At 34.7% G+C, this 59202-nt stretch overlaps 4 protein-coding genes and 1 non-coding gene across 5 annotated transcripts in view; 1 reads left to right on the plus strand and 4 right to left on the minus strand.

Moving 5' to 3' along the window:
• LOC146930183 (AT-hook motif nuclear-localized protein 11-like) overlaps nt 1-5762 on the minus strand; it is a 7094-nt gene extending 1332 nt beyond the window's left edge. Inside the window, exons 1-3 of the mRNA XM_085707505.1 lie at nt 5435-5762; nt 3034-3116; nt 550-684 (exon numbers count right to left, since the gene is read on the minus strand). Of these exons, the coding sequence (XP_085563631.1) occupies nt 550-684; nt 3034-3116; nt 5435-5762 (546 nt within the window). The remainder of the gene's footprint in view (nt 1-549; nt 685-3033; nt 3117-5434) is intronic.
• Nucleotides 5763-15696: 9934 nt separating this feature from the next.
• Nucleotides 15697-15803, minus strand: LOC146930184 (small nucleolar RNA R71). Its single transcript, XR_015009176.1, has one exon. It is a non-coding gene; the product is annotated as a small nucleolar RNA R71 (small nucleolar RNA).
• Nucleotides 15804-25762: 9959 nt separating this feature from the next.
• On the minus strand, nt 25763-30048 carry LOC146930185 (AT-hook motif nuclear-localized protein 7-like). The gene is made up of 5 exons (XM_085708282.1): nt 29577-30048; nt 28091-28158; nt 27809-27943; nt 27115-27282; nt 25763-26294 (listed from the first exon to the last, which is right to left on the minus strand). The coding sequence occupies exons 1-5, from the start codon at nt 29905-29907 to the stop codon at nt 25974-25976; spliced, it is 1023 nt and encodes a 340-aa protein (XP_085564408.1). The 5' UTR covers nt 29908-30048; the 3' UTR covers nt 25763-25973.
• Nucleotides 30049-42623: 12575 nt separating this feature from the next.
• LOC146930186 (AT-hook motif nuclear-localized protein 2-like) lies at nt 42624-46317 on the minus strand. Its single transcript, XM_085708283.1, has 5 exons — nt 45987-46317; nt 44970-45037; nt 44686-44820; nt 43988-44155; nt 42624-43180 (listed from the first exon to the last, which is right to left on the minus strand). The coding sequence occupies exons 1-5, from the start codon at nt 46315-46317 to the stop codon at nt 42842-42844; spliced, it is 1041 nt and encodes a 346-aa protein (XP_085564409.1). The 3' UTR covers nt 42624-42841.
• Nucleotides 46318-49683: 3366 nt separating this feature from the next.
• LOC146930187 (uncharacterized) lies at nt 49684-50298 on the plus strand. The gene has a single exon (XM_085707506.1). It carries the CDS (start codon nt 49684-49686, stop codon nt 50296-50298), a length of 615 nt encoding a protein of 204 aa, XP_085563632.1.
• Nucleotides 50299-59202: the final 8904 nt, after the last annotated feature.

Raw genomic sequence — 59202 nt, forward strand, 5'->3', positions numbered from 1 at the left:
TGAAAATTTTAAGTACTTTTAAATCATGTCCATTCATTAAACAAGGTGACTAATGTAATGCATGACCAAACTAATTCGTATAAAAAAATTATCAAACTAAGAGACAAGCAACATATTTCATGACCATTTAAGGAATGACATACACATTTGAAGAAGTTTTTGTAATTTTTGTTAATTCAATGAATGTAGAAATCACACTTGACACATCAAAATATGGTTCTCATAATCTTTCTTGATCTTTCATTAGGCTAATTGTGTTATTGTTAGTTTAATTTAGTTTTTACTAATTGCTCAAGTATTTACCCTAATTAGTACTATTAAAGAGTATAAATTTCCACATCTCCCATTAACATCTTTATTTAAACTTTATTAATTTTCTCCATTGCTCTTACTTTTTCTAGTACAAAAAATGAGAGTTGAAATGAAAATTTCATAGGCTGAATAGTAGAATGACAAATTTTATAAATTGAGATATAAAGAAGTAATGGTGAAATATTTTTATGAATATTATTAATGCATATAGGAGATTAATTGTTTTAATAATGGTACCTCATGTCTTGAAAAACCATTAGAAACACCAGATTGACAAAGGGTGACACTTGATACAATTCCAATAGCAGAAAGTATGCAAACATCTTCTTGAGGAACTTTCTCCAAAAATGCAAATAACTTTCTAACCACATCCTGAAAATCACCAAAAACAAAACTCTCAATTTATACCAATTTAAAAATAAAACCATACAGTCCACTCTTAAAAAGTAATAGTCTCACACTCTCTCTCTAAAAACTCTTTTCTCTGACCTCTCTCTAAACTCCCCTCACAGCCTCTTCCCTCTTATCCAAAATCCTTGCATCACAATTTAGCCGTTCAAGGCGGTGGTACGACGAGTGACACAAGTCCTCCGCACCGCCTCTGAACGCCAGATCTGCCGGTGGATCTCTTTTTTTCGGTAGTTTTGTGTGTTGTTTTGGCTGTCCGTCGCCAGGCTTACAATCCTTCTTTCACCATCTTTTCCACCACATCACCTCGTTCACCTATCACCCGTTTTCCCTGCGATGGTTGTTTAGATCTGGGTTCTTTGTCGTGGTTTTGGGACTGTTCATGCTTTCTTCACGGATGTTAGGTGTGTTCACGTGAGATAGATGGGATTGGCATGATAAGAGTTGTTTGTTGGGATGATGAAAAGTAGCAGGAAGAGATACATGGGAACCCATATCATTAAGAGTTTTTCAAATGGGTTTGCTTAGTGTGTGGTGTTCGGTGGTGATGGAAGAGATACGTGGGTATGGATTTGGTTTTGGTTGTTGGAGCAGGCGCAACAGTTCCGTCTTTTTTCATGGACCGTTGGGATTTTTAGTTAGGTGGCATTGTGTTTTATTTTGTTAATGGTGATTTCAGTGGTTGTTGGTGACGGGTAGCACAAGGTGCGTGGTTGTTAGTGTTGAGTTTGGGAGTTGATATGCTAACCGTACTTTGGGCCCATTCAAGCTCCACAAGAGCTTGAGCTTGAGGAGGACACGAGTTTTCGGAATCCAGGAAGTGCTGTGCAGATATGCTGTTTCGCTCCACCATTGGTTCTCTTTCATTCCGGCGACAAATGTCTTCTCCTTGTCTCCGTCGGCCGCCTTTTTATGATCTGGATTGTGGTTCCACTTCAAACCGGCGTTGCTGCCCGTGTTTTGTTGTTGGATTTCGTCTTCCTCTAGATTATGTTTATGTTGTTGGTTGTTTCTTGGTGAGGATGTTTTGGCGGCGTAGTGAAGTAGAGACGGTGGTGGTGGTGCGCGGTGGTGATGCAGTGGTGGTGGAGGTTATTCAGTTGTGGTGGGGGTGGTGATGCGTGGTGGTGGTGAAGTGTGGTGGGGGTGATGATGTGTGGTGGTGGTTGGTGTTTTAAGTGAGGAGGCGGGTGCTTGTTTGGGTGATTACCTTTAGAAGCAACCTATGTTACACGGGTCCATGTTCGTCGTCTCTAACTCTTGTTTGTGCTTTTTGGGTGGTTTAGGTGTTTACGAAGTTTGGAGGGTGCGTGTCACGTTGTGTTGAGGCTTTTCCTTTTGATTTGTTTGTTGTTTAAACTTCGCATGCCATGTCTTTCCTCTTACATATTGTGTGTTGGTTTTCGATGGGCCGGTTCATTTGGCTTCGAGATCGGAAGTCGGGGTCTAGCTGCAATCTTTGTTTGACTTGGTTTGGTTTTTCTCTGGTGTACCGGGGGCGAGGGGTGCCCTGCTAATTTGGTTCTATAGTCTGGTGGGCCGATCACTTTTGATTCGAGATCGGGAGTCAGTTCTTTGACTTAAGTTGGTTTTTGCGCTTTGTGTTGTGCTCTTTCGGTGGATCGGAGGTCGCGAGGTTTGTGATAGCTGCATGATCCTTCGGTTAGGAGCTCTTCGTAATGTGACTCAGCTTGGGTGTTGGTGTCTGGGAGTTTTATTTTGAGGGTGTTCTTTGTGGGTGAGTAGTGACGATGGGCGGTGGTGGTTACCGTGTTTACAGTGCTTGTTTTTTTTGGAGTCTGTTTTAGGTGGTGATGTGTTTTGGTGGGTTTATCTCCAGGGTGTTTTTAGGTGGTTATGGTGTACCGTCTATATGCGGCACCATTTTTATCTTGTTTCGTCCATACCTTGCGTCTTGCGGGGATGACGTTTAATAATATTTGCCGATTCAAAAAAAATAAAATAAAACCATACACCAAATTGAAGAGACCTACATGCCTTTAAACTCCTTAAACAGGTCCTCGTGAGCTTCGCTCAGTTGATAAGGACAATGCATAATATATGCAAAGTCCGGAATTCGAACCTCGGACACCACAAAAAAAACTCCTTAAACCTAAAATAAGAGTGGTTGGGTTGCCAATATATAAGTTTTAGTTGAGTTGTTACCTATTTACAACAATGTTAAGTATTTAATAGTGGTAACAAAAATTGGACTAATATGTTATACTAAGTTTGTCTTAATAACTCACTTTAAATCATTTTTATTAGGCCCAAACTAGAATTTGAAATATATTTGTGCTCATCTCATATTACCTCTCTAGGGTTCACAGTTAGCAGATAAGGTGTCATGCTTCCTCCATCTGTGTCTGCAATACATCCATATGCAACAAATATAACTTTCATTGTCAAGCATAGGTAATAGATAAAATTGCATGCATGCCTATAAAACATCATTTAACAATTTGAAGTAGCTTCCAATATAAGTGCATATGTACTTGTAGCTTCAAGCATATTAACTATATCTAGATGATAGACATTGTAAAATATTTTCGAAAAATTTAAATTATAAATAAGACTAACTAGATGTCTGTATAATGTTATTTGCACTGTTAGTGCATTGTAATCAAATCATACAACAAATGTAAAATGAGATATAAAATTAACCTTCTTGAAAACTTAACAATCTTAGGCAGAAACATAATTTTCCAAAATTAACCGTTTTGAAAGTATGGAAACTTAGATTATTTACTCCTATTTGTGTCAAAAACTTAAAGACACTTTACATATTTTAAATTACATATTTGTAATGATCTTAATTTTTTTTATAAAAAATTGAAAATACATTAATAAATTAGATATAAGGTCGTATATTATTTATGATTTATATCAAATATTTTTTCTTCTATTTATTGTAAGGTTTTTTTTTTTTTGTGTTTATAGTTTCTTAATAAATACTTCGAATTAAATGAATATTTTTTTTATTGTCATGAAATAAATTATAAATCTTTATAACGCACAAGTATTGATTGAAAAAGTAACGGGCGTGTAGAAAATTTACTTTCCCGAGACACTAAAAGACGAAGGTAAATAAAATCTTCAGACTTTAATATAAAATATCGTATTATTTAAGACTTATATCTTTATATTAATTTTATTCATTATATTTTTATAACTAAAATACCAGTTTTTGTCAACAAAAAAAAAAACTAAAATACTTGTTTTTCTATCTTGCGCATGAAATGAAATACAAAATATTTTGAACATACTGAAATTCTTCTGTCAAAAGTAACCGAAATTAATAGAAAACCCAACATTTAGGGAGTCCACTAAAGATGGTCAAACGAATATTAGCTATAAATTAAGTCGATAAATTATAATTTTGATAACGCTAAATATGTACTTTTATGATACACGTTTTTTACTTTAAAATTGTACTTGAAAATATTTTAATTTATTAAAAACTTCATAACATAATAAAATTGACAACCCAAGAAACCGAAATCAAATGGAAAAGTGACCTCACTAAAAGTGGTCAAATGAATTATATTAGTTCTCAAATAAATTCGTAGATATTTCGCATCTATTACTTATTAAATAATTTGTCAAAAATAACTTATTAAATAAATAATAAAAATAAAATATTTTCATTTTACCAAAATACTTTTGGGAACTCCAAGACCTAAAACAAAGAAATCAAATATTAGTTTTCATATATGAAAAACTGAATACTATATGATTTCTTCTTTAACAAAATATTGTTTGAAGGATTTCATAATAAAGTATATGTCTTCAACAAAAGTGTTACCGGTTAGTATCTTGGTGTTAATCACAAATCATATTATAAATTGAAAAATATTCAACATGAATTGAAGAAACATAAAACATAGTTTTTGTTTTGACAAATTAAAATGTAGTAATCAACACACGTTGGCTCAGTTGGTAAGGAACGAGCCACTTCCTTGCAGAAGGTTGTGTGTTCGATTCCCTCTGCCGATGTGAGGGCAGTGTTGGTGGGTGATCTGTAAGTACCTCTATAAGTGCCCTTTGGGCCCGGAGGTGTGCCCTGACCCCCTCTGCCGATGTGAGGGCAGTGTTGGTGGGTGATTTGTAAGTACCTCTATAAGTGCCCTTTGGGCCCGGAGGTGTGCCCTGACCCTGGTGGTGACCGGAGCCGAACCCACCTAAACTTTTATTTCATCAGGAAAAAAAATTAAAATGTAGTTGCAAACAAAATTATCTAGTTTCCACTAAAACCATAAAATCAAAAATAGGTGATGGATTTTGTTTCTTTTAGATATGGAATGTTCGACCACTAATCTAGACATATACTCAATCAGATTTGGATTAGAGACAATGACTTTGTCATGTATTATGAGAAATTTTGGATCTCAAAATCAGCAGTCGAGATCGTTTATGACGTGAAATGCATGTTATTACTGGTCCGTCTTCAATCCATTGAAAACCAAAATTATGTTCCGTCATTGGGATTTGATTTGAAAACCAAAATTATGTTCCGTCATTGTGATTTGATTTGATTTGATTTGAAAAGGAAAAAAAATGTCAAACTCAAACGCGTAAAAAAAGACACGATGCACAATCATTCCAAATAGATATAAATGTTAAAAATGAACTCTCAAACCAACATAAAATAATTAAAAACAATAAATATTCATGAAAAATACAAAAAAGAAAATCAATGGAAAGAAACTCATACCAATGGGAGCCAAACTCTGCAGTTTTCCAGAACCACGAGGACGTCCCCTTCCACGCTTCTCCTCACTTCCACTAGGCTGATTGGAAGTCCTCGGTGGCAACTTGGTAGGAGCCAGTCGGTTCCTGTCAACCTCAGAATTTCGAGGCCTCCCTCTCCCCCTTTTCACCAGAGCAGAGTTTGAACCTCCGATTTCAGACTTTGATACGGTGTCCAAACCAGCATCAACTCTGACAGCTTCCATCTCGGTGATGGCATGGTTGGTTGTTTTTGACCTGTCTTGGGATGAATTCAATGAGAGTGTAAGTTCTAGGTTCACATTGTCCTCCATGAGTGAGATACCCTTTGAGATTCTAAAGTTATTTCTTCAAAAAAAAAAATTGAACTAATTTTGTTTTTGGTTTGTAGAAAAAATGTAGACCGTTGTATTTCAATACACGCTATTTAAGAACTCCAGAAAAAAAAGAAAAGAAATATAAAATAAAACCCTTTTTATTATCTTAAATTAATTTATCTTCTTTTTTTTATAATATTCATATTTATATTAGTCAAAAAAATATGCATATTTGTTAAAAAATATAATGTTTTTATTTATATTAATATATAATTATTATTTTAAAATTAATAATAGATAATAATAATAATAATGATTTTTTTTTAAGAAAGATAATAATAATAATAATTATAAAATAGAATTTAATATAGGTAAATAAAAGTTATAAGTAATTAATTTGGACTTTTTCTTGGATGAATTAAATCAATTGCATCTAATGAGTGTTATTTATGTTTTGAGTGAGTGGAGGCCCTTTCCCATGTTCCAAATTTGAGGTGAAAACAAATAAAATAATATATTAATATGGGTCATGTTAACTTGTGCCCTAAGGGCACATGTTAAGGAACCCAAAAAGAGCAACTTTGCACTGGAAAACATAACATTTTAACTTTTAAGAAGTTGACTGCACGACTTTTAATAGGTATATTTCTATATTGAGTTCCTTAACATGTGCCTTGAGGGCACAAGTTAACTTTTGCCTATTAATATTTATTTAATATTATATTTTATGAGAGGCAGATGACCGAGGATTTTTTTGAGGGTGTCAACTTTGTTAGGATGCTCACGTTTTTCTGGGATGTTTTCCTCACTCTTAATTCACCAAAAAGATATATATATATATATATATATATATATATATATATATTAATATTTATTACAATAACTAATTATTATTTTTTAGTATAGTCTTGAACATGAGGAAGATGAAATTAATTTTATAAAACATTTACCAATATTTATGCATCACCTAGCACTCCTAATAATCTGCCTTACCAGCGTATACCTAAACTAGTGGATGATTTTGATAACAATTTTCGCACTAGCTAGTTGATATACAAGGAAGTGCACGGTATATCTTCTTAAAAAAAAGCTATATATCCTCAACGACTTGTGATTATCAATATTATTTTTGTCCTAAGTATTTAGCTAGATGGTTTTGGTCTTTTGAGAACTTAATGTTTTTGATTTGGTTTTGAAGATATGCAAATTATAAATGATTGCATTTAAATTTTTGGAGTTGATTACTACAATGAACAATTCTAAATCCTATTTCTTTTCAGTGTTATGGGAATGCATTGCCTAAGGATGAGGTAACTCTAAAATATTCTTTGTTCCCTTTCAAGATACAAAGGGTGTTTCATACCAACATAGCTCCATAGTCCATATTCTCATGATTTCTATGTTGGTAAAACCTATTGAGGGCTATCACGAATTTCATTCCAAAGATCTCTAGACTATTTTCATGCTTCAAGACCTTTGAATAGCCTCATATTTGCAGCAAGGTCATTGTATTTTGATCTATATTTGGGTTTTGAAGTCCCACAACAGAAGAAAAAATGGATTATGCAAAGTTCATCCTAGGACTACTTTGCATGCATGATGCCAAGACAAAGAGTGAGACTACTCACTCATCATGGTGAAGAGTTTCCTAATAAAAATGAAAAACGAGAATTAAAACAAAGAAACTTTTATTAAAACACTAAGACAAATTACAAGAAGTTTTGTCTTGTAAGTAGTGCATTTATTTCTATTTTTGAATCCTTAACGAGTGTCTTGGCCACTTGTTATAGCAAGACCCAAAAACTTTTTTTTTTGCTGCTGAAGTTTGAATCTCAGACCTTACATATATTATGCATTGTTGTTCCTACCAATTGAGCTAAGCTTACGATGACCCAAAAAACTATTCTAGCACATGACATTGTCCCCTAAAACATTTCCTCCATGTTTTTTTTTTGGTGGCCGGGGTTTGAACCCCGGACCTTGCATATATTATGCATTTGTCCATACCAACTGAGTTAAGCTCACGAGGACTTTCCTCCATGTTTTTAATTAAACATGCATAATTTTTCATTAGCGGAAGAATTTTACAGTAATTATAGTTTTGGGTAGTAATTTGCCGCTAATATTTTTCATTGATTCGTGAAAAAATTATTATTCTATTAAAAAATTTGCTCTAGTTTTAAAAATTTATGGTATGATTAAATTCCCATTATATCGATTTACAAAATCCCTGTTTAAATTTCAGCAACAAACGAAACCAGTCAAACCTTAAACATCAGATATATTGTGTCCGTTTTATCAGAATGTAACCAAAAAAAAAAAAAAATTAAGACTCCAGCAAATTCAATTTTGACATGGTCATATACGTGTAATAAAAAATTTGAAATCCAAACGCCATTGTGTTCATAATCAGATCAATTTTACAGTCACCAAGCAAATTAAACGACTGATAGATCTTTTAATAGCAAACAAACAATTCACCAAGCAAAATTTATGATCCATCTCAACTCTTGCATCATGAGTCAATCCAATTGAAACCAAATCTTACCTTTATACCAATACCAAGTCAAATATTCTAAACTAATGCTTGGAAGAATTTAGGAATAAGTTAACTGATGGTTAATTTTGGCAATTGCACCAAACTGTTTTTAAGCAATAAAGTAGTAAGTAAAATTGTCAAATTGTCGTTTCAACTAGGAAACTAGTTAAACTTATTAAAACAATAAATAAAATGGGGGAAGTTTGCAAGTTTGATATGATTGTGAAAAGCAATTGAGTTGATTGCATAAAATTAAAAGGTTTTTGATTGCAGATTTTAGCAATGATTAGTATCCTTCGAATCCCCACTATTTATTTGTTGGATTAACATATACAATTATCATTTATGAGATAAGGGTTCTATTTAAGCGGTTAGTTCCTGGGATTTAATGTTCGTCCAGATGTTAAGTTGTTTCTTCTGATCACCTTAAGGTTATACGTGCTATATGGGGTAAATGATCGTCAATCCTATAGGGCTCTGTATGTGATCGGAATGTTATTATTGTGGGGACTTACTCTCTCATAGGTAATTGAAACATAAACAAAGTTGGTATTCCTAAATTTTAATCTAAAGGATCCACCTACGTTTATGAATCTTAAAAGTTTACCTTATACCCTGACTTGCCCTTAGTAGATTAAATGGATAAGGCTAACCATATCTTACTAATGGGAAATAATAAAGTTTATAATGCAACGTTCACAAAAGTTGACCAAAAATATATTGTGCAACCTCCTATTTTTATGATCAGTCAGAGACTCTAGATATGTCACACTCTGTAGAATTTGTAAAAGCATTAAACACTTTGCACATAAAAATTAAATAGATATCAAAACATAATAAAAGACTTAAATTAAATTAATTCAGCAATCAAGTAGATGTTCATCTTAGGACCCTAACCATAACCAATATGGTTTTAGTTACTCATGGTAACCAAAAACAAATTATGAAAGAAATAAAACATATTATAGGAACGAAGGTTAAGGAGAATCCTCCTCTGATGCTCCTAGTACTTGCCTTCCTCTAAAACCAATGAGTTCTGAATGAGAACTCTTGTACTTATACGCAAGTTTCCAACTAGATTTGGGCTTTAAAACTGGTCTTTTCCCAAAATGTAAAGAAAACACGATTGAAAGCTATAGTTTCTCATAATTGCACACGCCCCACACTCTTCGCTACGTGCGCCACCCGTGCGTGCTAGAAACAGTGCTTTTCAGCACACGCCGGGTGCGTGACTTCTTAATGATAATGTGAGTTCAGCTGAAAACTAAGTTGTTTAGAGAGTTCATAATAGGTGAGTTCCGATTAGCTTAGTGCAACCGGTTTCCATGCCCTGAAAGTGTCAAAAAATCGTCCGACTTTGTGTAATCGACTGCAATGGACCACACAATGATAATACAAACCTAATAGCAATGCAATAGCATTGGAGAGATTAATATGTATGTAAACATATGACTGATTTAGTAGGGATTATTATTAGAGTTGTGTTATTTGAACATCTATTTGTTTGAAAACCTAATGGACAACCATATTTTTACAAAGAAAAGTATGTATTGGCACAAAAACCAAAGCAATAGAGAGAGAAATTAAAAATATAATGTGAGTATGAGAAAGAAAACTGTCACAAAAGTTGTTATAAAATGTTTGTACAAATATCATTTCTCTTATTATTATCCTTTAGGGAATGGTATATGATTAACATATGACTAGAACCTAAAATGATAAGCTATGCAATAGATGAAAACCCACTCAGTGGAATGTATCAGATATACTTATGATTAGAAAAACATATCAAATATATGTTACAAAAATTATATTCAGATATATAATCAGATAAGTTGTATCTCAGCAAGCTCGAGATTATGTATGGATAGGTCAACCTGCAAGGGAACCTTCACGACAACAAGAGGAGTTGTGATGTTAGCCTGTTACGATAGGAATTTTCACCGGACAACCATGGGGTTGTTCAGGGATACTCCACCTGGCCATCCCATAAAATCAACTCAGATTAATTGTTTCTTACACACTAACATAATGATAATTGAACGAATATGAAAGCTATAGAGGAAGACGTATCTTTTATGGTTTACAGACATCTAATGATCGTTTATTTCCCCATATCACTATAGTAATTATTGGAGAATAAGAACCTCAAATTATATATACAAACAGACGACAATCATAGGTTTCCCCAAGATTGCCTACAGCCTAGGATAGGTGGAACTCATTGAGACATCTTGTCTCATCCCAATCGTTTTATTTTTATTTCAGTTAAGCAGGTTGCTCGTTATGAAGATAAGCAGAAGATGTTGCAAGATTGCACACATCATTTTATATTAGCATATTGCAACTAGTTTTTATGTATTTTGTACTCAGTTATTGTTTTACATCATGAAATCGTTAGTAATTTACCTGATTGTTTCAAACGGTATTATGTACCTTGTACGATTCAGCTAGTACTTGATCAGATGAATAAGTCTGATTAGCCCATGTATTTTCATTCAAGTAAGAAATCCTATTGAAATTTTAATGTATCTACTACTTTACGTTTGACACCCGTCTAAATATTCTAGATAATTTAGTATGGCAGTTACACAGTTGAAGGTTCGATTCAAGTTTCTAAAAAGTCGGTTCTAAAGTCAATTGATTTGTTACCTATTTACAACAATAATTTTTTTTAATAGTGGTCAATTTTTTTTTTTTTACTAATATGTTTTACTAATATGTTATACTAAATTAGTCTCAATAGTTCACTTTAAACCATATTTAATAGGCCAAAATTATAATTCGAAATATATTTTTACTCGTCTCATAGTCATATTACCTCTTCTGGGTTTACAATTAGCAGATAAGGTGGCTTCCTCCGGTTGTTTCTGCAACAAATCCACCTAATACAAATATAAGTTTAATTTTGAAGAATAGGAAATAGATAAACTTGCGTACCTACAAAACATAATTTATCAATCGAAAGTAGTTTCCAATAAAAGTACATATGAACTTGTAGCTTCAAGGCAAACTGACTATACATAGATAACAGACATTGTAAAATATTTTAGAAATATTTAAATTATAAAATAAGATCTATTAGATGTTTATGTAAAGTTATTTGTACGGCTAGTGCATACTAATCATAATTATTTTTTCCCCCTTTTTTTTTTTAATAAATTTTTTTGAGTGTGGCGGTATAGGATGGAGGTGTCTCGAGGTGCCAACCTAGTTGGGATGTCGATGATACCGCTTGATGCTTGTCCACTCTCCTTGCTTATAAAAAAAAATAATGTTTTGGAAAAACTTAATTTTCCTAAACTTTACCTCCTCGTAGTTATCGAAACATGAACTATGGTCAAAAACTTAAAGATACTTTAAAAATTACATATTTGTAACGATCATACATTTTTTTTTGATGAAAATAGAATAATATCTGAATAAATGATAGTATGTTATTTAAGATTTATATCATAAATATTTTATCTTCTATTTATCATATTGTTTTTGTGTATTTATTATTTCTAAATAAAATATTTAAATGAAATGAATTTTATTTTCTTTATTGTCATAAAAAAATACATTATAAATCCTAATAACGCATAAAAAAAATGGTCAAAAAGTAACGCACAATAAATTTACTTTCCCGAGTCATTTAAATTTAAAGCAAAATGTATTTATATTAATTTTATCTTTATTTAATAATTATATCTTTATATTAATTTTAATTATTAGATTTTGTAATTAAACAAATTTATTTGTTTTTTTTTATTTTCCGCATTAAAGAATTTTTTTTAAACATCCTAAAATACTATAAGTGAATTATAAGTCTAATCCGCATTAAAGAATTTTTTTAAAACATCCTAAAATATTATAAGTGAATTATAAGTCTAATAACGCCAGAAAAATCTACTTTTATGAAACAATATAAGAATCTTTGAACTTTAAAATATTATCTTTAAAGTTAAGACTTATATTATATTATTATAATTCTAAAATTTTGAATTTAGCAAAGACTTCATAACATCCTAAAATTCACACCCAAAGGAACCGAAATCAAAAGGAAAACTTACATCAAATGTCCTCACTAAATGTGGTCAAACAAATTATATTAATTCTCAAAACAATTGGTAGATATTTTGCATCTATTACTCATTAAATAAAAATTAAAGATTTTTTCTTTAACAAAAACTATTTGAGAACTCCAAAACCTAAAACAAAGAAATCAATCTTATTATTCAAATATGAAAAACGAAATACTAAAAATATCCCACAATAGCAAAACAATGTTTGAAGGATTTCATAATACATTTTAGGGTTAATATATGTTTACCCCCTGTAATATTAGTGATTTCTGGTTTACCCCCTGAAAAAAAAAATTGTTTAGATTTCAACCCTGTAATTTGAAGATTTTTGGTTTTGGACCTTCATGAATTTTGACTGTACAAAATCGACGATATGACAAGGGGGTAAACCAAAATATCAATGATATGGCAGGAGGGTAAACCGAAATTCTCTTAAATTACAAGGTGCGAAAGTACCTTAAATTTTGTAATTTGATGTCATGAAGGTCCAAAATCAAAAAATCTTCAAATTACAAGGTTGGAATCAAAACAAATTTTTTTACAGGGGGGTAAACCGAAAAATTGCTAATATTGAGGGGGGGGGGGGGGGGGGGGGGGTAAGCATATATTAACCCTACATTTTATGTCTTCAATATGAGTGTTAAATATACATGTGCATATCCAACATCCTTGAAATATTCGCTCCACGTAATTATCATCACATCATCAATATAGTATATAAATCAACATACACAAGGTCACAAATTCACATCATCACCACATTCATCAAATTCACCAATACACATATTCACCAAGTCACATATTCAATTATGACACATCTCACCAAATTCATGTGCATGTAATGTTCTTAGACACTTCTACATGCATGTGGTACCAACTGGATTCCTGAGATAATTTTACCGTATTGAATCCACTACGTAATCCCCTCCAACTACGTACTAACAAAAATCCCTCCGGTTATGTTCCCACCAAAGACTCGACATGACTATGAATGCATGGACATGTAAGTAAAGACCCGACAATGCGACAATTACAACATTATATTATATAACCCCTTCATCATATAATATCCCCACCAAGATTCCACCATTACATCATCAAGTATTTACATTTATACAATTTAATAAGTCATATTCAACAAGAGTCATCAACATATTCAACATCAACATTCATTCACCATAAGTAAAACACAATCGTCTCACAAACCACAATTTTACATAAAAGACGACATAGAACTCCATCATGATAATCAACATATCAAACACCCAATCAAGAAAAATTGTTTTGACAAAGTTCGTCTATTTTCACAAAAACCATCTTTTTCCAAGTACATCACTGAAACAAGGCATTCATGTTCAAACACATCATCAAAGCATATCCACATATCACATGATCACAGTAGTTCATACACCTTTCATGATCATTTTAAAATCATTGCTACAGAAAGCAAACCATAACCTTATCATTATATTTGAGAAAAACAAGTTTTGGAAAATTCTTCGTTCTTGAACATTTTCAAATAAGTTTCAATTCGATTCATCAAAATCATTTTAATCCAATCCAATTGAAGTTCCAGTAGGTTTAGAAAGCAAAACAGCAGTTAAACACATCAAAAGAAACACTTAGGGGTGTCCATAACGACCCCCGACTGCTCGGCACGCCCAAAATCATAGGTTCTGTCCTGGGCAACTCACCATGGCAAGCTCCAGCTCGCCTAGTGAGCTACACTAATACAGGAACCCATATTTTTGGGTTTCCTCTCTAGAACACATTCCAATTTTTCATAAAAACCCCGATTTTGATTCCCTTTCACCCAAATTCGTTTCCCAAACTTTGTTACTACTTAATATACATCAAAAGACAATCAAAACACTTACAAACATAAATCCATAACCTCATTTCATCACAAAATCATCATCAAACTTATTTTTCACCAAAAACTCATATTTTCACATTTTTATTCAAACTTCACAAACAACAACAACAATTCAAACCCCAACAACATACAAACATATATAATCATATATCAAGTGATTAGGAATATGTTTGAACAATAATTACTCACAAATTCATGGTTTACACTTAATTGAGCAAAAATCACCAAAACAACTTATTTCAAACATCAGCTATGAACTTGAACTCATAAACACATCAATTCCATGAAGTTTAACATACCCATAATTACTCATCAATTAGAATCATGAAATTCAACATCAAAAATCACAAAAGTCATGATTCACACAAAAGCACTTATGACCTATAAGCAAAAAGATGAGATTATAGCTTACTAGATGAAAAAGTTATACCCCCCTTACCTCAAAGCTTTAATTCCACCAGCCATGGCTTCACTTTCCCTCTAGCTTCCAATCTTTAATTAGCTCTCCTCTTCTCCAAGTTCTTCCTTTTCTCTTCTCTCTATTCTTCCCACTTTCTCTCTCTAGCCTCCCTTTGTTATGAGATGAAATGTTCTAACACTAATTTCCATTCATGAGTAGTTAAATATATATACTACTCTCCAATGGGTTGGGTTTCTAATATTCACAATGAGCTTCTTACTAACAAATTCTAAAAAGTTACTACTCATTAATTCGCTAAACACCAAATAATTACCATCCCAAATTAATTATCTCAATTCACTAGTAAAATTAACTATTCTTACTAAAACACCAAAAATAACCTTCCTAATAAAATTATTAATTTACCCTAATTTGCCAAATGACCAAAAGACCCCTTAGTGTTAAAAATGACTAAAATACCCTTCTAGACCAAAAATCCACTAATCCCAAATCAAATACACGCAAATACAATTAAGCATATATAAACACACATAAGTACATATAATAAATAATTAAAATAATTCTAGCTAGAAACAGGCTGTTACATTGTTACTGAGCCATCTTCAATTCATCGAAAATAAAAAATATGTCTTTTTATTTGGATTTTATTTGATATCAAAATCCGTACAATTGAAAATGCAAAAAGTGTCAAACCCAACCAAACAACAACACAATTGATATGGAAAATGACAAGGATAAATCTATTAGAGAATATGTAGTGTTTGATCCAAACACCCTACACACAAGCATAGTGAGACCCAATATAACCGCTGTTCAGTTTGAATTCAAACCTATGATGTTTAAAATGTTGCAAACCATTGGCCAATTATCAGGAGCAGTCACTGATGTTCCTCCACTACAAATGAAGCAACTCATAGAAGTATCAAATAATTTCAAGATTAAACTCTTTGGAACCTAACTATGTCACCACTTGCAAAGAACTTGCTGAGAAGTTCTAGAAAAAATATTTTCCTCTAGTCATTAATTCAAGAAATAGGAATGATATACCATCTTTCAAGCAAACAAACAAAGAAACTTTTTTTGAAGCTTGGGAAATGGTTAAAGAATTATTGAGAAGGTGTCCTCATCATAGGATACATGTTTGTATACAGATGGAAACCTTTTATAATATGCTTGGTCCCTCAATAAGATTTATTTTTTGATGTTAATCCTGTCATGAGCTAAAGCCCTTTAGTGGTTTAGATATGGCGAGCTTATGATTATATTTGCATAAGGTTATAGACTTACAACTTCAAGCTTCTTTTAAACAATTTGTTTTAACAATGATCAAAGTAAAACTTGATCATTTTTACATTTATTGCTCAATTCCTTGAAACTAAAGTATATATGAATATATATATATATCTTACGTCCTTGAGACCGAGAAGTTATAGGAACTTGATAGACTTCTTGCTATTACCATGGGTCTTTGAATGTAAAGAGTAAAGATCTATCTAGATTTCTTGTCATAGGCAAAAGGTTAAACCTCTCCATAAATGAAGAGCTACTGAGACCTAGCATAGTAATGTTGCCTGTTAGATATTATGATAGAAACCCGGAAGGTGTGTCATTTCCAAAAGGTCTTTCTTGCCAGGAAGCTATACAATGATATATATCTCTCTCTATATTATTGCAAAACCATGTCATAACTGAATCATTGTTATAAACCACACTTTTATTTTTGATACTTTCTAAGTGTTTTTAGATGCTTTCCTGAACTGTTATTGCTTTTAATATTTTACTTTTATTATTGTGACACCAGATGAATTATTTAATTTTCTTGCGACCAAGTTTATCGTTGGAAAGCTGGAGAGAGCTATAGCGCCCTGGTCCCTATGGGTTCAATCATTTTATACTATTACTTCAGACAGTGTATACTTGCATTAGTTTTGAAAGAATGACTTGAGGGCAATGGGGAATTGCGATAATGACTCTACTAGGGTTTCAACCTCCTAGCCTGGGCACCATAATTCTTCCATAGAGTTTATTTCCTCTAGTTAATTTCTTCAATTCAGTTAAGTGTTGGCTTCACACTTATTACTACTTAAGATGCTTTTAATACATATTTGGATTGACATGTTCTCTTATTTGAATTAGTAGGATTTTTGGCTTTTACAATTTGTGGTATCATCACTTGCATACAATTATAATAGTGTTGGTTTCCAATTCGTGGGTTATCACGTTTGGCAAATTAAGTGGAGAATTGGCAGAGCAACAACACCAATTCACACAATTGATTTACAGATTGTTCACATCAATTTGGTCGCAGCATCGCATGGCTCGCCATGTTTGATTGGATGGTTGAAGTTGCGACTTCGGTTTCCCTTCCAGTAACCGTGCAGGCACAGATTTCTGATACTACAGTGGCCGTTTTTTCAAAGTCTTTTCCACAGGCAACAATGTCTCCTTCTGCAGTGGCTGCTACATCAAAATTGTTCTTTGTACATGTTGTCAGAGGACCTCGAGTACATTTCTCTGATCCATTTCCAACGCCGTTAATTCGTGGAGACTAACTTTCATTTAAGATTACGACTGAGGCTTATGTTCGAGGGTTAGAAGCGTGTAAGGTTAACCTTCGGGGAAGGCTAGTATTGAACAAGAGGGATAAACCATACTCTTCCAAGGATATCATTGCAAAGTTGTAGAATTTATGGAAGACTAATGGGCAGTGGCTTATGTTATCCTTAGGTCGGGGGTATTATGAGTTCTCCTTTGCTTCTTATGATGATTTCTGCACAGTATGGGCAGCAAGTACGGTAAACTTGAAGCCAGGTGTGCTGCGTTTATTTGAACGGAAAAAGGATTTTAACACTCCCACACAATTGCAGACACATACACAGGTTTGGATTCGATTGTGGGAATTACCACAGGAATATTGGATGGAGAGAACTTTGTTTGAGATCACGGGGCTGTCGGGACACCATTATTAATTGATAATGTTACCAAGAACGTACTATTTGGACACTATGCCAGATTAATGTTGGATTTAGATCTTTCCAAAGCTATTTTTATGAAGATCTGGTGGAACGCGAATGTTTTGCATTCAGCTGGTGGAGATTGAATATGAGGCGCTACCAGATTTTTGCATTCATTGCAAAAGCATTGGTCATAATGTAACTTATTATCGTTGGTTACATCCGAAACAAGCTGATAAACACGAGCATCCGGTTGACAAAGCAAAGAAGCTGGTAAATTCGCAGAAACGATACACGCAAGGGTGGAAGCCACCGGATAACCCAGAAGGCATTGGATCATCTAAGGCGTTTGAAGTTGTGGTTCCCCAGCAGCAACATGAGTCACACGCAGAGAAGTCTCTCAAGATTGCCGACATTCAACAAGAGAGTGTCGAAGTACTTAACGCTCAGCTTGAGCAGCCTGTAGAGAAGGCGCAAGTTGTTCCTGCCGATAATTTAGATGCACAGATAGAAATTTGACTTGTTCAAACATCCCCACAACATATGGACCATTCTAGGACTACCTTTCATATGGTGTTGCATAATGTTTCCGATGAAATAGTGAGGCTATAATCTCCAGTACATGATGTTCAATCGATCCTCACGTTGGCTTCTAAATTTATGCCCGATATTCAGCAGAAAATTGAGAGTCACACAGATTTAGAGTCGGTTGTGCAAAACCAGAAAGATCAAGAAGATGAGGTCCTATCAGGTTCAACTACAAGCCCTCCACACTCACAGGCTCCCGTCTCCATTGTTTCTGCAGTTGCTGTCCATGAGCAGCTCGCAGTGCATACTCAGATTTTAGATGGTCAGGTTGTTCATCCGATTGACGGTAACACTAATTCAACCATGATACATGTAACGCCCTACTTCTATTAAAGCGATAAAACACACGAATAATACAAATATTCAATAAATAGACGTCACATCTTCAATAACTCTCAAAACATGCATACTAAAAATGTCACAAAGCATCGCAATGGATCATTAGCATACATCTCCAAATAGCCATGTCATAAGCATTATACATACATCATTAAATAAATCTCCAATCTCAACATGTGAGTAAAATCTAAACAACATAGTCAACGAAATAAAAGTCCGACATCCTAAATCAGAGCCCTAAACTAAGGCTCCAAAAACAGATAACGGAGGTAGCTCCCGCTATCCTCAAGCACTCACCAAGCAAGCAATAAAACTACTCCGGCACGTCGTCTACCCATTCATACAAATAGGTAGGCGGTCAACCAAAGAACACTGGGGGTTAGCTTCACATCATCATAATTAAGCGTAAACAACATAAGCATTCAAGGATTCATGCATAACACATACTAAACATTCCTAGAATACTACGATCACATATATAGTATCCCCAGTTCAACATCAATCTTGTTATCATACTTTTATGATAGCACATCAAGCCTATTAATACCTTAGATCATTATCACAATTCATCACTTAACAATATCAATCAATATAAGAACTACTCACCTAACTCCTCATTTAGCATAATTAACTCAACAAATACAATTCATCATTTTGAAAGTATAAGCAAGAAAGTCATCGTCACCAAAAAGATCATAAAATCACATTCATATAAATCACACTTCATTATTGTCACCAAATTAAACATCGTCAATTAAAAATCACCATGTGTACAAATATAACAAAACATCATCAAGTACACAATTCACCAATTTCACCAATGCACATAAACATTTATGCACGTATTCAACTAAATCACATAATTCACCATTCACAACATCCACCAAGCACATAAGCAATTATGACTCATGACAAATTATGCAATGCCCCTAGACAAGACACCTATATGCATGTGGTACCAAAGGATTCCAGAGATAATTTTACCGTATGAATCCACACCCACGTAAAAGTACACCACCTTTTATGTATTTCACCTATGTAAGAGTACACCTCCTCTTACAATTCACCTATGTAAAAGTACACCTCCTTTTCCATTTTTCATATGACTCAATATGACTATGATGCATGGACTAAGAAAGACTCGACAATGCACCTAGCTCCAACAACATAATCACCAAGCAATGTAAAAGTACACCTCCAATTACATTTCTTTATATATCAACACCATAGCATTATCAAGTTTTACAATCCACATGACCAACAAGTCATAATTCAAACAAGAGTCATCATACAAACATCAAACATTAACATGATCATCATTTGCAACAACATCTTAAGGAGACAATAAGTTCCAAAGTCACCACTTGCATAAAGGACGGACATTAATCCACATTATGATATTCACCACATCAAACACCCAAGCATCATCAATTCATTCACAGTTTATCTTAATAACATTAATTCAAGTCTACGACAAATTATCCGGTCAAAAGCACCAATTTGATAAAGTTCGTCTATAATTCACAACTTTAAAACAATTCTAGAATTTCAACCAAAATTAAGCAAACATGATCAATTGCCTCAACAAAGCATATGCACTACTCACTTATGTTCATAGTAGCTTATGCATATGAGTATCCTAGGTTAATTCTAAGAAATCACCAAATCATGACAAGTTTATCTCCTTCCTTCATTTTCCAAGTTATCCGACAAAACAAATCAAACACGTTTGGAAACCTCAACTAAATATATACACAAATCACATATGAGTGCAGTAGTGTATACATCAATGTCTCATAGGTCAAATCACTTAAATTCCAAAGTTTTGCAAAGTTCGTATCGCTTTACCGTTTTTCAAAGAAATTCAAGTTTTCAAGATAAAACCAAGTTAAAGTCCATGAATCCCATCCAAAACATTTTTACAAATCATAACAATGCTAAACAACCTTAGTCCTACATTTTTCCCGTGAGAAATCGAGTTTTTGGAAAAATTCATGTTCTTGAACTATTTTCAAAAAGTTATGATACGATTCACAAAACCAAGTCCAATCTAATTCAATTGATGTTACCAAAGGTTTAGAAAGCTCAAATACATTTAATTACGTCAAAAGAATCAGTTTGGAACCACTCGGATCGACCCCCGATGCCTGGAATGCAAAAATCATGAGTTGCTGCACTGAGCAACTCGCCATGGCCAAATTTACTTGTCGTGGCGAGTTTGACAGAAAAACAACAAACTCAGCTCTCGGGAATTCACTCCAATTTCATACCAAAATCCCAATTTTGATCCCCTAACACCCAAAATCGACCCCAAAACTTATACACGTGATTACAAACATCCAAAGGTATTCAAAACAACAAAACATCGGATTAAAACACCAATTCATCTCAAAATCATCATCTAGTTCATTTTCACAAAAACTCTCAAACAACTCAATTCACACTACAACTTCATAATTATGAATACCCATGGCATAAACCAACAACAACAACAACATCATTTAACCATGAATTAATCAACAATTACAACCACAACATCATTTTACACCAATTTGAGCAAAAATCAACAAAGTTTCATATAACCACAATTCAAACAAGCAAATTCAACAACATGTTTAGCATCAATTTCACATACATAAACTTAGTATCAAAGTGGGTACACAAAATTCATCTTTTAAATTCACAAAAATCTCAATTCACTAAATAAGAACTTATGGAATTAAGTAGAAAGAGATTCTAGCTTAAATTATGAATGAACATTATCCCCCTTACCTCAATTGAGCACAATCCTAACCTTGGCTTCACTTTTGCTCCTTGAATCTCTACCCTCCTCATGCTCTTCAAGTTCTTCTCTCTAACCCTCGTTCTTGCTCTTTCTCTCTCTACCTCTCTCAAAAGTTTGTGAAGTGTGTAAATGACCTAATTTCTCTAAAGACTAGAGTTTATATAGGCTCTACACAAATTGGCTCAACTCTCAAATGTCTTAATGGGCTCAAAGTTCTCATTAACTAATTCACAAAGTTTCTACTCACTTAACGGATAAAATAACAGATAAAATAACTTAGTAAAAATAATTTATGCCACTAATACACTACAAATAATCCTCACAGTGAAATTACTAATTACCCTTGCTCTCAAAATGACCAAAATACCCCTGAGTGCAAAATCCACTAATCCCAAATAAAATACACACAAAGACAAATAATCACAAACAAGCATATATAAACACACATAATAATAAATAAAAATAAATCTAGCGAAAATCAGGTTGTTACAATACCTGAGGACAGCAAGATGGTCATGCAAAGGGAAAACTTAGAACAACACAATGATGTTAATATTCAGCATGATATGGAATTGTGGTAGAGAATTTGGGAGTACGATCAAAGATCCGCTGAAGAGCCATTCACACTGGTCTTAACCAAAAGCAAAAACAAAAATTGAAGCAACATGTCTTGGGAAACCCGTCGTATCGAACCTACTCAAGGGGTAACTGCTCTCCAAATGCTCAATGAATGAATATTTTCTATTGGAATGTTCGAGGTTATTTCTTTCATATCTTCCGCGAAGGTAACTGTTGCGCCGATAGGTTGGCTATAGTACGTGTCTTTCGGTTTAGGGCTCATTTTGGTTTACTACGTTAGCGCCAGATCTTTACTTTTAGGTTCATGGGCGTTCACATGTAAGGAGACAATTAACACTACCCCACTTGCGACACAATTATGTTACCCGTGGTAATCTTTTACCAATGACGGCTACCTTCTATTTTACTAATATTCCCAAACATTTTCAGTATGTGGAGTTGATAAAAGGCTTTGAGGCATGTGGTATTCTATCTGATGTTTATGTTTCCCATAATAGAAATGCTAGAGGTCATGTTTTTCGATTTGTGTGTTCTATTTACATGCGGGATGTTGGTAAACTAGACAGAGCTATGAAAAATGTCTTTTTTGGGCATCAAAGGGCTTGGGCTAATGTGGCACACTTTGATAGGTTTGGTGGTGTAGGTAAAGAGTTAGGGGAGAAAAGGAATGGGGTGAGGAAGCATTTGGCTGAGGGGGAAAAATTACATTGTAAGAGGGAGAAAAAAATAATAAGGACGAGGGAGAAAAAATGAGCGGTTTGAGAGAGAGAGAGAGAGAGAGAGAGAGAGAGAGAGAGAGAGAGAAAGACCAAGCACGAAGGCTGGAACTAGAGAAGGTTAAGAATAATGCTCGTTGTCTTGCGGTTGAAAGGGAACAACGGATGGTATATGTTGTAAAAAGCAGGTTGTAAGTGATGTTTCGAAAGTAGATATGATCATTGGGAAGGGGAGCAAACTAGAGGTAGATTTGGTTGCTTGGAGGTCGAGATTAGAGCGTATTAGGAAATATTACTCTAAAAAGGATGATATTGCTTGGGCGAGTAAGGGTGTTGTTGCAAGGTTTTTAAAGGAGAAAGTTTTTAAGTTGTTCCGCAAAAGATCATTGATGTCAGATTTCAACATGTTTGTGTGATACCAATGAGGGGAGACAATGTGTTTCTGATTTGTTATGGAAAAAGAAGACATGTTATCTGTTTATAATGAAGCGGTGGATTTTTACAATATGTTCTTTGTTGAGGTGCGTGTGTGGATATCGAAGGATGATAATGCTTATGAAAGAGGAGCTTGGTTGCGACTGCATGATGTTATGTTGCATGTTTGGAATATTTACTTTCTTAATTTGATTTCTTCGACATATAGAAGGCTATTAAAGGTAGAATCTTGTACATCGAATATTGAAAGGCTTCACTTTGCCCGTATTTTGATCACTACAAATTCTTTTGAGACCATTAATGTGATGGAAGAATTACTGGTTGATGACCATTAATGTATGGGCTTTCAAGAGATGCTTGCGTTGAGGACGAAAGGACGGACGGTGACTAGGTTTACTCTAAACTGAACTGTGAACACAATAATGAGCCAAAAATATATACACTGGTTCAAGAACACAAGGATGATTGGGAACAAACAGTAAGGAAATGGAAAGACAAGAATGAAGATGAAACCCTAAATAGTAGTCAAGGAGTGAGATAGTGACGGTTCTATTGCAGATTTGACAAAAAATAGACGCTCATTCATTTTCCTGTATTTTTTCGACATATTTCTCAAGTACTGCTCCACTATGGAGAACCTACAGGGGCGGATTCAGCGCCCGGCGACCCCGGGCGGTCGCCCGGGCTCGATCCGCAATTTTCTCACATTAGGCCCAACCTATAGGCCCATTTACACACTTCAAAAAAAAAAAATTGGGCAAATTGGGCAAATACATCACACGCGTACTCTACTCACTTCTCTGTTCGCTGCCATGAGCTTCTTCAGAGGTAAACGACGACGGCGAGGCACCGTTTCAGGGAGAACGGGAGAAACAGAAACGACGCCATTTAGTAAAGATTGATCGAAGAGTGGGTAAGATGGTTTTGATCTGGCCGTTCTGTGGAAAATGTCATCTGCGGAGACGGAGTCTGTTGACAGTGTCGTTTTGTTGTGAAGATTCGAGAAGTGTGTCTTCTCTCTCCTGGTTGCTAATCTCTTCTTCTCATTCACTCTAATTCTCTAAAGGTAATCTCTTCTTCTCCTTCCTTTCTTTCCTTGTTTTAGGGTTTTAGAAAAATTGTAAAATTGGTTGTGCAATTGAAAAATTGATCATTTGAAGGACAAATTTAAACGATATTCTTAGTAGAAGTTGTTATGTGAATTGAAAAATTAGTAGAAGTTGTTATGTGAATTGAAAAATATGTGAAGTTTGAATGGGAAAAGCTATGAAGTTCGAATGGGAAATTGGGAATGATTATTTGCAATTGAAGTTTGAATGAACTTAGAATGACTACTACAGTAAAAGATTAGTAGTAGTTGTTATGTGAATTGAAAAATTGACTAAATTGCGCAACAAGGAAAAGACTGGAAACTGGAAAGCTTGCTGGTTCATTCTTGGTATATGATTAATCTTTATTGAAACAATGTTGTGTAAACTTTGCATAATAATGTATCTGAATGTTTGTATATCAGTGTTGTCAATCGCGGGAAATAGTCGCTTTTTCAAATTCCACTATGCTATAGCGCTGGTTTATCGTGTATTACAGAACTATAGCAATTTGTTCAAATACCGCTACACTATATAGCCGTAATTTGACAACACTTTTGTATATATGCTTGTGTATTATGATTTGAAGATACTAAGATGCTGAATTTTGAAACATTTTTGTGACAGGAAATGAATGCTGTGAAAGATTGACATACTATGGTATGAGTACAAACTTGGTGAACTATCTCGGGCAACGTTTCAATCAGGGAAATGCAGCTGCTGCTAAAAGTGTCAAAACCTGGTCTGGCACATGCTACATCACACCATTGCTTGGAGCCTTTTTAGCTGATTCATACTTGGGAAGATATTGGACAATTGCTAGCTTCTCTGTTATCTATGTCATTGTAAGTTAAGACCACATAGAATATTGTTTATTGGTGCAAATCATGTTCAGTTTCATTATATTTTGAGCACAATATTAGTAACAAATGTTGATTTTCTCTGCAGGGAATGGTACTTCTAACATTGTCTGCTACTGCACCTGGACTTAAGCCATCATGTGATGGTAATGTTTGCCATCCAACATCGGCACAAACCGCATCAATGTACATAGCTCTCTACTTGATTGCTCTTGGAACTGGTGGTATCAAACCATGTGTCTCATCTTTTGGTGCGGACCAATTTGATGAAACAGATGAGAAAGAGAGGAAAAAGAAGAGCTCTTTCTTCAACTGGTTTTACTTCTCAATCAACATCGGTGTGCTCATTGCATCGTCGGTATTGGTTTGGATATAGATGAATGTTGGCAGGTAATATTCCATCTCTCTTAATTCAAATTGTAATTTTGTTCAAAAAAAGACGAACCTCTCTTTTAAATTTTTTTGCATATATTTTTCGCCCAGGCTCTATGAAATTCCTGGCTCCGCCACTGAGCACCTATATATATAGAATTGTTCATCGTAAAATATACCTATAATATTAATCATGCTATATTTGTTCAAAAATTGTATGATAAAAATAACATCAAAAATAATAAATTGCCAATTTTTAATATAAACTTGTTCCAACAAGATACTAATAAAGTGAGAATGATATATGAAATTTAAATAGTTATTAAGGAAAAAAAATCAATTAAAACTAAATAAATAAATCCAAAAAAGCATCATAACTTTCCAATAAAAATCCAATTAGTGAGTCTGCAAATATTATTTTTCATCCATTGTATTCCCTAAGTTTTATGCATGCCACCAAAGAAAACTAACTTTCACTTCCAACAATGTCAAACAAAACCTGCTGCTAACATATGCAATAAAAATATGAGATAGAGAGAGAGGGAGAGAAATTATGTTCTGCATAACTCAAAGGTTGAAGAGAGGTGCTTCATTCTTCAGGAACATGGTTGGAATCAAAATCTGGAGATCTTTTAACAGGCTCCGGTGTCTGGCTCTCAAGATCAATACCATTACGATCAATAGAATCGGGTTGAACACTTTCATCAGCAACAATAGTGACATTATCTTCTGCTATTGCACCATTAGTATTTGTTGTTGCAGTTAGGCAGCTAGGTTCTCCTTCTGTTGTTAACTTGGGAACTTTTGAGTTATTTTCTCTCGCCAGCATGTTTGAAGCAGTTGAAGCCATTGATGAGTGCTTTCTCTTGATTTGATTGCTTATGGTTTGCTTGAAAGTTGCCAAAACAAGCTGGTGGAAAAAGAGAGATTTAAGTGTGTGAAATGCAACGCAAAGATAATTCAATAACAAGTAATCATCAATATTTTTTTATAACTATGTTATAGGCACAAGGTATTCACTATTATTTAGAAGTGACTAATCATCCTTGGAGAATCTATTTGACACACAAGGTAAGTCCTCTTCTGCCAACCATGGTTTTTTTGAACATGCAAGAGTTAGGGATTGAAACCCTAACCACTTTTCAATAAAAAAATTCGAGAAATTCTGCCCCTTGTAACCATTACCTAGAGGCTTTTTGACAAAACATTACCGAGATATTACTCTTACGTAAAGATTATGAGGTTTATAATTCCTCATAAAAGTATTTTGACACTCGATTTTTTTACTATTATTTGCCCCTTAATTAGAAACCCTTTAGAAAATATGCGTTACCTAGGGATTTCAGTCGTTACCAAGGGTTTTACCCCTGGGTAACCAACTTTTTTCTTGTAGATCTAGGGTTTTACCCCTAGAGCATATGATACTGGAAATCTTCAAAATTAACAAGTCACAAGTAAATTCAATAAATTGAAGCCGTTTATAATTTGTACATTGAATCAATTCTATGGAAACATTACTAGCAAGTCAACATATCATTAAAGGGTATCATAGCAAATTCACAAAGAAATTATAAAGTTCATATATTTTTTGATAAGATTTATTTCCATCCAAAGAGCAAAGACAATCTATCTTATGCACTGTTTGTGTTAGTTTAGATACACTATGGTATCTAACTATCACCTTTCATATTGAATTCAGACTACATATGGATGTTCAAAATAATTCTTACTTGAGTAGGAGTAGCAGCTATCAATGTGTTCTCAACACCACCTCCAAAAACCTCCCCATCAGGTTTAGCCAATGACACACTCAGCATGCCAATTTTCCTTTGTGCACCACCAGCAGCACCACTAGTGAAGGTGCATGATCCACTTAAAGATAAAATTTCAAAGTGACCCTGTATTTACATAAAGGAAAAAGTCAACAAAACAAGATAACACACATACACAAAAAAATGGAGGAATAAGAGAGCTTATTTAAACATCCAATTTATTAGGCTAATTGTCTTATTGTTAGTTCTATTTGGTTGGTATTAATAGCACAAGTCTTTACACAATTAGTACTATTAAAGACTACAAATTTAGTTTAAATTTCCATGTTTCCCTTTTACGTCTTTATTTACACTTCATTAAATTTCTCCATTTCTCTTACTTTTCCACTTAGAAAATTATTGTTGAAATAAAAATTTCATAGGTTGAATAGTAGAACATAACATTTGTGAGTTGAGATATAAAGACGTGATGGTGAAAGATTAAGGGGCAATCCGGTGCATTAAAACTCTCGGGTACGCACGGTCTGGGATGGGCTGTTTTCAGGAATTGAACATGTGACTTTTCAGTCATATGACAACAACTTTACCAGTTGCGCCAAGGTTATCCCTATTAACACTTATCAGAGGAGATTAATTGTTTATACAATTGTACCTCGTATGTCAAAAAACCATCAGAAACACCAGGTTGGCGAAGGGTGACACTTGATATAGTGCCAGTAGCAGAAAGAATGCAAACAGCTGAAGAAGGACCTTTTTGATAAAATGCAAATATCTTTCCAACCACATCCTGAAAATCACCAAAAAATTGGTTTGATCGGTTATACCAAGTTAATCTCAATAGTTCACTTCAAACCATTTTTTTTTGAGGTAAACCATTTTTAAAAGGCACAAATTAGAATTTGAAATATATTTTCTCTTGTCTCATAGTAATTACCTCTCCAGGTTTCACAATCAGCACATGAGGTGACATGCTTCCTCCAGCCGTTTCTCCAACACATCCACCTGTCACAAATATAAATTTCATTTCCAGGCATGGTAAATTGATAAAATTACATGCCTACAAAAAATCATTTAACAATCTTATTATTTTGAAGAATCCAAAAGAAATACATTAAAATATGATGAGAACCAGTCAAACACAAGATGTACCTCAGGGGAGTAATTGACAAAACTTACAATTTCGGGGGGTAATTGTCTATTTACTCAAAAATCTTTGGACTTAGAAATATTATTTTTGTATTTAAAACTTATATTATATTATTATAATTCTAAATTTTTTAAATATCATAACATCCTAAATTTCACCGTCCCAAGAACCCGAAATTAATCAAGTGGAAAACCGACATTAAGTGACCTCACTAAATGTAGTCAAGCGAACATTAGTTATCAAAAAAGTCGGTAGATATTTCGCGCCTAATACTTGTTAAATAAATATTTAAAATAAAAGATTTTTGGTAATAAAATAAATAGATAAAAAAATTCCGTTTAACAAAACACCGTTATTAGTTATCAGAAAAGTCGGTAGATATTTCGCGCCTAATACTTGTTAAATAAATATTAAAAATAAAAGATTTTTGGTAATTAAATATAAATAGATAAAAAAAATTCCCTTTAACAAAACACCGTTTGGGCAACTCAAAATCCAATCTTATTTTTCATATATGAATAACTGAATACTAATTGTATTAATCCTATAAGTCTATAACAGTTTGCAGGATTTCATGATAACTTTAATGTCTTTAACAATCAAAGGATAAATATTTAACAATCAAACGATAAATATTACCTCAACTTTCCAATTCCAAACAAATATCAATCCAACATTAGCGAGAAAATAACATAAAACACAATTTGTTTTAACAAAATAAAACACAAATTATTATGTAATAGTAAAAAAAACTATCTAATTTCCACTAAAATTGTAAAACTAAAATCTTAAAATAATAAATAAGAGACGAGTGAATGAGTAGAAACAAGATATACAAAAAAAACTAAATAGGTGATAAGGCTGTGTTGTAGGAAATGTTCGACCTCCAATTTAAACACATCTTCAATTAGATTTAGATTAGATGTAGTAACTTTTGTCACATATCTTGATTGTCAAATTTGAATTGTTGGCCTAAGTATGTTAATTCATCTCAAATCAACTATCAAAATCATCTATCACGTGAAATGAGCTTTTTTTATGATCCATGTGAAATGTGTTTTATTAGTTATTCATCATCAAATCCATCAAAAAAACAAAATTACTTTTCCGTAGTAGAAATTTGAGAGTACAATTTAAAAGGAAAAAAGTGTAACTTATACCAAATTAACGATACGACACGCTATCATTTCAACAAGTTTCAAGTGTAAAAAAAAATGAAAACGTAAACAGGAAGGAACAAAAAAACCCAATGAAAAGTAGAAGAAACTCATACCGATGGAAGCCAAAATTTGCAATTTTCCAGAACCACGAGGACGTCCCCTTCCACGCTTCTCCTCACTTCCATAAGGCTGAATAGCAAGCCCTGGTGTCGGTGTCACCGGAGACAATGGGTTCCCGCCAACCTCATACTTCCGAGGCCTCCCTCTGCCCCTTTTTACCGGAGCAGATTCCGAGCCTACAGATTTGGACTTTGCTCCAGTGTCCGAACCAGCATCATTTCCCACAGCTTCCGTCACGTTGGCAGCATTGTTGGTTGTTTCTGACTCGTTTTGGGTTGAAGACTGTGAAAGAGTATTGGGTAGGTTTAGGTTTTGATCCTCCATGAGTGGTTTTGATATCCTTTGAAATTCTGAAGATGGTGCAAAAAATATGAAGCGTGTTTTGTTTTAATACACTGTATTGCAGAACGTTCAAGGAAAAATTAAAAGAAAAAGTAATAAAAATAAAAACCTTTCTTTTACTCACTTTTTACCTGAAATTATTCTTCAATTTATCATAAAATTACCCTTCAATTGATTTTCTGAATTTGTCTTCAATTTCTGTATCTTTTTTTTCAAACAGGCCTATTTATTTTAGTCAAAAAATTATATGCATAATTATATTTATTTATATATAATAATAATAAATATATTAAATATAAATAAATCATAAGTAGAATCGAATTAATTGGGCAGATGAGTTGTATTTGTGTGTGAATGGAGCCAATATCCCTTTCCCAAGTTTGAAATTTAAGATAAAAAAGGACAAAATAATATATTAATATTTATTACTAATTATTATTATTGTGAATAGTTGTATCCGATTTTCTTGTTATTTTGAATTGATATATATATATATATATATATATATATATATATATATATATATATATATTAGTGAAAGATGGAATCGTGAGGATTACCAAAATGAAATTAATTTATATATTGGATTTTTTCTATCAAACAATTGTTAAAGATTATAAAAATGTTGATAAAGTTAGTAGAGTTGTTACTAGTCTGCATCGGGAAATGGTCTTCGTTGGCTGGAAACCACCTCCGAATGATTGAGTTAAGTTAAATTATGATGGGTCTTGCAAGGATAATGGTATAGCTGGTTGTGGTGGTATTATTCGGGGAAGTGGTGGAGAGTGGTTGGGAGGTTTCGCGAAGGGAATTGAGAAGTGCATACATGGCAGAGATGTGGGGGAGTGTATGAAGGGTTGGCGTATGTCAGAAGGTTGGGATTTCAAGCTGTAAAGGTGGAGGTAGATTCTTCTTTAGTGGTGAATATCCTCAACCGTAATAAGAATGGAAGTATTATGGGTAGATATTTAGTTGCAAGGATTCGTCGTCTCCTTCAGATGGATTGTGAGGTGGTGGTGCGCCGCTCTTATTGAGAAACAAATCATTGTACAAATGCTTTAGCTGATCTTGAATGTTCCTTGCATACAAATATTTATTTTTATAAGTCTTGTCCGACTCAGTTTAGTCATTTGGTAGTAGCTGATGTTTTAGGAGTTTATGTCCCTCGTTTGATCTCGTTGTAGTTTTTTTTCTCCTTCCCGGCTTTTAAGCCCTCTTTGTAATCAAAAAAATTAAAATTAAAATTTTAATTGCTAAGATTTAAAAAAAAAATTAATTTTTTATAATGTTTTAGCTTTTTCTGAGTTTTATTCATTGTATAAGATATTTTTTTTTGTGGTGGTCGGGGTTTGAACCCCGGACCTTGCATATATTATGCATTGTCCATACCAACTGAGCTAAGCTCACGAGGATTGTATAAGATATTTATTAGTATGCAATGTGGTATTAACTTTTGGGTTAATAGGTCTTTACCCCCTGTAATATAGGTCATTTCTAGTTTTCCCCCTGTAATTTTTTTTTTGATTTACCCCCTGTAAATGTTTTTTGTTTTGATTTACCCCCTAGTAGGTCAAACAAAAACCAATTTTATTTTATTTTTTCAAGAAATTTTCGTTTTTGTTTGGCCTATTAGGGGGGTAAATCAAAACAAACAAAAATTACAGAGTTGTAAATAAAATAAAAAAATTTACAGGGGAAAACCGGAAATGACCTATATTACAGGGGGTAAAGACCTATTAACCCTTAACTTTTTATTTTAGGAAAACATTTTTCCTAGCCTAATTTAGAAATTTAAAATTATACCTAATGTTACGGAGTTCGGTCACGTGATATCGGAATGTAAACGTAAGTTATTTTTAAAACTCTTGTGTTTTTTTTTGAACAAATCAAAATGATATATATATATATATATATATATATATAGAGAGAGAGAGAGAGAGAGAGAGAGAGGGTGTATCAAATGAGAGGAGTGTTTATTGTGAGAGGTGAGAGGAACAAATATAAACCATATGTCTTCTCTCTCAATATTCATTCATTAATCAGAGTTCACATCCAAATCACCGTACTTGTTCATTCATAGACTGTTTCCTCTCATTTTTTTCACAGATTTTCAATCTGATATATAAAAAGCTGATGGTTGATTTCATTGTGCCCATTCAAAATCGTTGGACCTCTCTGTCTCTCACCTTCGATTTCTTTTTAGTAAAAAGATCTCTTTGATTTTTTTTTAGTAAGGTATAGTCCTTAATATGACAGTTAGCTTGACAGCTTTTGTCGGAGGAGTCTCAATGGTTGGTGTAACACCCCGTTTTCCCAACATAAAAATTTCATCATAAATCAGAGTATTTAAGTCATAAACGGAATGTCACATAAATCTTGAAAGTCATAAGACAGATAATAATAATTATCTTTCAAATTCAACATCAAAAATCTAAAGCTACACAGTGGAAAGTAGTTCAACATGATAAAAGTCTTGGCACGCAGGCCTTATCAGAAAATCTCATAATTTGGTTCAATACTTATTCATAAAAAGTTTATAAAAGACACGTAAGGAATAGATATGAAAGCAAGTCTCATCCCGTTACGTATCAGAGCACCTAGACACAAGTGAGGAGTCCACTCACGAACACTTCTAGTCTTTATTACCTGCAAGTTACCCATACGAAGGGCAACATTTTCAAGCAGAAGGGGTGAGATTTCACAGTAAATAAATTAAGCATATAATTCATTAAAATGCATTTAGCGACATAAAACATTATTAACATATCAAACATTTATCACTTACCATATTATCATTTCATAATCAAATACCATCATCATATATCATCATCATTAAATATCATGTTCAACTTAACCCTTGACTCGACAACACGACTCAACTTGACAATGCAACTCTTATTAACTTAACAACTTAACAACTTAAACCATCGTGAAACTTCTTGATATGCAAATGCATGTGGTACCATTCAACAACATAAATGAGCGTAATTAGGCTCTTCAACGTGTGAGCATAAAGCTTCCGGGCCTAAAGCCCCCAACGTAGTTTGAGCACAAAGGCTATCGGGCCTAAAGCCCCCAACTTTAATGAGCACAAAGGCTGTCGGGCCTAAAGCCCCCAACTTTAATGAGTATGCAATGGACTCAGTCTCTCCTACAACTTAGACAACAACGTGAACATCTTATATAACTCCATAATCATGGACGACTTCTTAAATTCTTGCAACTTAGACCGACTCATGCAACTTCAAGACTTTAACAATCAACAGCAGCAACCAACAACAATTACAGCATATAGCAGTGTTTAAAATAACATATCAACATTAAAGGAAATGAATCATAACGACTTATCATCATAAAGCATCATAAATAATTCTTATACATCATCACTACTAATCTCAGTCACTTAAACAGACTTCTGGAACTTCTGAAAGTATCCTAAACAACCCTCTTTCTTACTTCTAAGATCAACTCATGACTACACGTGCGAAAGGATCGAATCGGGACGATTTTGGGCAACTAACAGCCTAACTCGCAGTGGCGAGTAACTTTGGTCGCAACGGCGAGTAAAGCGTGCATTCTGGGATTCCTAAATTTCCTGGCTCACAATGGCGAGCTATCCTGCTCGCAATGGCGAGCTTATAGGTCACACGCAGTTGCAAGTTCTATTGCTCGCAGTGGCGAGCTCTGGTTCTTAGCTCGCAGTTGCGAGTGTTCTTGCTCGCAGTTGCGAGCGATGAATGTCAGTACGGCCAGAAACCTAAAAATTACAACTTTTCACCTATTTTCATGATTCTTTCATCCAAATAGCATCTAATCATCATCCTAGGCAATATCTAAGGTCTCTAATTTTGCATCGATCTAACATCTTTTCATGGTTCAATCATCAAAATCGGTCTTAAACCTAATTCCCAATTCTCACCCAAACTCAACCTAATCATGCTAAATTCATTCTAAAGAATTATACCCTTAATAATATTGAAAGTTAGTCTCACCCTTACCTGGTAATTGCAGAAATCGCAGCCCTCTCTCTCTTGTTCTCCTCTTCTGACTTTTTCTCCCTTTTTCTCCAAAAACGTACGTACTGTTTTTCTAACTTATGTCTGTCTATTTATCTCTTCATATTACTCTTCTCACTACTAAATTTTACTCATCTCACAACACAGTCCCATTTTTAATATTTTTATTTTATTTCTCATATCTTATTTTATTTAATAATAAAATAAGTCATACCAACATAACAACTTCACAACATCATATACCCCACATAATTTATTTATAAATCATATAAACTACTCAACTTCATGAATCATAAAATTCACACATATCAATCATGAAAATCACTTAAATCATAAATCATATAAATATATATAAATATATTTCTAAATAATCAAATAATTAAGACGGGCGATACAACTCTCCCCAACTTATAGAATTTTTGTCCTTGAAAATTTACCTCGAGCAAACAACTCTGGGTAAGACTCCATCATCTTACTCTCTAGCTCCCACGTCAAGCTTTCACCAGTCGTTCCACTCCAAACAACTCTCACTAGAGGTATCTCTTTGCCTCTCAACGTCTTCATCTTGCGATCATCAATCCTCAAAGGTAAAGTCTCCACCGTAAGGTTGTCTCTAACTTGCACATCATCACTCTGAATCACATGGGACAGGTCTGGAACATACTTCCTCAATTGCGACACATGAAACACGTCATGCAAATTTGATAAATGCGGTGGTAAACCCACTCGGTACGCAACCGTCCCGACTCTTTCCGATATCTGATACGGACCAATAAACTTCGGAGTCAACTTCTTTGACTTCAATGCACGACCAACACCGGTCGTTGGGGTAACCCTCAAGAACACATGGTCTCCCTCTTGAAACTCAAGGTCTTTCCTACGCTTATCATGGTAACTCTTTTGTCGACTCTGTGACGCTTTCATCTTTTCTTGAATCATTTTCACCTTCTCAGTAGTCTGTTGAACAATTTCTGGTCCTTGAACCACACTTTCACCTGTTTCAAACCAACACAACGGAGTCCTACACCTCCGACCATACAAGGCCTCGAAAGGTGCCATTCCAATACTTGAATGATAACTATTATTATAAGTGAACTCTATCAACGGGAGATGACTATCCCAAGTTCCACCTTGCTCAAGTACACATACTCTCAACAAATCTTCGAGTGACTGAATCGTTCTTTCCGACTGACCATCTGTTTGGGGATGATAAGCCGAACTCAATCTCAACTTAGAGCCTAGAGCCTCTTGTAAACTCTTCCAAAATCTAGAAGTAAATCTTGGATCTCTATCTGACACAATGCTTGAAGGAGTACCATGCAGCTTCACAATATCTCGAATATAAATTTCTGCCAACTGAGCTACAAGAAAACTAATATTGATCGGAATGAAGTGTGCCGACTTTGTCAATCTATCAACAATCACCCAAATGGCGTCATTCCCTCTAGGAGTATTCGGCAAATTCGTCACAAAATCCATGGATATACTATCCCATTTCCATTCTGGTACATTTAACGGTGTCATCAATCCAGCAGGTTTCTGATGTTCTACCTTTGACTTCTGACAAATCAAACAAGAGTACACAAATTGTGCTACAACACGTTTCAATCCAGACCACCAAAACAATTTATTTAAGTCTTGATACATCTTTGTAGCTCCCGGATGAATACTTAAACTACTCCTATGACTCTCTTCAAGAATCATCTTCTTTATCTCATCATTATCTGGAATACATATCCTACCTCGAAACCTCAACACACCTTGATCATCTACCTTAAAGTCACTATCTTCAATTTGATCACTAGCAACCAACAAGTCTACAAACTTAACATCAACCTTCTGCGCCTCCCTAATACTCTTCAGGAAATCATTATCAATTTTCAGCATTCCCAGCTTAACACTCCGAGAAGACATTTCACAAACTAAGCTCAAATCTCTAAACTGTTCAAGCAATTCAAACTCTTTAACCATCATAGCGGACATATGCAAAGTCTTCCTACTTAGGGCATCTACAACAACATTAGCTTTACCCGGATGATAATTCAAGCCAAAGTCATAATCTTTCAATAATTCTAGCCACCTTCGTTGTCTCATATTCAATTCTTTCTGATCAAACAGATACTTCAAGCTCTTGTGATCACTAAACACCTCAAATCTCGAACCATACAAGTAATGTCTCCAAATCTTAAGCACAAATACAACTGCAGCTAATTCAAGATCATGAGTAGGGTAATTTCGTTCATGGATTCTCAACTGTCTTGATGCATAAGCAACCACTTTACCATCTTGCATAAGTACACCGCCTAAGCCCAACTTGGATGCATCACAATACACCACAAAAGGTTCATCATGTTTCGGCAAAATCAACACTAGAGCCGTCGTCAATCGCTTCTTCAATTCATTAAAACTGTTCTCACAATGTACGTCCCACACAAAGGTTTTACCTTTACACGTCAACTGCGTTAACGGAAGTGCTAACTTAGAAAATCCTTCTAGGAATCTTCGGTAGTAACCTGCTAGACCCAAAAAGCTTCTAATCTCTGTAACTGACTTAGGAGTCTCCCATTGTGATACTGCTTCAACTTTAGATGGATCAACTGCAATACCACTACCAGAAATAACATGGCCAAGAAAACTTACCTCATTCAACCAGAATTCACACTTGGACAATTTAGCATACAACTTCTTCTCTTTCAGCACTTGCAAGACAATCTTCAAATGTTCCGCATGTTCTTCTTCTGTCTTAGAGTAAATCAGAATATCATCGATGAACACAACCACGAAGCGATCCAAAAATGCATCAAAAATGCGATTCATATACTCCATAAACACGCCAGGCGCATTACTCACACCAAAAGGCATCACCTTATATTCATAATGTCCATATCGCGTCCTAAAAGCCGTCTTCTGCATATCTTCATCTTTTACTTTAAGCTGGTGATAACCCGACCTCAAGTCAATCTTGCTGAACACACGAGCACCCACTAACTGATCCATCAAGTCATCAATTCTAGGAAGTGGATATCTATTCTTTATAGTCACTTTATTCAACTGTCGATAATCGATGCACAACCTCGTACTACCATCTTTCTTCTTCACTGGCAACATGGGCGCTCCTCAAGGTGAAACACTCGTTCTTATAAACTTCTTATCAAGCAAATCCTCCAACTGTTTCTTCAACTCGGCTAAATCAGATGTCGACATACGGTAAGGTGTCATAGACACAGGCTTCGTTCCCGGAACAAGATCAATCGTAAACTCAACTTCTCTTTCTAGAAGTACATCGGGAATTTCATCAGGAAAAACTTCAGGAAAATCGCACACCACTTGTAGTTTATCATCCATTGCTTGATTCCCAATGGACCAGGACGCCATCAATGAAAACATCAAAATTTCATCGCGTTCTAACTGCTTCAGCTGCTTAGTAGACAAAAACTCTGCTCCACTTTCCTCTTCAATAGAAGAGAAATACATCGACTTACTAAAAACAATTAATGTGAACATGGTTGTACTTTAACCAGTTCTCTACACAACACACAACAATCAGAATAACATAATAATGGTATTCCAAATGTTAAACGACACGAATCGACTCAACTACTTGGCCGAATGGACCGACCCGCTCTGATACCAATTGTAACACCCCGTTTTCCCAACATAAAAATTTCATCATAAATCAGAGTATTTAAGTCATAAACGGAATGTCACATAAATCTTGAAAGTCATAAGACAGATAATAATAATTATATTTCAAATTCAACATCAAAAATCTGAAGCTACGCAGCGGAAAGTAGTTCAACATGATAAAAGTCTTGGCACACAGGCCTTATCAGAAAATCTCATAATTTGGTTCAATACTTATTCATAAAAAGTTTATAAAAGACACGTAAGGAATAGATATGAAAGCATGTTCCATCCCGTTACGTATCAGAGCACCTAGACACAAGTGAGGAGTCCACTCACGAACACTTCTAGTCTTTATTACCTGCAAGTTACCCATACGAAGGGCAACATTTTCAAGCAGAAGGGTTGAGATTTCACAGTCAATAAATTAAGCATATAATTCATTAAAATGCATTTAGCGACATAAAACATTATTAACATATCAAACATTTATCACTTAGCATATTATCATTTCATAATCAAATACCATCATCATATATCATCATCATTAAATATCATGTTCAACTTAACCCTTGACTCGACAACACGACTCAACTTGACAATGCAACTCTTATTAACTTAACAACTTAACAACTTAAACCATCGTGAAACTTCTTGATATGCAAATGCATGTGGTACCATTCAACAACATAAATGAGCGTAATTAGGCTCTTCAATGTGTGAGCATAAAGCTGCCGGGCCTAAAGCCCCCAACGTAGTTTGAGCACAAAGGCTGCCGGGCCTAAAGCCCCCAACTTTAATGAGTATACAATGGACTCAATCTCTCCTACAACTTAGACAACAACGTGAACATCTTATATAACTCCATAATCATGGACGACTTCTTAAATTCTTGCAACTTAGACCGACTCATGCAACTTCAAGACTTTAACAATCAACAGCAGCAACCAACAACAATTACAACATATAGCAGTGTTTAAAATAACATATCAACATTAAAGGAAATGAATCATAACAACTTATCATCATAAAGCATCATAAATAATTCTTATACATCATCACTACTAATCTCAGTCACTTAAACAGACTTCTGGAACTTCTGAAAGTATCCTAAACAACCCTCTTTCTTACTTCTAAGATCAAGTCATGACTACACGTGTGAAAGGATCGCATCGGGACAATTTTGGGCAACTAACAGCCTAACTCGCAGTGGCGAGTAACTTTGGTCGCAACGGCGAGCAAAGCGTGCATTCTGGGATTCCTAAAGTTCCTTGCTCGCAATGGCGAGCTATCCTGCTCACAATGGCGAGCTTACAGGTCACTCGCAGTTGCGAGTTGTATTGCTCGCAGTGGCGAGCTCTGGTTCTTAGCTCGCAGTTGCGAGTGTTCTTGCTCGCAGTTGCGAGCGATGAATGTCAGTACGGCCAGAAACCTAAAAATTACAACTTTTCACCTATTTTCATGATTCTTTCATCCAAATAGCATCTAATCATCATCCTAGGCAATATCTAAGGTCTGTACACTAATTTTGCATCGATCTAACATCTTTTCATGGTTCAATCATCAAAATTGGTCTTAAACCTAATTCCCAATTCTCACCTAAACTCAACCTAATCATGCTAAATTCATTCTAATGAATTATACCCTTAATAATATTGAAAGTTAGTCTCACCCTTACCTGGTAATTGCAGAAATCGCAGCCCTCTCTCTCTTGTTCTCCTCTTCTGACTTTTTCTCCCCTTTTCTCCAAAAACGTACGTACTGTTTTTCTAACTTATGTCTGTCTATTTATCTCTTCATATTACTCTTCTCACTACTAAATTTTACTCATCTCACAACACAACCCCATTTTTAATATTTTTATTTTATTTCTCATATCTTATTTTATTTAATAATAAAATAAGTCATACCAACATAACAACTTCACAACATCATATACCCCACATAATTTATTTATAAATCATATAAACTACTCAACTTCATGAATCATAAAATTCACACATATCAATCATGAAAATCACTTAAATCATAAATCATATAAATATATATAAATATATTTCTAAATAATCAAATAATTAAGACGGGCGTTACAGTTGGGGTTGCTACGGAAGCATTTATTTTCTCAAATAGGCAACCGACTTAGCACTATTTTAAATCTTTAGGTTGGTGTGGTATTAAAGTGCATGTTGGTATTGTTGCTTCCAACTCTTTATGTATTGTGGAACCGGAATAAATATTCATTTTTGGACGGATAACTGGCTTGGTAAACCATTGGTTTCTATCTTGTAGATTGCACTTATTTTTCATGCGGATTTTACTAGTTCCGTGGCAGATGTTATTGTTAATGGTGGCTGGGACATTCCTTCGGAGGTGTTTGACGCTCCTGGAGTGGCAGATCGGCTAGACTCCATTGTTATTCCTTGTACTTACCTTCTTGATTCTCTTGTTTGGTCTCATTCCACTGATGGTAAGCTTTCTGCTAAACAAGCTTTCGCTTTCTTGGACCGGTTGATGTTATTATTCCTTAGGCTGCTATGATATGGAAGACTTGCATTCCACCTTCCCATTCTTTTATTTATTGGCGTCTCATGCATGGTAAAATGCCCACACACGAGAACCCTCATTTCTGGGGATGTATTATTGTTTCAGTTTGCAGTTTTTGTTTGAAGATTGATGAAACTTCTAAACATTTGTTTCTTCGATGCCCCTTTGCAACGGCGCTTTGGAATTGGCTTGGTGGTATATTAAACCTTGCCTTGGATGTCCTTGGATGTTACTTCTTTTCAGTCGCTGCTTCTTTCTATTCTGCCGCGTTGCTCCTCTCAAGCTCGGGATATTTATGTGGCTGCGGTGGTGCACACCTTGCACTTGATTTGGTTGTCTAGAAATACCTTGCGGTTTTCCCTGAACAAGGCTCCTCTTCATGCAACACAGGTGCGACTTCATGCCTCGATCAGTATGAGTGATAATATTTCTGGGGGTAAGTGTATTGCTGTTGATGCTAAGCTTCTTGATTATTTTTCGGTTTCCTTGCATAATCGTCAGCTTAGAGATGTTTTCTTGGTGAGTTGGAAGTGAATACAAATGGCTCAGTCATTGAAAATCATGGTGCTTGTGGATGTTTGTTTCGAGATCATCTAGGTACTTTCCTTGGTACCTGTGCTTGTAATATGGGATTGTCTTCTGTTTTTTACGCTGAAATTCATGGTTTTATTCTGGCTATGGAGTATGTCACACACTATGGATGGAGAAACAAATGGTTAGAGAGTGATTCCACTAGTGCCCTCTCAATTTTTAAAAACCGTTCTTTGGTTCCGGTTATGCTTCGCAATCATTGGCACAATGCTTGTAATCAAGGGATACAAGTGAACCGTCATAATATTCCTAAGGGCATAGACGCCCTCTAGAAGGGCTCAGACGCCCTCCAGAAGGGCTGCCAAGGCCCATGCGCGTCCTCCTAAGGATGCCGCCCTCCTTAGCTTCCAGAAGCTTCCAGAAACCGCCTAAAATACATAAATACCCCTGTTGCTTGGGAGTCAAGCAACCGAAACCCAAGCCCATAGCAGGCTATAAATACTACTCTTGAGATCATTCTCAAGGCATCTGATCATCGGTCTAAATCCTAGAATCCTAGTATCCTTACCGTACTTTTTTGCAAGTACAACAAGTTATTTCTTCACATATTTTCAGAGAATGCAACTGTTGCACAAATTTGTTGGCTAATATGGGTCATTCGTTTCAGGGTGCGATTTGATTCTCGGTGTAGCTTCACGCTTTGCAGGCTGAATTTTTTTAGGATCGTTGTGGTATGCCTGTTACAGGGTTCCTTAGGCGATTGGTATTGATTGTTTCCGTTTTTTGCTTCCTGTTTTGTGGGTTTTAGCTTAGTCCCCCCCTCTTGTATATTTTTTTCCTCCTGTTTTTAATAAAAAAATTATTTGAGTTTGGCGGCATAGGATGGGGGTTCTTCGAAGTGCCAACCTAGTTGGAATGTAGTTATTTCCCCTTGATGTCTTGCTAAAAAAGATTTTATTTAAATTCTTAAACTGTTTTAGAGCTTGTCCTTTTTTTTCCTTACTATTTGACCTTCTCCTTGTTGCACTTCCCTTTTTTTTTAATGTTTTATGTGTGTGTAGGTTGGAAAATGAAAAAAAAAAAATTATAGATCGGATTGCCCTTTAGTTTTCTTTGCGTATAATTTATTTTTGTGTTAAAAATAGATGAGTCGTCGGTTTTGTTTTTGTTAAAAATAGTGCAGATTGAAATAAAATGAAACAAAAATAAAAAATAGTGCATGAATTCAATAGATTTCTAGAGGAAAAGTACTAAAAAAACTTAATCAAAAGTATTTAGATTCTCGGTGTGTTTAATATGAAACTCGTAAAAATGGTCAAAAGGTGGACCTATGTAATAATAAAAAATTGAGAACAAAAAATATATTTAATTAAATATTACTAAAATCTATGTTAGACGCCCCGTCAAATTTAAACTAGAATGTACGCATCAAATTGTAATTAGGGGTGGAAATATGTTAGACCAGATTATAGGCGTCTACGGCCTAAACTACGTTCGGTTAGGTGAGACTTTTTTTAAAAAAAAAATAGAAAAGATTAAGACCTTTCAGAAGCTTATCTAACTAAAAAAGCCGGATTACGAGCAATAAGAAAATCCTTTATGTGTATCAAGTCAGTATAATTAGGTAAATGTTACATCTAGGAAGATATTTGATACTAGATATCAAATTATAAATTATGAAATATTTACAAGTTTTTAATACAATAATTACAGAAATGCAAACATATCATAGAACATAAAACAACTTCTAATCTATGACACTGATTGTGATATGGTAACGAATAAGCTCTACATTCAGCAGTTGACGAGTAGTCCAGACATACTTTTCAACATTTCAATGTCAAGTTAAACTTGAATATCAACCAAACATAGTGAGCGCAAAGACTAAGTAACATAGAATATAAGGTGTATTTTGATGTTCCCAACCATGCTTTGGTGTACTAGGAACGAAGAAAATCCTCTCATCAATAAAAATCCAGTTAGTGAGACTGCAAATATTATTTTTCATCCATTGTATTCCCCAAGTTTTCTGCATGCAACCTAAGAAAACTAGATTTACATACAACTTTCACTTCCAACAAAGTCAAACACTAAACAAACATGTTGCTAACATATGCAATAAAAAATATGAGAGAGAGGGAGAGGGAGAGAGGGGGAGAGAAATTATGTTCTGCATAACTCAAAGGCTGGAGAAAGGTGCTTCATATCTCAGGAATATGGTTGGCATCAATATCTGGAGATCTTTTAACAGGCTCCGGTGTCTGGCTCTCAAGATCAATACCATTACGACGAATAGAATCGGATTGAACATTTTCATCAGCAACAATAGTGACATTATCTTCTACTATTACACCATTAGTATTTGTTGTTGTTGCGGTTAGGCAGCTAGGTTCTCCTTCTGTTATTAACTTGGGAACTTTCGAGTTATTTTCTCTCGCTGAATCTTGATTAGTCAGCATGTTTGGAGCAGTTGCAGCTACTGATGAGTGCTTTCTCTTGATCTGATTGCTTAGGGTTTGCTTGAAAGTTGCCAAAATAAGCTGGTGGAAAAAGAGAGATTTAAGTGTGTGACAATGCAACACAAAGATAATTCAATAACAAGGATTTGAAAACAATTAATCATCGATTTATAACTATGTTATAGGCACAAAGTATTCACTATTATTTAGAAGTGACTAATCATCGTTGGAGAATCTATTCGACACACAAGGTAAGTCCTCTGCTGCCAACCATGTTTTTTTTTTTAAAGTGCAATAGTTAGGGCTTGAATCCCTAACCACTTTTCAATAAAAAAATTCGAGAAATTCTGCCCCTTGTAAACATTACCTAGAGGCTTTTGAGAGAAGCATTACCGAGATGTTACCCTTAGGTAAAGATTATGAGGTTCAGAATTCCTCATAAAAGTATTTTGACGCTCTATTTTTTTACTATTATTTGCCCCTTAGAAACCCTTTAGAAAATATGCGTTACCTAAGGATTACAGTAACGACCAAGGTTTTACCCCTGGGTAACCAACTCTTTTCTTGTAGAGCATGTGATACTGGAAATCTTCAAAATTAACAAGTCACAAGTAAATTCAATAAGTTGAAGCGGTTTATAATTTGTACATTGAATCAATTCTATGGAAACATTACTAGCAAGCCAACATATCATTAAAGGGTATCATAGCAAATTCACAAAGAAATTATAAAGTTCATATATTTTTTGATAAGATTTATTTCCATCCAAAGAGCAAAGACATCTATCTTATGCTCTGTTTGTGTTAGTTTAGATACACTATGGTATCTAACTATCACCTTTCATATTGAATTCAGACTCTACATATGGATGTTCAAAATAATTCTTACTTGAGTAGGAGTAGCAGCTATCAATGTGTTCTCAACACCACCTCCAAAAACCTCCCCATCAGGTTTAGCCAATGACACACTCAGCATGCCAATTTTCCTTTGTGCACCACCAGCAGCACCACTAGTGAAGGTGCACGATCCACCTAAAGATAAAATTTCAAAGTGACCCTGTATTTACATAAAGGAAAAAGTCAACAAAACAAGATAACACACATACACAAAAAATGGAGGAATGAGAGAGCTTATTTAAACATCCAATTTATTAGGCTAATTGTCTTATTGTTAGTTCTATTTGGTTGGTATTAATTAATAGCACAAGTCTTTACACAATTAGTACTATTAAAGACTACAAATTTAGTTTAAATTTCCATGTTTCCCTTTTACGTCTTTATTTACACTTCATTAAATTTCTTCATTCCTCTTACTTTTCCACTTAGAAAATTATTGTTGAAATAAAAATTTCATAGGTTGAATAGTAGAACATAACATCTTGTGAGTTGAGATATAAAGACGTGATGGTGAAAGATTAAGGGGCAACCCGGTGCACTAAAACTCTCGGGTACGCACGGTCTGGGATGGACTGTTTTCAGGAATTGAACATGTGACCTTTCAGTTATATGACAATAACTTTACCAGTTGCGCCAAGGTTATCCCTATTAACACTTATCAGAGGAGATTAATTGTTTATACAATTGTACCTCGTATGTCAAAAAACCATCAGAAACACCAGGTTGGCGAAGGGTGACACTTGATATAGTGCCAGTAGCAGAAAGAATGCAAACAGCTGAAGAAGGACCTTTTTGATAAAATGCAAATATCTTTCCAACCACATCCTGAAAATCACCAAAAAATTGGATTGATCGGTTATACCAAGTTAATCTCAATAGTTCACTTCAAACCATTTTTTTTTTTTAGGTAAACCATTTTTAAAAGGCACAAATTAGAATTTGAAATATATTTTCTCTTGTCTCATAATAATTACCTCTCCAGGTTTCACAATCAGCACATGAGGTGACATGCTTCCTCCAGCCATTTCTCCAACACATCCACCTGTCACAAATATAAATTTCATTTTCAAGCATGGTAAATTGTTAAAATTACATGCCTACAAAAAATCATTTAACAATCTTATTATTTTGAAGAATCCAAAAGAAATACATTAAAATACGATGAGAACCAGTCAAACACAAGATGTACCTCAGGGGAGTAATTGAAAAAACTTACAATTTTGGGGGGTAATTGCCTATTTACTCAAAAATCTTTGGACTTAGAAATATTATTTTTGTATTTAAAACTTATATTATATTATTATAATTCTAATTTTTTTAAATATTATAACATCCCAAATTTCACCGTCCCAAGAACCCGAAATTAATCAAGTGGAAAACCGACATTAAGTGACCTCAGTAAAAGTAGTCAAGGGGACATTAGTTATCAAAAAAAGTCGGTAGATATTTCGCGCCTAATACTTGTTAAATAAATATTAAAAATAAAAGATTTTTGGTAATAAAATAAATAGATAAAAAAATTCCCTTTAACAAAACTCCGTTATTGGTTATCAAAAAAGTCGGTAGATATTTCGCGCCTAATACTTGTTAAATAAATATTAAAAATAAAAGATTTTTGGTAATTAAATATAAATAGATAAAAAAAAATCCCTTTAACAAAACACCGTTTGGGAACTCAAAATCCAATCTTATTTTTCATATATGAATAACTGAATACTAATTGTATTAATCCTATAAGTCTATAACAGTTTGCAGGATTTCATGATAACTTTCATGTCTTTAACAATCAAACGATAAATATCACGTGAGAGAAAATAACATAAAACTCAATTTGTTTTAACAAAATAAAACACAAATTATTATGTAATAGTAAAAAACCTATCTAATTTCCACTAAAACTGTAAAACTAAAATCTTAAAATAATAAAATCTTAATGCCAAACACAAACAGAAAGGAACAAAAAACCAATGAAAAGTAAAAGAAACTCATACCAATGGAAGCCAAAATCTGCAATTTTCCAGAACCACGAGGACGTCCCCTTCCACGCTTCTCCTCACTTCCATAAGGCTGAATAGCAAGCCCTGGTGTCGGTGTCACCGGAGACAATGGCTTCCCGCCAACCTCATACTTTCGAGGCCTCCCCCTGCCCCTTTTTACCGGAGCAGATTCCAAACCTACGGATTTGGACTTTGCTCCAGTGTCCGAAACAACATCATTTCCCACAACTTCCGTCACGTTGGCAGCATTGTTGGTTGTTTCTGACTCGTTTTGGGTTGAAGACTGTGAAAGAGTATTTGGTAGGTTTAGGTTTTGATCCTCCATGAGTGGTTTTGATATCCTTTGAAATTCTGAATATGGTGCAAAAAATATGAAGCGTGTTTTGTTTTAATACACTGTATTGCAGAACGTTCAAGGAAAAATTAAAAGAAAAAGTAATAAAAATAAAAACCTTTCTTTTACTCACTTTTTCTGAATTTGTCTTCAATTTCTGTATCTTTTTTTTCAAACAGGCCTATTTATTTTAGTCAAAAAATTATATGCATAATTATATTTATTTATATATAATAATAATAAATATATTAAATATAAATAAATCATAAGTAGAATCGAATTAATTGGGCTGATGAGTTGTATTTGTGTGTGAATAAAGCCAATATCCCTTTCCCAAGTTTGAAATTTGAGATAAAAAAGGACAAAATATTCTATTAATATTTATTACTAATTATTATGATTGTGAATAGTTGTATCCGAATTTCTTGTTATTTTGAATTTATATATATATATATATGTAAAAGATGGAATATTGAGGATTACCAAAATGAAATTAATTAATATATTGGATTTTTTCTATCAAACAATTGTTAAAGATTATAAAAATGTTGATAAAGTTAGTAGAGTTGTTACTAGTCCGGATCGGGAAATGGTCTTCGTTGGCTAGAAACCACCTCCGAATGGTTGAGTTAAGTTAAATTATGATGGGTCTTGCAAGGATAATGGTATAGCTTGTTGTGGTGGTATTATTCGGGGAAATGATGGAAAGTGGCCGGAAGGTTTCGCGAAGAGAATTGAGAAGTGTAGTGCATACATGGCAGAGTTGTGGGGCGTGTATGAAGGGTTGATGTATGTCAAAAGGTTGGGATTTCAAGTTGTAAAGGTGGAGGCAGATTCTTCTTTGGTGGTGAATATATAAGAATAGAAGTATTATCGGTAGATCGTTAGTTGCAAAGATTTGTCGTCTCCTTCAGATGGATTGTGAGGTGGTGGTTCACCGCTTTTATTGAGAAACAAATCATTGTGCAGATGCTTTAGTTGATCTTGAATGTTCCATGCATACAAATATTTGTTTTTATGAGTCTTGTCCAATTCAGTTTAATCATTTAGTAGTAGCAGATGTTTTGGGAGTTTATGTCCCTCGTTTGATCTCGCTGTAGTTTTTTCTCCTTCCAAGCTTTTAAGCCCTCTTTGTAATCAAAAAAATTAAAATTAAAATTTTAATTGCTAAGATTTAAAAAATTAATGTTTTATAATGTTTTAGCTTTTTCTGAGTTTTATTCATTGTATAAGATTTTCTTTTTTGGTCAAGTAGCCTAGTGGCTAGATCTCACACAATTAAATTATGGAGAAGTGGAGTGCTCGGGGTTCGAACCCCGGCCCCTGCATATAATATGCAATATCCCTACCAACTGAGTTAAGCTCAGGGGGATACTATATAAGATATTTATTAGTATGTAATGTGGTATTAAATTTTTATTTTAGGAAAACATTTTTCTGCCTAATTCAGAAACTTAAAATTATAGCTAATGTTACGGAGTTCGGTCACGTGATATCGGAATGTAAACATAACTTATTTTGAAAACGGGTAAATTACACCAGAGGTCCTTTAAGTTTGAAGTTCGTAATAGATTGATCCTTGTTATTTTTGTCACACGTCCTTTAAGTTTGAGGTTTGTAACAGACTGGTCCTTTAAGTTATTTTGGTCACACATAAGTCATTTAAGTTTGTAAAAGTTTTCAATTTAGTCCTTCTGCAACATCATCGTTTTGGTTAACAGAAGGACTAAATTGAAAACATTTACAAAGTTAAAGGACTTGTGTGTGACCAAAATAACTTAAAGGATCAATCTGTTACAAACCTCAAACTTAAAGGACTTATGTGTTACCAAAATAACTTAAAGGACCAATATGTTACAAACCTTAAACTTAAAGGACCTCTGTTGTAATTTAACATTTTCAAAACTCTTGTGTTAATGTGTCAAAATGTACTTTTTTAGGCAATGTACCAACATGTATTACACAATATTAAATTATGAATGAAATCTAATGAGCTATCTTTTTTTTATAAAAAAAAATATATATAGTTAAATATGTCGATGAATGTTGGTTCAGTTAATAAGAAATTGTCTCGTTTGTCATATTGTGTTCTACTTCTCCTATCAATGTGAGAATCTTGTTTGTGTGTGATCTATAACTACCATAAATATTCTTTGAACTTTGAGGTATAACATTTCTAGTAAACCTCTAAAGCCTAACTTGTTAAAATTTTATGTTATAAAAAATATAAAGTTTATTTCCTCCGTTCTACAATGAGTGATCTTTTTTATAATTTCATACATATCAAAAAAAAATTGTAAAATTGAATGAGAGTGATACTTTTACTAAATTATCCTTAATAATGTGTTGTTGTAATCACTATTACCATGAATACATAGTGGAATATATTGACTTTGAAATGATGAAAATAGTACTAATTAGAGGGTAAAATTGAAAAACAATTAATTGATAATATCTTAAAAATAAAAATAAAAACATTCATTTTAGAACCATTTTATTTTTTACAGATGAATCATTCGTTTTAGGATAAATAGTCAAAATCTTAGGTGTGAAGGTTCAAATGGTGTATTTTGTAAGCCCATTAGCCCGACGACGCAAACTTTTATTTTGAATAGCATATAAAAAATAATAGAAATGATATTTGAACAATCATTTTTTGATAATTTTTATGACAACTTTCTCTCTGATGCTCGCATTGTGTTTTTATTTTCTCTCTATATTTCTTTGGTTTTTTTTTTCAATACTTAGATTTCTTTGTATATTTTGGTTGTTCAACAAGTTGTCCCAGTAAAAGGTTATTCAAATAACATTCCACAATAAATAATAGAGCAATTAAAAATCATTGATGTCATTCACCCAAAAATAATAATATATCATTGATAAGAGTTTAAATTTATTGATAAAAAAAGAAAAGAAAAATAAGAACTTCCTCATTTGGTTTTGACTTTTATCTAGAAAAAAAATCATGAAAAGTGTGGTCGTAGACCTCCCCTTGCTGCGTCTTGTTTGGATTTTGTGCATTGGAAAATTGCTAATTTGTTGACCCATCTTCCTACATCGGGGCTTGCGTACACTTGGCATAATGGTAGGTTTCGTGCGAAGAATGTGGCCCTTCGTCTTGATCGATCAATTTGTAATGACGAATGAATTACTTTCTGAAGTCGTACGAATTGTTGCTCTTTAGTTCGTCACCAGTTAGATCATCATCCGCTATTGATGTCAATTGATACATCTTTGGTTAAACATGTAGTGCCTTTCAAATTTTTCAAAACTTGGACTACTCATGAGGATTGTCGGAGGCTGGTTAATGATAATTGGTTGAGGAATGTTAAAGGTACTGGTATGGTTCGTTTATAGATGAAACTAAAAAATTTGAAGCATGTTTTCAAGAATTGGAACCGCACTGTGTTTGGGGATGTGGATAGACAGGTTCGGTTGGCGGTGGATGAGGTCAACTGCATTCAGCTTTTGATTGATACAAAAGGGTTCTTAGATGCTCTCTATGCCCCGGATCTTGTGACTCAGTTGCCTCTAACCAAGGCTCTAAACTGTCAAGACCAACTTTGGAAGGAAAAATCAAGGGACCAGAGCTTTATAAATAAGGATCGAAATACTTCATATTTGCACTGGGTGGCTAAGTTTAGGGCGGCTACCAAATCGATTTCTCTTTTGTACGATGGTGACACGGTTATCAGGGATCCAGGATATCGAGGTACATGTGCTCACTTATTTTCAGTCCATTTTCTTGATAATAACTGTGTTCTAAATTATTTGGTGGCTCAGTCTATTCCTTATGTGGTTTCGGAAGAGGATAATCAGATGCTCTTGCGTCTTGCTTTGTGTGACGAGATAAAGGTTGCGGTGTTTGATCTTAATGGGGATGGGGCACCGGGCCCGAATGGTTTTGGATACTTTTTGGGATACTGTGGAAGTAGATGTCACTCAGACGGTACAAGAGTTTTTTATTACTAGTGTCTTAGCTCATAACACTAATTCTAATTTGATTGTTCTCATTCCCAAGGTCACACGGGCGCAGGTGATGTATTATTTTTGCATCAAACAAAGTAAGTATTTTAATATCGTCTCCACAGGGAGTTGCGTATATCATAAGAGTCTTCACAATAGTTCACATTAAGGTATCGAGTATAAGTTGTTTGTTTGTAAAACTATGTTCCTAAACGACATAAAAGTAAAAACGAGAGAAGATCGAACTATTTCGCTTCCGGTATAAGATAACGAGCAAGCATAACAGCAGCAATCTCTCGATCGATTAACAGACTCTAGCTTTATAACCAATATTATCACAATCATTTCTACAACATCCTTCGTGTCCAAAGCGACATCGTTATTTCTAAGTTAGCATTTAAACATTCGTGTCCAAATCCCTTAAACGATAACAAAGTCGATCGGATAACTTAATCGACCGTGTCCAGCCTGATTAAGTATCTGAAAGCATTAAATTCTTGATTAAAAGCAATTATCAAAGGTTTACAAACTTGTCAGGAATGATATAACTTAAGATAGATTGTTATTCTAGTTCTAGATTCAAGAGTTCGTGTCCAAATCATCTTGAATCTCTTTGAAAGCATTAAACACAAGAACAACAACAATATTGAATCATTAAGCTAGAACCTTATACATTAAAAGATCAAAAGATTACATAATAGCTTGTTTGTTTACCTCAATACTACAAGTAGATGATAGCTACACATAGACATGTATACTATGCAAAGGATGAAGGAAAGATGAAGATTCCATGTCAAGATCCTTCGTGTCCAAAGCGATCTTGAGTTGAATCTACTCCTAAACCAATTGCTTTGTGTTTCTCTCCTGGAAATAGCTCTGACCTCTCTCTTAGAATGTATAAAAATATCAATGGAATAGTGAATTTCCTAAAAGAAAGGTAAAAATGCTATTTAAAGGGCCTGTGTTTTTACACCTGCGCTAATAGCGAAATATACGCTAATAGCGCAGTGTGGCGGTTTAAGTTTGTGGCCAATGGGATTGTGCCACGTTGGTCTTGCCCTGCTCCTACGCTCCAGCTACGCTAATGGCGTGTCCCTCTGGAGTTTTTACGCTAATAGCGTAACCCACGCTAATAGCGTGTTTCTTCATGACCAGCTTCGCTCCAGGTGCGCTAATGGCGTAGCACTCTGGAGCCTGTACGCTAATAGCTCAGTATACGCTAATAGCGTATTCTTCAAGAGTGCTCCAGATCCACGCCCCAAGTGCGCCATTGGCGTATCTCTCTGGCCTTGGGCATTTCTTCATCACGCTAATAGCGTAGGACACGCTAATGGCGTATGACTTTGAACTTTGACGTTTCTTGCTCCTTGCTTGTATTTTCATGTACAAAAAGGGTAGAATAAGGATCAAAAGCATAAATGACATATTTACACAATATTTGGAGTTTTCCATAGAGAATCTTGCAAAACAAGTCACTAAAATGCCTAAACTCCCATATGAAATATATCACTTTTAAACACTTATCAAACTCTCCCCAACTTGGCTTTTTGTTTGTCCTCAAACAAATCAATTGAAAAGGAAACTAACAAGGCTTTGGACAAGGTTTTCAACAAGGTGTCAAACAATTCAAAACAAAAAAAATAAACAAATGGTGATTCAAATATGATCGCGCGGGCAAGCATGAAGTCCTCCGCTACTCTAGATGCAAACTAAGAATGCGAAAAATGTCCTAAGCACAAAATATACATCATAAACTTCAAAACATAAACATAACTATCTATGAACCACACCTAACACACTTCTTTAAAAGTAAATGAAATACTATGATAACAATAAGCAAGGACAATGAACGCACATCCAACAATCATGCTAACATCCTGATTAAGTTAGGTGTCCATCCAAATATCGTCTAAAAAATCACAAAAGCATGGATCAAAAGGTCTTTCAAGGGTTATAACTTGGCCGGGCTACAAAAGAAATGTCATATGTGGGGCAATTGATCAGAAAGCCTATCAAAGAGGAACATTCTTTGTATCACAACTTGAAATCCAATATCTTCCCTACCAATAATTACAACCTTTGGTGATTAACAATCAAACCAATAACCTTGACAACTTATTCTATTTTTGATTTTTTTCCTTTCTTTTTCTTCTTTTTCTTTTCTTTTCTTTTCTTTTCTTTTTCAAATGTACAACTTTTTCTTTGGTTCAATGTTGTCAGGTTATTTTAACAATTTCACCATAAACTTGACATATAATGCCTCCTTTTCTCCCCAACTTGAATACAACAAAACTCTAATTGAATGTTCCCCTATCCTAAGGCAAGGGACAAAGTACAAAAAGGTTAAGGGTTCAACAAAGTAAACAAAATCAAAGTCCTATAAGAGTCAACCATGAACTGGATTTTTGAAAAATTTCTGGCAAATTCAATGAGCATTGTGCTTATGAATATTGACAGTTCATGTTTGAGGACTTGATTCCTTTGGCTCAGATTGGGGTATCAGATACTCGCTCTTCTCACAGGTAGGCTTTATGTGGTCAAGTAGGTTACTCTTAATTCAAAAAGTGCCTTGATCCTTTCCATGCTTTCAAACAATTCAAAATAATTATCAGATTTAACATAACTAAAACAAGTTAGACGGTGATTATCGGTCTCCAGCATATATACAACAGATTGAAGTTACCTCACATTTAGGTTAAGTACTAAGTGGTTCAAAAATATTTATGTTTATGAAAAGAATTAAATGATATATATTTTGTGCAAAGTACAAGTTTCAAATTCTTATTAAAAACCTAGAATAACAGGAAACCAATACCTTGGCTTTACGCTTTCTCACAAGTAATATCATTATCACTCACCTGCTTTTGCTCAAACATGGCTCCATGGAGCACTTTAAAATTTATTGTTCATGAGCAATTTTCTTTTGAGAGACACAAGCAAGATTTAAACAAAAATTTCATCCAAAACATAAGTTAAAATCCACAAGATAAGTTATTAAACCAAATATAAAGTAACAAAGTATCAAATCAAGCACTAAAAACCACAGTGCTTGAAGAGTACAAAATACAACCAAATAACATAAGTTTCAACAAACAATAAAATAAAAACATAGAGTTCGAAAGCAGAAATAAAAACATCACTAAAAACCCATGATCACATCACTGATCATCATCAGCATCGTCCATCTCAAGATCCTCATACACATCATCATCTTCACCTCCTGCATCATCAGGATCAGGTGTAGCCTCATCATCTACAGCATCTGCCACCTCCACATAAGGTCCTGGCCTGCCCTCAGGCCAATGAACAAAGCTCTGGTACTGGTCAGGAGTCATAATCGGGTAATCAGCATTTCCCGGATACATGTGAGCATTATAGAGGCTCTGATGTATGCCCATGTTGCTCCTCCAAATTGCCTCATTATGATCCATTAAGAAGCTGTTCTGGTCCCTCACATACTGGTTATGCATCTGCTGCTCCAGCATGAAAGTCTGCAAACCTGAAAAATCAAAGGAACCAATGCCCTCAGATGGGCCACCCTCATCATCAGAAAAGTGGTTTTGGGCGCACCTCTACTCTCTCTTCTCCCAGGTACGAATAAAAGTGTCAGTAATGGTCCCCTAAATGTCTTCATCAAAGGGTCCAGTAATGGCCACTCCATGGGCCTTAAGCAAGGCCATGATGAGTCCCGGGTAGAACAATGCAACCTTTTTTGCACCTGTGGCAACCTTTAACGCCACAGCTTTGATCTCATTGGCTATGATGCGAGCAATATCAACTTTCACTTTCTTCATAATACACCAAATGAGAGGTAGAACAGCCTTTGGGGCATCAGATGTATGGGCTCTGGGTAAAGCATTATGGACAAGAAATTGGAACACTAAGCAGGCCTTAGCATTCATCTCTTTGGTGAGTGCATGCCTGATCTCTCCCCTGTCATTCTTCACAAAATACCTACCCTTGTTCATGATGTCCCTCTCAATACAAAACCTGGCATGAGAAAACATTTAACATTCACCCAGATGGTGAACACTCAGATTTCCTCCACATGTTCATTGATCGCAAGTGGCACAAACTCCTTGTTCCCGCATCTGAAATTAACACTGACTTAGTCAAGGAGTTCTATTGCAATGCTGTTCCTGATGCCTCACCCACCACCCTTGCTGATGTTTTTTCTTGGACTTCCCATGTGAGAGGGAACCAAATCCCATTTGATAGGGATTCAATTAATGAATTCCCCGGCAACGGCGCCATTTTGATGTAGTATTTTTGCATCAAACAAAGTAAGTATTTTAATATCGTCTCCACAGGGAGTTGCGTATATCATAAGCGTCTTCACAATAGTTCACATTAAGGTATCGAGTATAAGTTGTTTGTTTGTAAAACTATGTTCCTAAACGACATAAAAGTAAAAATGAGAGAAGATCGAACTATTTCGCTTGCGGTATAAGATAACGAGCAAGCATAACAGCAGCAATCTCTCGATCGATTAACAGACTCTAGCTTTATAACCAATATTATCACAATCATTTCTACAACTCCTTCGTGTCCAAAGCGACATCGTTATTCCTAAGTTAGCGTTTAAACATTCGTGTCAAAATCCCTTAAACGATAACAAAGTCGATCGAATAACTTAATCGACCGTGTCCACCCTAATTAAATATCCGAAAGCATTAAATTCTTGATTAAAAGCAATTATCAAAGGTTTACAAACTTGTCAGGAATGATATAACTTAAGATAGATTGTTATTCTAGTTCTAGATTCAAGAGTTCGTGTCCAAATCATCTTGAATCTCTTTGAAAGCATTAAACACAAGAATAACAACAATATTGAATCATTAAGCTAGAACCTTATACATTAAAAGATCAAAAGATTACATAATAACTTGTTTGTTTACCTCAATACTACAAGTAGATGATAGCTACACATAGACATGTATACTATGCAAAGGATGAAGGAAAGATGAAGATTCCATGTCAAGATCCTTCGTGTCCAAAGCGATCTTGAGTTGAATCTACTCCTAAACCAATTGCTTTGTGTTTCTCTCCTGGAAATAGCTCTGGCCTCTCTCTTAGAATGTATAAAAATATCAATGGAATAGTGAATTTCCTAAAAGAGAGGTAAAAATGCTATTTAAAGGGCCTGTGTTTTTACACCTGCACTAATAGCGAAATATACGCTAATAGCGCAGTGTGGCGGTTTAAGTTTGTGGCCAATGGGATTGTGCCACGTTGGTCTTGCCCTGCTCCTACGCTCCAGCTACGCTAATGGCGTGTCCCTCTGGAGTTTTTACGCTAATAGCGTAACCCACGCTAATTGTGTGTTTCTTCATGACCAGCTTCGCTCCAGATGCGCTAATGGCGTAGCTCTCTGGAGCATGTACGCTAATAGCTCAGTATACGCTAATAGCGTATTCTTCAAGAGTGCTCCAGATTCACGCCCCAGGTGCGCCATTGGCGTATCTCTCTGGCCTTGGGCATTTCTTCATCACGCTAATAGCGTAGGACACGCTAATGGCGTATGACTTTGAACTTTGACGTTTCTTGCTCCTTGCTTGTATTTTCCTGCACAAAAAGGGTAGAATAAGGCGCAAAAGCATAAATGACATATTTACACAATATTTGGAGTTTTCCATAGAGAATCTTGCAAAACAAGTCACTAAAATGCCTAAACTCCCATATGAAATATATCACTTTTAAACACTTATCAGCAGGCTATGGGTGACTTCTGTCTTATAGCTCTGGCGAATTTTCAGTTTAAAATTGTAATTAAAATTTTAGCAAACAGGATGCCTCTCATTACTATGTGTATTATCTCTATTGAGCAACTAGGCTTTATTCAGGATTACAACATTTCTGAGTGTGTTATTTTGGCATATGAGGCCATCATCTTAATTGACAAACAACAATATGGAGGAAATGTTGCGCTGAAGGTGGATATTAAGAAAACTTTTGATATTTTGGACTGGAATTTTTTGATTGCGGTGTTACACTAGTTTGGTTTCGCTGATTGGATTTTAGCTATTCTGCAATCGGCTTGGCATTCTATTCCTGTGAATGCCAGGGTAGTGGGGTTTTTTTTGTTGTGCTCGTCGTGTTTGTCAAGGGGATCCCCTGTCCTCGCTCCTTTTTTGTCTTGCAGAGGAGGTTCTTAGCAGGGCCCTGTCCATGGCTCGTAATGCGGGCATGATTGTGCATATTTCCTATTCCCGCGGTGTGTTTTTAAGGGGAAAACAGTTTTTAAGGGGAAACCAAAGTGTTCTTATTTTTAGCTAATCACAGATAGAATAAGGGTGAAGCTTGAGACTAGGAAAGATACAATGCTTTTGATTATGGGAAGAGTTCAATTGGTTAAGTCCATTATTCATGGTATGCCTGTTTATTCATTCCATATCTACATGTGGCCTATACGACTTTTGCATAAGTTAGATACTTGGATAAAAAATAATAATATTTGGGGTGGTGATATTCGTACTCGTAAGGTTTAGTCCTTAATGTTACAGTTACCTTAGCAGCTTTTGTCGGAGGAGTCTCAATGGTCGGGGTTGCTACGGAAGCGTTTATTTCCCAAATGGGCAACCGACTTAGCACTATTTTAAATCTTTAGTTTGGTGTGGTATTAAAGTGCATTTTGGTTCTATTTCTTCCAACTCTTTATGTATTGTGGGAACCGGAATAAATATTCTTTTTTGGACGGATAACTGGCTTGGTGAACCATTGGTTTCTATCTTGCAGATTGCGCCTATTTTTCATGCGGATTTTACTAGTTCCGTGGCAGATGTTATTATTAATGGTGGCTGAGACATTCCTTCGGAGGTGTTAGATTCTTCTGGAGTGGCAGATCGGCTAGACTCCATTGTTATTCCTCGTACTTACCTTCATGATTCTCTTGTTTGGTCTCATTCCACTGATGGTAAGCTTTATGCTAAACAAGCTTTCGCTTTCTTGCGGTCGGTTGATGTTATTATTCCTCAGGCTGCTATGATATGGAAGACTTGCATTCCACCTTGCCATTCTTTTATTTATTGGCGTCTCATGCATGGTAAAATGCCCAAAGACGAGAACCTTCATTTCCGGGGATGTATTATTGTTTCAGTCTGCAATTTTTGTTTGAAGACTGATGAAACTTCTAAACATCTGTTTCTTCGATGCCCCTTTGGAATGGCGCTTTGGAATTGGCTTGGTGGTAAATTAAACCTTGCCTTGGATGTCCTTGGATGTTACTTCTTTTCCGTCGGTGCTTATTTCTATTTTGCGGCGTTGCTCCTCTGAAGCTCAGGATATCTATGTGGCTGCAGTGGTGCACACCTTGCACTTGATTTGGTTGTCCATAAATACCTTGCGGTTTTCCCTGAACACGGCTCCTCTTCATGCAGCGCAGGTGTGGCTTCATGCCTCGATCAATATGAGTGGTAATATTTCCAGGGTAAGTGTATTGTTGTTGATGCTAAGCTTCTTGATTCTTTTTCGGTTTCCCTGCATAATCGTCAGCTTAGAGAAATTCTGTTGGTGATTTGGAAGTGAATACAGATGGCTTGGTCATTGGAAATCATGGTGCTAGTGGATGTTGGTTTTGAGATCATTTAGGTACTTTCCTTGGTGCCTTTTCTTTTAATCTGGGAATGACTTATGTTTTTTACGCTGAAATTCATGGTTTTATTCTGGCTCTGGAGTATGCGGCACACAACGGATGGAGAAACATATGGTTAGAGAGTGATTCCACTAGTGCCCTCTCAATTTTCAAAAACCGTTCTTTGGTACCGGTTATGCTTCGCAATCATTGGCACAATGCTTGTAATCAAGGGATACAAGTTATTTCTTCAAATATTTTTAGAGAATGCAACTGTTGCACATATTTGTTAGCTAATATGGGTCATTCGCTTCAGGGTGCGGTTTGGTTCTCGGTGTTGCCTCACACTTTGCAGGCTGAATTTTTTTAAGGATCTTTGTGGTATGCCTAATTACAAGTTTCCTTAGGCGACTGTTATTGGCTGTTTCCGTTTTTTGCTTCCTGTTTTAAGGGTTTTGGCCTAGTCCCCCCTCTTGTATATATTTTTCCCCTATTTTTAATAAAATTTTATTTGAGCATGGCGGCATAGGATGGGGGTTCTTCGAGGTGCCAACCTAGTTGGGATGTCGTTGCTTTCCCTTGACTGTCTTGCTAAAAAAATAGTGGATGAATTCAATAGATTTATAGAGGAAAAGTACCAACCATAAGAAAAACTTAATGAGAAGTATTCAGATTCTGGGTGTGTTTAATACGAAACTCGTAAAAATGGTCAAAAGGTGGACCTATGTAATAATAAATAATTGAGAAAAAAAAAGTATATTATATTAAATATTACTAAAATCTATGTTAGAGGCTCCCCTCAAATTTAAACTAGAATGTATGCATCAAATTGTAATTAGGGGTGGGAATATGTTAGACCAGATTATAGGGGTCTACGGCCTAACCTATCTTAGATTAGGTGAGACTTTTTATTAAAATAGAAAAGATTAAGACCTTTCGGAAGCTTATCTAACTGAAAAGGCTGGATTACGAGCCATAAGAAAATCCTTTGCGTGTATCAAGTCGGTATACTTAGGTAAATGTTACATCTAGGAAGATGTTTGATACTAGATATCAAATTAAATTTGATAAAAAAAATTGATAAATTACGAAATATTTACAAATTTTTAATACAATAATTACATAAATGCAAACCTATTATACAACATAAAACAACTTCTAATCTATGACACTGATTGTAATCTGGTAACGATTAAGCTCTACATTGAACTGTTGACGAGTAGTCCAGACATACTTTTCAACTTTCCAATGTCAAGTTAAACTTGAATATCACACAAACAAAGTGAGCGCAAAGACTTAGTTACATAGAATATAAGGTGTATTTTGATGTTCCCAACCAT

Source organism: Medicago sativa, chromosome 4 (genome assembly GCF_051527215.1).
Source record: "Medicago sativa cultivar Bolivia chromosome 4, Bolivia_mono, whole genome shotgun sequence".
NCBI classification, from domain to species: domain Eukaryota; kingdom Viridiplantae; phylum Streptophyta; class Magnoliopsida; order Fabales; family Fabaceae; genus Medicago; species Medicago sativa.

Excerpts from the sequence above, each read along its gene's own strand:
- LOC146930187 (XM_085707506.1), top strand. The coding sequence starts at position 49,684 with ATGAAACTAAAAAATTTGAAGCATGTTTTCAAGAATTGGAACCGCACT.
- LOC146930186 (XM_085708283.1), bottom strand. The coding sequence starts at position 46,317 with ATGGAGGATCAAAACCTAAACCTACCAAATACTCTTTCACAGTCTTCA. Across the intron at positions 45,038-45,986 it reads GCAGATTTTGGCTTCCATTG|GTGGATGTGTTGGAGAAATG; the intron begins GTATGAGTTTCT and ends TATTTGTGACAG. Across the intron at positions 44,821-44,969 it reads TGATTGTGAAACCTGGAGAG|GATGTGGTTGGAAAGATATT; the intron begins GTAATTATTATG and ends GGTGATTTTCAG.
- LOC146930185 (XM_085708282.1), bottom strand. The coding sequence starts at position 29,907 with ATGGAGGATCAAAACCTAAACCTACCCAATACTCTTTCACAGTCTTCA. Across the intron at positions 27,944-28,090 it reads TGATTGTGAAACCTGGAGAG|GATGTGGTTGGAAAGATATT; the intron begins GTAATTACTATG and ends GGTGATTTTCAG. Across the intron at positions 27,283-27,808 it reads ATGGTTTTTTGACATACGAG|GGTCACTTTGAAATTTTATC; the intron begins GTACAATTGTAT and ends ATGTAAATACAG.